Source organism: Lotus japonicus, chromosome 6, assembly GCF_012489685.1.
Source record: "Lotus japonicus ecotype B-129 chromosome 6, LjGifu_v1.2".
NCBI classification, from domain to species: Eukaryota; Viridiplantae; Streptophyta; class Magnoliopsida; order Fabales; family Fabaceae; genus Lotus; species Lotus japonicus.
In genome coordinates, this window is record NC_080046.1 from 64,411,515 (window position 1) to 64,483,198 (window position 71,684).

At 36.8% G+C, this 71,684-nt stretch overlaps 6 protein-coding genes across 16 annotated transcripts; 2 read left to right on the plus strand and 4 right to left on the minus strand.

Annotated features, from left to right (window-relative positions):
* Window positions 1-7,841: 7,841 nt before the first annotated feature.
* LOC130726965 (ethylene-responsive transcription factor 12) lies at window positions 7,842-8,733 on the minus strand. The gene has a single exon (XM_057578287.1). The coding sequence runs from the start codon at window positions 8,574-8,576 to the stop codon at window positions 8,073-8,075; it is 504 nt and encodes a 167-aa protein (XP_057434270.1). The 5' UTR covers window positions 8,577-8,733; the 3' UTR covers window positions 7,842-8,072.
* A 4,628-nt stretch (window positions 8,734-13,361) lies between these two features.
* LOC130723328 (receptor-like protein 4) lies at window positions 13,362-19,546 on the minus strand. Its single transcript, XM_057574328.1, has 10 exons — window positions 19,352-19,546; window positions 17,578-18,633; window positions 17,029-17,176; window positions 16,426-16,497; window positions 16,072-16,143; window positions 14,748-14,819; window positions 14,592-14,669; window positions 14,271-14,452; window positions 13,896-14,035; window positions 13,362-13,778 (listed from the first exon to the last, which is right to left on the minus strand). The coding sequence occupies exons 1-9, from the start codon at window positions 19,446-19,448 to the stop codon at window positions 13,911-13,913; spliced, it is 1,902 nt and encodes a 633-aa protein (XP_057430311.1). The 5' UTR covers window positions 19,449-19,546; the 3' UTR covers window positions 13,362-13,778; window positions 13,896-13,910.
* Window positions 19,547-23,682: 4,136 nt separating this feature from the next.
* On the plus strand, window positions 23,683-27,775 carry LOC130722154 (uncharacterized). The gene is made up of 6 exons (XM_057572798.1): window positions 23,683-24,619; window positions 25,208-25,727; window positions 25,908-26,107; window positions 26,191-26,222; window positions 26,306-27,292; window positions 27,402-27,775. The coding sequence occupies exons 1-6, from the start codon at window positions 23,815-23,817 to the stop codon at window positions 27,429-27,431; spliced, it is 2,574 nt and encodes an 857-aa protein (XP_057428781.1). The 5' UTR covers window positions 23,683-23,814; the 3' UTR covers window positions 27,432-27,775.
* On the plus strand, window positions 27,466-40,169 carry LOC130722156 (uncharacterized). 11 transcript variants are annotated; one of them, XR_009013797.1, is made up of 11 exons: window positions 27,466-27,530; window positions 28,318-28,402; window positions 31,181-31,364; window positions 31,452-31,526; window positions 31,806-31,844; window positions 33,926-34,057; window positions 34,564-34,604; window positions 38,557-38,644; window positions 38,760-38,866; window positions 38,972-39,105; window positions 39,610-40,169. XR_009013797.1 is itself a non-coding variant. In XM_057572803.1 (8 exons), the coding sequence occupies exons 3-8, from the start codon at window positions 31,215-31,217 to the stop codon at window positions 38,597-38,599; spliced, it is 480 nt and encodes a 159-aa protein (XP_057428786.1). In that variant the 5' UTR covers window positions 27,466-27,530; window positions 28,318-28,402; window positions 31,181-31,214; the 3' UTR covers window positions 38,600-38,659. The 11 variants fall into 11 exon arrangements, 4 of the variants coding, with proteins under 4 accessions (XP_057428786.1, XP_057428784.1, XP_057428783.1 ...); XR_009013798.1 differs by having other exon boundaries at window positions 38,763-38,866; XR_009013794.1 differs by lacking the exons at window positions 38,760-38,866; window positions 38,972-39,105; window positions 39,610-40,169 and adding exons at window positions 34,697-34,831; window positions 34,918-35,017 and having other exon boundaries at window positions 38,557-38,659.
* A 1,451-nt stretch (window positions 40,170-41,620) lies between these two features.
* LOC130723833 (uncharacterized) lies at window positions 41,621-42,496 on the minus strand. Its single transcript, XM_057574971.1, has one exon. The coding sequence runs from the start codon at window positions 42,386-42,388 to the stop codon at window positions 41,819-41,821; it is 570 nt and encodes a 189-aa protein (XP_057430954.1). The 5' UTR covers window positions 42,389-42,496; the 3' UTR covers window positions 41,621-41,818.
* Window positions 42,497-53,772: 11,276 nt separating this feature from the next.
* Window positions 53,773-54,144, minus strand: LOC130725775 (putative F-box/LRR-repeat protein At4g13960). The gene has a single exon (XM_057576965.1). The coding sequence runs from the start codon at window positions 54,142-54,144 to the stop codon at window positions 53,773-53,775; it is 372 nt and encodes a 123-aa protein (XP_057432948.1).
* Window positions 54,145-71,684: the final 17,540 nt, after the last annotated feature.

Consider the following 71,684-nt stretch of genomic DNA (forward strand, 5'->3'; position numbering starts at 1 on the left):
CCGATTGGTTCGAATTTTTATTGATTACACTCAATCAGTATCAACTTGAATATTGTGTTCGGGGATTGAAGATTCGATGAACCTCAACCAACCTAATAGTACATAATTGTATAATTGTGAACACTTTTCACCTTTAGTGAATTTATTCGGGCCAAGATGAAGATGGAGGAGCCCATTATGTTAATTTATCGTTTATGTTGTACAATTAACTGAACAAACTATTGTCATTTTACTTTTACTCTAGCTGTCAAAAGAAGCCCACTCTCACTCTTTTGGTTATAAAAACAAGACCCTATAATGTCACACCCTCTCTGCGAACCATCTACAACGTCACACACTTTGCGTCGTCCTGGTCTTTGGCAAATTAAACAACGAGAAAACAATTCTTCAAGTTGATATTGTTTTTCTCCATGTTGAACCTATATGCAACGCTTGTGAATATTTTGACTGTTGCTTTAAACAATCAGACGGTCATATCATGTTGCTTCAATGATACTCCAAAATAAGCAATCTTCATTGAAAATGCTTTAAGTTTTTATGTTTTTTTTTCGATACAGTGGTGAAAATATGAGCAATCAAAACCAATTCAACTCAAGCATATTTGGTTAGTTAGGACTTTAAAATACCTCAAGCCCGAACTAACTCGATTCTATTACTCCCCTAACATAAATGAGTTAGGGTTTGTATGGATTTTAGCTGAGATCAATTCGAAAGCACTTTCAGTCAAACGAAACCTAGGAGTTGTTTTCACATTCATACATTGAAATTCATATTTTTTTAATTGAAACTGTTTTAGAACGCGTATAAACTGAAAACCAAACACACGCTTAATGTGGTTTGTATAGATTTTATTACTCCCCTAGCATAAATGAGTTAGGTTTTGTATGGATTTTTGCGAGTTCAATTCGAAAGCACTTTCAGTCAAACGAAACCTAAGAGTTGCTTTCACATTCACACATTAAAATTCATGTTTTTTAATTGAAACTGTCTTAGAACGTGTATAAACTGAAAACCAAACAGGTGTATTTATCTTAGATTATATACAAAGTGCACTTCAATTAAATAAAAAGTGACAAGTAATGCTCCTCCTTTTTCCCACCTTTCACTGACATGACGGATTTCCGTTTTCCGTGTACAGGCCCAGCCCCCACCATGATGATGATCATCACATGTCATGAAATGGGATACCACGATGCATGACATTGAAAATCGAAATGCATATATACATGACATAACAATATACGAATGATGCATCATGATGCTAGCTAGGTGAAAATAGTACGAATTGAGTCACCATATATAATGAATGTGCCTTTTATTGTTTAATTAGTTGATAATTTGAGCTAGTACGGCGTCGTTCACAGCTGTTCCCCGAAACAATGAATGTTTAAAACGACATCGGTACGCCGCCGCAGTCAACAATAATGGAGAGCGAGCAAACGGCGCCACCCAAAGCACACGACAAAACTAGAACGACAGCGACAGCGACAGCGACAACGGCAAACAACAACAACCACGTCATGGAAAAGACCAAATGACCATCGATCCTTTTACTTTTGAATTTTTTTTTTTTGCTATGATGCCTGCAGCATTATATTATTTGATTGTTTTTGGGTAAAAGGGAAGTTGAAGAAGAAGACAAAAAAGGAGGGTGCGGTGGTGTTTGTGTTTGCGTGTGATGGATATAGATTAGAGAGAGAGCAGCGTGACGTCTCTGCTGCCGACAGATTCGTTCGTGATGGGGCTTCTCGCCACAACACACGCCACGTTTTCCTCTCTCCTTGTGGGTCCCCCTCGAATCACCACCACGCCACCGCCCCCATTTAAAATTCATTGAATTATTCAAAATATATAATATGCAGTAGTAGTAGTATTTAGTAAAACTAAAATATTACTAGTAGGTTTGGAAAGAAAGGGGACCACATGGAAGAAGGGTCAAATCAGTCACGGCAGAGACTAGAGAGAGAGAGAGGAAGGTGTGTTGTTTTGTTTGAAATGACGGCCGGCTGGGTGCAGGTGGAGCAGGTGCAGAATAAGTATAGGATAGTCTGTGGTTTGATCAGTGCTGCCTCAAGAGTGATGAAGGGTGATGATGCTTCTCTGCCTAATTCACTCTTTGCTGACGTTTCCCTCATTTAATTCATCTCTGTCTTAGATATTCTTAATCAGTATATTGTCCTACTGTATTTATTTTTAAAACTAGAAATTCTGTTGAGTTTTTTAAAAGTTCTCTTAATTAGACGATAATAACATTTTTTATCACTATTTTTTCTGAAAAAGTGAAAAAAATTAAAAAAATATGCTATGTGTAATGTACAGCGACAAGAATGGAAAATACTAGCTAGCAAGGTGAAATCAATAATAAAAACAGTAATGAGACTTGGTCAATAGTAACAGTACTGTTATTGTGGGGGTTGTGTTTGCGTGTGGTTGGAAATGGAATGGTTGGTAGTTTGCACATTTGGTTGCAGCTTGCGTATTTTTGTCACTCAACTCAACACTGGTCAGACTAGTTTTCTGACAACTGGTTTTGAATCCGTCACCCTCTTACCATAATTACATCTCTGAATATATAGCCTCACAAAAACCCAAGCTAAACCCTTCACACTCCACCACGCACAGATTACTGTTTTAAATTTTTATTGTATTTTACCTGTTATCTTTACACACAAAAAACTTAGAATTAAGTTTCATTTATTTTCCCATTTGAGAGGGGAAATGGAGTGATCAAGAGAATTAAAAAGACGAAATGAATTTTTTAGAGTAAAATATAGATTTAATTATTTATTTACGTTACTTGGCTCCCCAATCCCTATTGAGGAGGTGGATGGAGGGATTTTAATGATAATTCAAACATTAAAGGAGAGATCATATATCCTTGAAAATTCTTCTAAGAATATCTCTAATGTAAAGTTTGTAGTTGGGTTGCTTATACACAATTTTTGTGGGTCTATACTCCTATATAAGATTTAAGCTACTCATGCAGAATTTATTCCAGTCACAGTTGCTCAGTTGAGCCCCACCATACTTTATATAATTATATTATTTCAAAGTCACTACACTATTCAAGGTAACGAACGAAATATAAATTATTAATCAAAAAGCAAGTAAAAAGAGAATAATCAACGTTGCTAAAATTCAAACAACCATAAGTGTTATATTATGTTGCTCCAATAATGTTCTAAAATAACCAACGTTGCTTAAGTGCTCTAACCAAATTAAGCAACTCCCATTAAAAATGCTATACGGAAGCGTTTAGTAGAAGGTTGAGAAATACATTCCTATGAATAATGTTCTTGGGAGTCTAATTGTTAGGAATATCATTTCTGAGTAAAACTTGGTATATTTGGTTATGACTTAGGATTCTCGAAAATATTTTTAAATTTTATTTAATTTAAAAATTTAAAAATTTAAAACGATAAAAAAAATGATGCATGAAATTTGTGAGTAGTGGAAAGTTACGTTCACTTTCTCATGGTAATGCAAGATTCCTAACCCATTTCATGGAAATCAAATGACGGAAGTTATAGCCACAAAATCACTCAGTTTCTTACGATCACCATACTAACTTTGTTTGGTTGGAGGGAGGGAAAGAATGAAGGAAAGAAAACACAGAATCCGAGTTATTAATATGACTATACCTTAATCTAAATTCTTTCATCGGTTAGTGTGTTTTCTTTCCTTCCCTCTTTCCCTCCTTCCAACCAAACAAAAGACAAGATGTATTCACCATTCAATGTTTAGGAACATTACTCACTTTACTATTTAAACTAGAAATTAAACCCGTGCGTTGCACGAGTTTGTTTTTAATTTATATTTTTTAATTGTAATATTTAAATTTGCGGAAATTTAAGAAAGCTATTATTTAGAAGAAGATTTAGAATATATGTATAATTAAATATAATTGAGTTATGATATTCTCACACTTTCTTTCTCTAATAAGGGAAAAAAGGATCAAACAGGTAGATTTCTTTTTTTTTTTTGCTTCATCGGAAGAAAAAATAGGTAAATTTCTATTGAGATTGAAATGAGAGTAGTTTTTTTTTATATAAAAGAAATTTAATTACTTAATTAGATTAGTATTGAAATGAATGTGGTAGTCTACTATTTTTTTCTTTCTAATATTGATTTAGTCATTGAAGTGATGTTATCAGCTGTGCTAATTTTTTTTATCAAGATTGATGTGGTTGTTTATCATTGCTGGTGGTATAGAAGTTCTTTTAAAATCACTTCCACGAACATAAAAAATAGATTTTATCAAACTGCAAGATAGACGTCATTTGTTCCCTTTGAATGATTAAGTTGCTATTTTTTTTTCCATAATATGACAATATTGAGGAGTGAAAGATTCCTATTTCTTATCAAGAATATAGTGAGTACTACATTTTACACTTATCTTTCTAGTGCACTATATAAATTTATGTGGCTCACACTTTGTTACTGATTTGTGTCATATAAATATAGAAATGATGATATATTTGTATGATTTCAATTGAATGAGAATAATTGTTTAGTAAATTACCATATATGTGAAACTCACAGTTTTATTTTCCAATCATCTGCAACGGGGATATATCACTAAGTAATGTGTGTTTCTTGTTGTTGTTGATGATCTTTCTCCTGCAATAAAGAAATAAGAATGAGTAATTTAAAAAATCAATTTTGAAATTAACTAAAATAATTAAAAATGACATACTTGTTGAATTAGTTAGAGATAATTGTCATTTTTTTCTCACCAGCAGCTGAAGTCTAAGAAATATGAATAATTTGAGTTTGTGAGTGATTTCACTGGTTTGTTTATATAGAGATATAATAGATGTATGGTTCAATATAATACATTTCGTTTTTTATTTATTTAATGTAGATAGTTGAATAGCCTCCTAACATTAACAATTTTATTCAGTTTTCGACACTGGTATTGTCATCATGCCACTATTTTTAATTTGATGTTAGTTTTTCTTCAGAGTTACTATGTTAAGGAATTCTAAGAGTTTGTGAGTTTAAGAAAAATAGACATATATTCCTGCAGAAAATTTGACTGCAAACTAAGACCATTGCATATCAAGATTAATTTTGGCGGAAGTATGCTTTATTGTTAATAGTTTTTTTTTTCTTGGACTAAACTGATATTAGTTTAAAATTAACATTAAATTTGATTTTAATTTATGGTACTGTGCTAAAACCATTTGCAGATATAACTTTGTGGTCTGTTACACTTTTAACATGGATGTTACTCTTTTGCTTATACATTTGATATTTATTAAGTTTAAAACTGAAATCATTAGTGCACAAGTTTCCACTACCCGTTCATTCACTCACTAAACTATCTCATTAAAACACCAGTTTTTTTACTAATGTATGTAGGTTCTCATGTATATTTGAACTTAATACTTAGCTCAAGTGAGCTTTACTAATATATATATAGAGAGATATATATTTTTTTTTTTGAAAAACCAAATATATATATATATATAAATAATTACTTTGGGAAATAAGAGCCCCAAGTACAATATAGATAGATGTATATTGATAGAAATTTTTTTATTTTAAAAGTATTTTATTTAAATTATTTATTAATAAATATTATTTTGTTTTTTATTTTGATTTTTTAAATTTGTCAAATGCAAAGCTCAAGTGAATTTTAAGTCTATGAATGTTGTTATTTAATATAAGTAGTTGAATAGGTTTTTATAATACAATTTCTTTTTCAGTTTTTAGTTTATTAAATATTTTATTTTTTAATGTATTTAATATAAAGGTATGTGAGCTTTTATGATTTAATACATATGTGTATTTGTACTTAATACTTAGCTCAAGTGAGCTTTACTAATATATATATATATATATATATTAATATTATTTAAAGATTATGAGATATTGAGATTCTTTCTAGACCGTAAACTTCCATCATCAAACTGCATTTAACAACCCTAAATTTGGCAGACCCTAAAAAGAGATTAAAACTTGAAAATAGAAAATTCAGAAATATACGGCTTTTTATTGTCAAGAAGAAAGGTTACTATATAATAAACAAATTATAGTGGACTCCATTTGTTGGCCATAGAAAAGCTGGATGGTCAAAAGAAAAAGGTAAAAAGAAAAACAAAAAGGTAAAAGAGTGCCCATTTTGGTCTAACAGTGAGAAGACCATCCCAAACATACTAGCCACTGTTTTGTACTCAGGCAAAAAAGCTCAATGAATAATACATTAACATTTTTGACAAGTGTAAAAATTAGATAAATCTAACTTTTAGGTTTTTTAATATAAAAATTAGGTGGCTGTTAAGGTGTAAGTGCATCTTAGGTCTTGCACTGTGTGTGCAAGAGTGAAGCCTTATTCAATAAAAATTTATAATCTTTATTCTTAAGATGTCATAATATTTAGTGCTTAAAATATAAAAATGTCGGGTGATTTGAAATCACATAAAATGAACCACGGAGATCGAGAAAAAAAAACCTTTTTAAAGCCGGCATATGAACAATGTGCACGCGCTTGATTCCCCTAAAATGTACTAAAAACTTTCAAAACTTGATAAACGTACTTAATAAATTATTTATTCACTAATTGTGCTACTTATCCAAAATGAGAAAGCACAAGATGTTGTTAGGTTCCTTGAATATACATAGTGGACCCACACGCCACATGATTACTCTCATTCTACTACCACCTGATTATAATAAATTAATAATTGTAACAAAAAAATAACTAAGAATTCTATATATATTATTATTATTATTAAATATTTTATTTCATGTGACCACACAGGGCTGTATTTGCTCTTATCCATTCCTCATACTAGATATAATGAGAATAATAGAGTATGTTGTAACGTGTCAGAGTCAATCTCATACGAATATGAACAATGGAGGTATAATTGTCACGCTCTATCGTCTCTAGTGCCTAAAACGAGTTTGTACGAAATCACTTTGACGTTCAAGTTAAAAGGTAGAGTTAGGAGGAAAAGTGAGGTTATGAAGTATATATTCATAAGTTTTGCTTTTTATAGAGGTTGACTCCCATGGTTTGAGGTTTTAGTCCATTCTCAAACCTTGTGTCTTGGTTGATAAGTAGATACTCAATGTAATAGGGTGAGTTAAACATGAACATCCTCGATTAAGCAATTAGTTATGGCGAACATAACAGTGAGGAGGTCATCAATGGATGAGGGTGATGATGGTTATAATCGGAAACGAGTTTGATAAACATGATAGTACTATCGAGTTTATCCCCATTGTTCCCTTAACAAGATTATTACTACTATTACATTAGGATTTAGGATACAATAATTATATACAAATAGTTCCCTTTAATTTGTAAAAAAATAAATCAAGGCAATTAAATGTGTAGCGGTAATAGGACGAAATTGGTGAGACGCGCCTAAGACAGCGAATGGGTCTAAAAGTAAAGGAAAATATACGCTGCCAAAATGATAAGAACCAGATCTCTGACTAGAAAAGGAATGCCATCATGCTGATACCCACACGCTCGCATCGCAGTTCCCGCTCCCCAACAGAACTCCACCCCACTCTCCTCCACACCGCGCGTGTCACCCACTCGCACCACCACCTAGTGCGCTAGGTGGTCCAATCTCCAAACACATCAACGGGTGTCAATCCCTCGTCGGCTGTCTACCCCGCCGCCCAACATCCCAAAAGCACACCGCAAAACGCTACCACACTTTTGGTACAAAGATAAACAACCAACATTATTATTTCAAACACCACCATTAATCTATGTATCTATATAGCACGAGCCTAACCTATATATCAAATAATGCGACGGGAAAATGATGTTTTAACGTACAGTACTATCTTAACGGAAATAAGCATAGACATGAAAATAGAAAATAAATAATTATATTTACAATGATGTTAGATAGTCTCACATAGACAGATAGAACTAGAAGCTCCCTCTATGATTGATTATAACAAACGTGTTCATCTCTAATGAAACATGACCATGAAGATTCAAGAGGGAAAATAACACAATTTAATTAGAAAACTGCAAAACGACGCCGTTCAAAGCCTACGATACATAGATCTCAGTTACGCTAACTCATTATTTTCACGGTTCAAAGCCACAGTGGTGGAGGCTCGTTCAAGTCGATGGGGATTCCACGCCGGATGAGTCCAAGAAACGACGCCGTAGGGGAAGGTTCTGCAACTTGAGCGACGGTGACGTAAGGGGCGCTGACAGCGACGGTGACTGGCGGAGGCTGAGGCGGGTTGATGTCTTTGAGGACGCCGGTGTGGAGGAACTCACTGAGGGCAAGGCCACGGGAGGGGACGGAGGGCCAGCGGTGGTGGTGGAGATCAGAGGAGGGGGCGTTGAGGTCGAGGCAGAGACCAGCAGCGAGCGGAGCTGGAGGGAAGTTGGTTTTGGCCTTGGCTCCACGCAGGGAACGAGCGGCGCCGTCGTAGGCTAGGGCAGCTTCTTCTGGAGTGTCGAATGTGCCAAGCCAGACACGTGTCTTCTTCCACGGGTCGCGAATCTCAGCTGCATAGCGTCCCCATGGTCGCTTCCTTACTCCTCTGTAGTGTCCTTCACGAGAGGCTGAAGAAGATGAAGAAGCCATGGATGGAAGCAACAAAAACAGAGAAGAGAAAAACAGAAAGAAAGAGGGAGTGAAGAAACTCAAGAGTGTTGTGATGGGGTATATAATGGTGGAGGGACCCACGTAACCTCCCGTAATTGTCGGCTAGCCGGCACCACCTTCTTCCTACTACTCCGTTGTTCTTCACTTTTGTGGTTTGCCTTTTGGTTTATATATACAATACACGACACACGAGCGGCGAGGAAAATTTGGATAGAATCGATGAGAGCCGTTGATTGTTGATTGGACGGTGGTGATGGTTGGATCAAAAGTTATTGTGGGACCTACCAGGAGGGAGGGCCGCCGCCTGATGAGACGTGTGGGGTTGGAAGGGGGCGATGGGTAGTGTGACGTTAGCCCTACTGATGTCGTGTACGGCGTTGCTGAACGGCGCCTGACATTTTTTTGAAGAAATATTAATTATATTAATTATTACAACTACTAATTTATTTTTGTGTGTTTATGTTTATTTTTTTGAGATTGAATGAATGGTGTTATTGGAGGGAGGTTTATTGGGGTGTAATTGGAGGGAAGAGAATTATTAATTAGCAACACTATTTTTAATTGGTTAAAATTTATATAAATCTTCCTAAAAATAAGAAGGTGAAGTTTATGTATTTTGACTGGTCAAATAATTAAGAAGTATTTAAAAAAGAGTGTGAAAGAGAGTGTTGTTAGCAATTTTGTAGGTGAGAAAATAGGGAGTGATGTGGGGTGGGGTTTGGGGTTGGTGCGGTGACAGAGAGTCCCACGTGGAATGGTGTCTGAGTAGCAGGGAACAGGTGAAGTTGGGCCACACTCACTGAGAAGATGAAGATGGATGGGCTGATACGGTCTCGTTGGCGTGTTTGACTCTCTTCTCTTTTCTTCTGATGTTGGGCTCTGTCCTCACCTCTCTTTCATTTTTCAGCTTTTTCATTTTCTTTTTAAGAAATAAAGAAGTTGAAAGAATAAAGAAAATTGAAAAAGGTGTGAGAGTGGGAAAGTCAGGGTGGGGATTCAGAGTGACTGCAGGTAGCAGATGGGCACAGTATGTGTGTGCCTACAGATACGGATGTGTAATAATGGTCACGTGAATGCTATTTGGTTGCTTTTCTACCTTACACCATTTTATGATTCATCATATACATTTTTCAATCATATTTATAATAATTAAAAAATTATATGTGATCATCAGCAAAGATATCAAAACGAAAAACAAGTACTATATATTAAGCAACCATTTCACATTGTTAGGACTGCATATTGTAAGGTATGAGACTTGACCCTCACATTAAAAGTATGAGATTCTAATGTGGGGTTTATAAGGTCTTGAGCTTTTCAACTACAACAACTAGCTTTTGTGGTGTGTCTCTCCCAAGGTTCTTATCAATAGTATCAAGCCTTACACCATGTCTCTGAGCTGCAAACGAGTGGCGCGGGTGGTGACACCGGCATTGCTATGTTCACTCGGGACTAGTCAAGGGGCTAGTGCACAGCCAGTCCACGTGGGCGTCGGGACCGCGGAGCGCTGTTAGATGTTAGGACCCCATTGCAGGGTATAGGACTCGAGTCCCACATTGAAAATATGAGATTCTAATATGGGATTTATAAGGCCTTGGGTTTTCTAACTACAACAGCTAGCTTTTGTAGTATGGTTATCTCAAGATTCTTATCACACATTAACATTTTTTTCCATCTGAACAGTGAAAAAATGAGGTATTGAATACAAAAGAAGAAAAATGATAAAGTGGTAAGAATCTTACCCCATATCTAACTGTACGAGCAAACATTGAAACGGGGAGAAGTAACTATATGAAAAAACATGGTAATTCATAAAGGGTTTTAAAATGCCATTTTAAGTTGTCTTTTTGTACAAAAAATGCCATATCAGGCTTTATCTGCACAGTGCACACGTTTGGGGTTTCTCTTGGACCATCTTGTGTGTGTATGTTGATGTTGATTATCTTCTTCCCCTGCACGAGGACAAGTTACGTAATTTAATTTTTCTATTTGTGTTTTCCATACTTGCCTTTTGTTTTTCTTTGTTGGTCTATTATGACTATGATATGATACGATATGATGACCACCATGAAATGATGGGACGGCAACTTTTTTGTTCTCCATTATTTTGTTTTTGTTTAATTTGTTACAAATGTATGGATAATTATGTAATTTTATAAGAATATGGCCACTATTCTTGTTTTCTGTTTGGAGAAAAAGTTTGATACACCGACGGTGTAAAGATTTTTTTACACCGTCAACTAATTAGATTTCAAGGATATGCCAAGTCCATTAATGAAATTAAATGAAAAGAGAGATTTTCTCACATTTTTAAAATCTGATTGGTTGACAGTGTAAATAAACTTTACACTGTCGGTACATCAAAATTAAACTCTTCTGTTTATGATTGCATCAGAAAATTAATCTGTCACAAAATTCTTGACTAAAATTGTTTTTTTGCTAGTGTAGCTTCCTAATTATAGAGTATCCACTTTTGATATTGAAGTCTTCTTGTCTGTCAACACTTTTGAGAGTACAAGACTTTTTATTCTTCTAGAACTAAAACATTTCTTATGTTTAATCATAAAGCTTATGCGATGGAATTTTTAGGTACATAATTAATAGGCTTAATACATCAGAAGGCCCCTGAAATTGTAAAGGGAATCAATTCCAGGGCCTGTAAAATTTTCGCATTAAATTGGGTCCCTAAGAATTTTTTTTTAATTCAATTAAGGACAAAGTGTGCCAGCCGCTGATGTGGCTCGATTTTTAGTCCGTCACATTATCCACGTGGCTTTTATAATTTTTTTAAATGACAACTTATGCCACATGTTTTAATTTTTTAAAATCTTAAATTATTTTTTATTCCAACTCATTTCAATTATAAAAAACAAACCTATCTTTAAAAAAATAAAATCCTAACCTAATCTTCTCTGGAATTATCGATGAAGAAGGAAGAGGGAAGAAGAAAAGGAAGAAGAGAAGGAAGAAGACCATGAAGCCGCCCTTGCCTACGACGGCGTCGCTCCCTCCCTCCGTGGCCTTTGCCTCGACCTTAACGCCCCCTCCTCCGATCTCCACCACCATCACTGGCCTCTGCTCGACCTCAACGCCCCCTCCCCTGATCTCCACCATTACCGCTGGCCTCTGCTCGACCTCAATGCCCCCTACTCCGATCCCCACCACTACCGCTGGCCTCTGCTCGACCTCAATGGCCTCTCCTCCTATCAAGGTCAGATTCCATTTCAATTTCTTCTTCATAACTTGTTTCTCAATTTCCCCCCAATTTTTGATTTTGGGTTTACATGGTTATGTCTCATTGGTTTGATTCTGGGTTTGGTGGGTTTTGCAGGTGGGGTTTTATGAAAATTCTGCTGGTTTGATTATGGGTTTGGTGGTTTGATTCTGGGTTTCATGGTTTGATTCTGGATTTAGTGGTTCTCCAATCCAAGAGTATATTTGATTTTGGTTTGATCTGGGTTTAGTGGGCAAAAAAAAAAAGAAGTTTTCCTTCACAGTATACGAATGGATTTCCAATCCAAGAGTATGCATGTTCTATGCGTGTTTCTAGTTCTCAGTGGAAAGGTGGGCATCTTTTCTACTATTAATTGCTGCTGGAAATCTTGTTGATTGTATTGAAGGCAACTCAAGGAATTTTGCTGTATGCGTGGAAAAGCTAGGGAGTTTAGTTAGTCAGATTGGAGGTAGTTTGGGGGTTCTTAAATTCAATGGCCTTGGGGGTTCAATTTGGGGGTGAAAATGTTTAAATTAGGGATTGGTTATAGGGATTATTAGATTAGATTAGGTTATTTATTAAGTTTTTAATTTTTTTCTAATTATTTAATTGAGTTGGAATTAAAAATAATTTATTATTATTTTTTTAATTAAAAAATAATAATAAAAGCCACGTGGAATTGATGACTGGGATAAAATTGAAAGCTGTTACACTTTGGCCTTAATTGAATTAAAAATTTTTTTCTAGGGACCCAATTTGATGCAAAAATTTTCTAGGTCCTGGATTTGATTCCCTTTACAATTACAGGGGCCTTCTGATGTATTAAGCCTAATTAATAAGTTTGTTTTTTTGTCAAAGCATAAATAATGTAAACCTGAGGTGTGCAAAAAGCGATGCCCGTGATCTCTCATGTTTGTTCTCAACCGAATATGGGTCAAGCCATGATCACATATATTTTCAGCCCAGCTCCACTTAGCTCCAGCTCAGTTTGGCTCAAATGCATCTACACAGATAACTGAAGATTGCGTTATTCAAATGATTATATTCCTTTTTTTTTTGTAAGAATTTATAAACATTCTCTTAAGCCGTACATGAACTTCTTCAGGTCAGAGGCTTTAATCTTAATATAGTTCTTCATACAAAACTATCCATAACAAGAAATCAATGAGCCAAATATCACCTGAACATTCATAATGATGGTTTTTAATTTGAATTCTTTAACACAATTCCGGTGAGTCTAAAATGATACATAGAATTTAAGTCATTCATAAACAACTCATGCTAAACACAGGAAACACTTTGCCCACACGGGAGACCCTTGTACTTGTGTCAGTTGTGTGTCTAAGGGGACCTAGTCTCCTTTGCTTGTTTTTTTGTAGTTTACCTATGATCCATATCAAGGTTGGGCCTCTCTCTTTTCATGTTAGCATGCTTCAATAGAAGAAAAAAAAAGGCAATGTTGCTTATGGCTAAGAGATGTTGTAAGCCACTTGCATTGTGGATGCTCAGGACTACAGGAGACCAGGACCCTGGAATCAAACTTATAATGATTGAAGAACAACAGACAGATCCTCATTATTTGTAATTCTTATCAAAGCATAAACCATTGCCCAATTATCCATTCCGTACATTAACTGAAACAGGATACAACTGAAAAAACTGTGGAAAATATGTAAATTAGACATCACTAATCTTCCATGGTACATTGGTACACTATAATTTCTATTTGCATTTCAATTTTTTAACTGTGACAACTGACAAATCCTATATGAACAGATAGAAATGTATAGAAGCTCAGAAACAGGGGAGAAATGAAGACGTAAACATGGTAATGTACAAAATTTTCTGATTTACAAATTAGGAAGGTTCTCAGCAGCTTCTAAGAAGTGATTCAATGGGTTCAAAAAACTCCGTCAATATTTGGGGGAAGCACACCATTGGATAAAGCCATCGAAGATCAGATTAACCTGCCATTCACACCAAAATACCACATATATAAGCCTTCTAATTGAAGATTAACTGGATAAAAAGATGATTAATTGAAGTTGTGAGACAGAAACTGTAGGATAGTCTTCCAAAGATACCAGAATAATGGGATGTTATTGTGTAAGCAAGATAGGCCCATTCTCCGCAGCAGTGCGAGTATTGCCATAATTATTATGCCTTGTCATTTGGATGTCACGTGAATAATGAGTCCTTGCTTTTGCATATGGAGCTGCCCTCGCTACAAAAGAAAATTAAGGTATAAATTTCCATCCAAGATTATGTTAGCTATGCTTAGCAGCAAGGTTACCAGAGGGTGTTTCATAATTTTGCCTGATTCAACCCAGTACAAGTGGAATGCAATGCAACTGTGTTTAGATTGATAACTTAAGTACAAGTGCAATGCAACTGGTATAAACTCAACCCAGTAATAGAGTACTAAGATAACAGCAAGCCACAGATATTAACATCCTCACCTGCAATTTGTTGAGTCCGGAGGATATTCTGTCTCCTTTTCCAGCAGCAAACTGAACCGGTAATCAGAACTAGAAAAGTTATAGAAGCACCTAACCCAATACCAACTTTCGCACTGGCAGAAAGATGAGTTCCACATGTACGTAATCCGGGCATACCACACAAACCTGCATTATCGGTAAAACTGCAGACATCCAGAAATGTAGATTTAGAAACCTTAATACCAAAGAAAGGGGAGAAACAGCATGAAGATATATGGTTCTCCTCGAATTGGATATGAATTCACTTTAGGTTTATTCGAGTGTTTAATATTGGCAACATACTTGAAGCTAGCTCTGTGCAGAAGTCTTCCTCCTAGAGTAGCTGGGACCCTTCCAGACAGAGAGTTGCCATTAAGGTTCCTGCATGAAGACTTTTTTAATAGAAACTTCTAGTCTTCTTATTTTTCTTGCGCAAGTTAAAAGATTAAGGAATCTTACAGTCTTTGTAACAATGTCAATTGTCCAAGGCTTTCAGGAATCGATCCATTGAATAAGTTGTAGGACAGGTCACTGCATGTGTACATGGCATTCAAAAATTACCATGACAGCCAAATAAAGGATTCAAACCTTCCAGTAATCTCACAGTGAAGCTAATCTAAAGTAATTTAAATCGAAGCATGAAGAAACTGAGTCATTGAAGTACTACTAGCCACTGACACACAAATAAAGCATTTTGCAAATTGGCTGACCTCTCAATATAGAGAACGAAAGCAATGCTGACCCTAAAACATAAACCTTTAGTTTAGAATCTTAGGTATCTGATTCCTTTTCTTTGCAAACTTTTTTAATGTAAATTTAGCCCTTAGCTTTTACAAATAATAGTGATTTTGCAACATGGATTAATCACTGTATTGCTATTAATTCCATACACACACACACACACACACACATATATATATATATATAAACTATAAGTAAAATATATTACTTAATCAAATTCCCTTTTCGTTCATTTGTTCTTAATTTCTGAGGCCTTAATATGATTTTTTTTTTTGGTACACTTAATATGATATATAGTTACAAAGGATACGCTTTAATCTGATAGGCCCCCAAGTCAGGAATGGGCTGATATAACTAATACTAGGCCCAAGGTGTGGCGTGTGTATGTTAGAAGGGGAAAGAAAGGAAGCACCTAGAAGGGGAGTGAGCTGGCAGAGTGAGGGAAAGATGCTAAGAAGAGTTAGTTACGGGAATCAGGGGAATTCTGTTAGCTAGTGAGAGGCACCTGGAAATTAGCTAATTGTAATAGAGAATAGAGAAGCATGATTTCTCTATAGGAGCTTAGCTCTGGAGTAGCAGTGACTACTGTATTTTCTTCTTGTTCCATTAATCAAATCAATCCATTTCCTCTCATCTTTTACTCTTCCTGTTAACTGTTTTATTGGTTTCTATCACAATCCATGTAGGAGATCAGCAAGAGTAAGTCAGCAAAATGAAGACTCATTAGTAACAAAATAAGTTGTAAAAACTACAAATACAAGTTCATTTTTCATGTTCATCGTATCTTGCTCCTGAGATCTTGCAGCTACTTTAATTTTAAGATCCCATACTATCTTATTCCTTTAGAACTAAGGCTTGGTTCACACAGAAGAATTGCTATCAGGATTGGAGCTGACATAAATTCTCAACAAACGTGCGTGGTTGTGCCGAATATGAGAATCTCATATTGGAATTGTACTACATTTTATGAACTTGGAAAATATAAACAACAGAACCAATCAGCCATATGAACTGAGAAGAGCAAGAGCAAGAAGTCGCTTACAGCACTTGCAAGCTAGTTATTTTTCCAATTGAAGATGGAATGGCTCCACGAATGCTGTTTCCACTCAAGTTTCTGTAATGTACAAGTAAAATAAGCATAAGGAATGAGCAAGAAAGTAAGCGTTTACATTTCTAAGGGAATAGTGAATTGAACAGAAAAAATTAAAAGGTCAGACAAATTATTCAAATCATGCAGTTTGCTATTTGATCAATGCCTAGGTCTAGTGGTAAGTATCAACATATTGATCAAGGCCTAGACCTAACAATCCATTTTATTATCAACAACATATTGAGCATAATTCGTACATCCATCCCACGACAATGTTTGGCTGAAAGGAATGTATTTAGGGCTTACAGGATTTGTAGATTATGCAGCCTGGAAATGTCTTTTGGCAAGTAACCCTTCAGACCTTGATTGTCAAGACCACTGCTCATCAACAGATACAGCAACAAGTAAGCAAGTTATTATAATTTAATATTTAATACAGCTTCCGATGCAAAACAAATGCTTTTCACCCTAGTGGTAAGTATTAATTTCCTTGCTAAGTGCAGATGGAGAGAATTTTCTTTTGATGCAAACAGGGTCCAGAGAAATGTTAAGAAAGGGGAGGGCCAATATAAGCGCTACTTCCTCAAATAATGGGCACAAAATGGTTGATTTGAGCATACAAAACGTGAACTTCCCAAATGAGTGAATGAAACAAATTTGGAAAACAAGTTCGGCTGATCAGTTTGAAAGTAAGTTTCATTGGTCAGTACCTTTTTTTCGCTTTGAGGGGGGGGGGGGTCGGTGGGATTCAATTTTGCTGATTTAGAGGCTTTGATGCTGAAAAAACAAAGTTTTGATTCTTGGTTTTGGTACAAAAAGAAAATATTGAGAAATAAAAATGCAGGTATAATGTCACCACACAATCAAATGTACAATAACAGCCTGAGAATAAGGGTAATAAGAAATTACAGTCCATCAATGACCCAACTGCCACTACTTTTGTCTAATTGACAATCTGCTCCAGTCCATGGATGTTGTTGAGGAACACAAGGATCACCATTCCACCCAAACCTAGGAGGAAGCCCCAAAGCCTTCTTCAATGTTTGTAAGGCCTTAACTAGAGTAAAAGAACAACGATTAACTAGCAAAAATTAACATGCATTTGGATTACAGGAAATCACATTTGATACCACTAATAGTATATAAAATTAGAGAAGACGTAAAAGTAAAAATAGAGTAACCAATCAATACTATTAAGCTTGAATGTCATCGCTGAAAGGAAGAGGAAGAAAGAACAACAAGAGCAATCCGCTAAAGACAATATGACAAGACAGAGACCAAAGAAGTACGACACTGCATTTAAAAGTAGCAAATAACAGGCTAATAACACATAATTTGGTCGAAACCAATTTAATTTGTATTTAGAATGAGCCACAGACCCCAATTAGATTATCTTGAGGTGTGTTAACAGGTCAAAGGGTGTACTCCAAAAACAAAATTAGGAGTTGGCATATGTACCTTCATCTGATAAAGTTTTTGACTCAGCCATTATAACTTCCAATATCTCTATTGCATTGATTATGGCAAGACTTCCTTCTTTCGGCCTCAAAGTTATTGTCAATGTCCTCCCATTAACAGTAACAGTTTTATTAAGCACAAGGGCAGTATAACGATCCCCACTCAATTCCACAATGTCAACATCTTTAAAAGCAACATCACCATTTATCATAATATCGAAGACCCTTTGTCCTGTGGAAGTCACTGAATTATCAATCTCAGCAAAATGTAACCAAATAGAATAGTTTTTACTGGGATCCACATCCAATGTATATGTTAAATCAGGCTGGCTACTAGTACTAATAAGTGCTGATCGATAAAGAGTTTCTGGATAGAAGTTTGGTGCAAGCGAAGTCTTTTTTATTCTAGTTTCAACAGATCTAGGTCGATCAGAGCCCTGATCAAAAGTCTTAATATGCTGCCAAAATCTGTCCCCTCCTAGAGGATATGCACCATAATCCTCACCAAATTTTGACTGCCCAAAACCACAACTCAGCCTTTTAACTGTTCTAAGTATTGTCCCTTGGCTCCACTGTGATCCAGAATAATAAGCTTTGTCATCGATTTGAAGAATCTCGATTGAAAGAATTGCTGGATCTCCATGACCAGTGCTATGAAAACAGATTGAGACAGAACGATCCATAAGAAACACTTGGGCTTCAGTAAATGCTTGATCATCCTGATTAGTCCAACCTGATTTCAAGGAATATATTTGAGTGCCTTGAATTGAGATGTCGAATAGAGGTTCATCAGTAGTTCTAGCATGAGCAACAAGTCCAAAAAAGACCCTGACTGAGTAGTGCCCCTTTGGCACTTGATGAATGTTGTAGCAATTTGAAGGACCTCCAGACAAGGGGAAATAGCGAAGAGTTTTGAGAGGAGGGGCGATGTAACTTGTTGTAGACGCGTTGGCAGGGATGCCGCCTGTATATCCAAAGTCTTTATACCAAAGGGTTGTGGTTGGTTTTGTTTGAACATTTTGACGAGCCCCACAGTTTATACGCATAGCAAATGGCCCTGCAATGAATACAAAGTTGCATAAATTTTGGTCCAAGTCAATTGTGAATAAAGTTTCAAAAAACAAAAACATCTCAAATTTATGGAAATCCTATCATTTGGAATGTGCAAGCAATCGCGCTCGTTTCGTTGACACTAAAATCCACCAGAAAAAACAGCCAGGGAGTGGGAACTAGCTCTTACTGTTTGCATAATGCCAATAGATTGATTGCATAGCATACTCTCACACATTACAAAAGCATAACTTAATCACCTTCCTGAGATGTTAGCCAATTAAATGCAACCATTCAAGCAAAATGTAACAAAAAAAGCAAGTTATAAAACGAACTGAAGCAATTTCAACAGGGTACCTATTCTTATTGAGACTGAGTGTAACTAAAAAAGGAGTCAAACTTAGATTGTTCCAGAGTTTGAACAAGCTGAAATAGTTGTAATATTCTTCAGATCGAAGAATTTTCCATTGTTAATCTAATTGAGTAATTCCAGCCAAATTCAAACGAACCCTCATCCTCATCACTCAGATTCAAGCGCCAATTACAACCAGCAGTACTACACACACTGACACACACGCATGCAATTTTCCTTGATGACACAATTGAAAGCAAAACAGAGTGAAATCCAAGCTGCATCAACCCATTTATGAACTTCAATTGTACATGAACTGATGCTAGAAAAGGGGAAATAATTGAGCATGAAGCAGGTAGCAGAGGAAGCTCACCTCGTTGAGCAGCATGAGCGGTGGAAGCAAAGCAGAGAAAGAGCATCTGCAGCAGAAGAAATCGAAGCATTGTGGTCTTCGGCATCTCCATCTTCATCTTCTTCCCTCACACTCTCTCTCTCTCACATCGCTGGTTTTTCTAGAGAGAGAAAGTGAAGATAGTTGGACGTGTCTGCACTTTGCATTAACATAAACAGTTGGGAAATTATTTATTCCAGTAACTATTAAAACTTGCAGAACTGAAGTAGACAATAATAATAAGGGTTAATCCTCTAATTGGTCCCTGTGATTGTGTGGCCGTCTGAAATTAGTCCCTCCCGTAAAATTTAAGTCCTCGCATTTGAAAAAGTGTGTGTAGCAGGTCCTCGCCGGAGGGACTAATTTCCACACACTTTTCAAACGCGAGGACTTAGATTTTACGGGAGGGACTAATTTCAGACGGCCACACAACCACAGGGACCAATTAGAGGATTATCCCTAATAATAATAATATTAATGTCACTGTGCTGCTGAGCCTTATCACACTTTCTACACCGCCGGTGTCTACTACCAACATCAACGGTGGTTTTTAAATCTCATATAATACTACATATTTTGTGTTTTTTTCAATATATTTTAAAAATAGACTGTTTTATGGGTTTCGATTTTGACGGTTAAGATGTGAGGAAGAGGGAGTGAGTGTAGCATGCCCCATGGTCTTGCATATAGAGGATTTTTATTCTGTAGCATGTGAACCCCACCCTTTATTCCCTTGGGGAGAAGAATGGTGCATAGAAAATGAAAATATTTGCAGGGTTCACGGGAGGGGAAAGTGAAAGATGAAATTCTATGCTGCATTGCTGAAATTACATGTTTGACCTCCATAGTTCATTGGTCATCGTCTTTGACTTTTGAGAGTAAATGAATTGACTTGGTAGAGGTTGGTTTAGTTATAAGTTTTTTTCAAAGGAATTGAGAATTGAAACATCAATCATTTATTTAAGGATGGAGTGTGAGAGGAAGTGTTAAACTAATATGTTAATTAACTTAGTTATGCTCATTTTTTTTCTTGACGTGAGAGACTGACCCATGCATATTTTTTTTCATTCACAAAAAAATGGAACCTCCAATCAAATTATTATTCAATTTTCAATTTTTTCAGCAGGAAAAGCGTATAGTATATACTCCCTCCGTTCCTAAATATAAGACTTATTCCAAAAAATTACGCTTATTAAGAAAGCACTTAATGTGACTAATAAGTGTATTGGTTTTTTAAAAATACATACATTCTTCCCTATTTACCCTTTGTCATTTTCTCTCACTAATAATCATTGCATTTATACCAAAAGTCATAGTTAGTTGGATTAGTAGTAATTAATGGTAGGTGGTAACTTTGAAATTGGAAACATACAATTAATGTGAGGGGTAAATATGGAAGAAGACAAAATCTTTTGCTAGATTATTGTAAGAGGTCTTATATTGAGGAACACGAAAATTTTGAAACTAGGTTTTATAATTAGGAACTTAGGGAGTATGATACTTAATTACATCTTGTCCTTTTAATTGTATTTTGGTCCTAATCGTTTTCACTGCTACTATGTTTCTTTCTAACGAAAATTCAAGGGAGGATTATAAATGGAAAGGGAAATGTGACACGAAAAATAGATTTTTGTGCGTTTGGGCCCTTTGGGGGAGGCATGAAAATATGGAGAGATGAAAATCTTAGTACAACAATGAAATGTCAATTTTCCATCCAAGTCTAGCATGAAAATAATGAGAGAGGGAATTATCTACAAAATGACATTCATATCCTTTTTAATATTGTGTTCTTCCCTTTCATTTGTGTGTGCTTCTATGTGAATTGGCTTCAAAGTTAGGAAGGAGAAGGAGAAAGATGACTAAATATGATTAAAAAGAAATTATAGAGATTAAAACTGTTGTAAAAAGTTCACATGATTACCCCTCAACTGAAAAAGCTCGTCACGTGGACAACTGACTTGTCAAAATTGGTTACACATTGGCAAATGACAATTGTGCTTATTACAAATAAAAAAATTGAGGAACTAAGTGTGATTAATTTTTTTATAAGAACTAAAACTGGTGTGAAAAGTTCACGTGATCACCTATTGATTAGGTTTGTCAAGTGGACAATTTGTCAAAATTGATTACACATACACAATTGGGCTTATTGCAAAAAAAAAAAATCAAGGACCAATTGTTAAGTAATTTTTCATAAGGACCTAATTAGACTCCCTGTCTAAAAATAAGGGACTAAAACATAATTAAACCTATGATATATATACAGCCAAGATCCCCTATCATCTCTTGACCTATAGTTGCGCAGTCTTACCACCAAAAGGTTAGTTATAGAGAAGAAGATTCTGATCCCAAGGTGCATGCTTGAGCCTGAAATCTAATTGGAGGTAGAATATTGAAGCTGTGATCGTGATGTTCTCATATTTTTCAAGAGGTACGTAAATTGTCTTAATTTTATTAATGTTATAGATTATAGTATAGATCTAGTTAAATTCATTTCATGCGATGTTAGATCGGGCTATACATGGATCAAAATCAGGAAATTCAATTGAAAACTTATCAAATTGATTGAAATTTGGGAAGTTAGGGTTTGTAGATCTTTTTTATCGAAGAATTTTGTCTGAATCGATTGGTTCAGAACTCGGAGATTAGTCTGTAATGTTGTTTTTCTTTTAGTTGTTTGTTTTCGCATACCAAATCGAACCATATTCCTACGAACATCGTCCGTTATCTAAGACCTAAGTACATGCTATCATATAACTTTGGATCGGCTAAGTTTAGGAGTTGGAGATAAGCGGACTCGAATCGCTGATATCCTCCACGGGGTAAACCACCGCCGTGAATAAGATAATTGTCTATTGTTATGCATTATTTTTAAAACTATAATTTCATGTTGTATAAGTTAGCCTCCATTGAATTGACATTGTAATGCAATTGAAAATTTTCTTTTATTTAGGAGCATCATATCATGTTTTTGGTGTTTGGTAGAAACTGTTAGCAGGGCAATAAATTGTGAAAAAAGAGAAAGTTCTACCTTAGCTAAAATTGTTAGTTGCCCACATTTTTAAAGTGTTGGTTCTTGTTAGTTGCATGATTTTTACTGTATTTCTATAGTTTTGAGCTTGAAAATGATTGGAAAAATATTTGGTATAAATGAGGTGGAGTGATTTGGATTATATAGAGTTTGTTTACTTAAATGGGACAAGGTATTGATTGTTGGTGTGGCTACAGATATGAGATTTGAAGGATTTAAATGTGGTGGAGAAATTGGAGTAGTGATTTGAATGGGAAATTAATTAGTGGTGTTGTGATGGAAGCTATGTTGTTACTCGAATGATGATTGAATGTGGCAGAAATGGAAAATTGTCTTCAACAAAAGATAACATTTTGAGAGGCTTTAAGAGATTAAGCTTTACAATTATAAAATAGGTTGGAACTTTGAGTGAGAGTGTGACGAACAAAGACACAATACCACACTTATTTGAGTTTGTTATGGGCATAGGAGTGATTTTTATACAACACAGGGCTTTCTCCTATGTATTTAGAAGTTTCAATTGCGAAGGACACTTGCATTAGATAATAAGATGACAAACTCAAGAGAGTGATACTGCAATTCTAGCCCTATATTACTAGTATTCGCGTTTTAGGGTGATTCCTCTTTCATCTAGGTGTAGCCAGGTGGAACTTACAAGAACACTCTGATGCTTAAGTTAGAACTTGGGTGAAAGACGATAGTGAATTATGAAGTGTGTGTATAACTTATATTCTCCAAGCCTTGTCATTTATAGAGGTTGGGCTTGCTAGGTTTGAGACTTTTGAGTGCCTAGTACGTTCTTGTGCTTCACTCCATTATTTTGATTGTTGGGTTGTAGTTACTTGAAGTGATGTAGTGAGATAACATAGACACCCCCGATTTGACGATCTGTTATATGATATTACCAATCGGACGAGAGTCGTGATAGTAATGGTTAGATGACTGAGATGAGTGTGATTGATATGAGGCGATCAAAACCATCTCCAACCCATACTAAGCTCCCTCCATGATCCTTGTTGCCTGTTGCTAGATCTAAGCCATTAACTACTAAGCAAACTTTTGTGTTTTTCTTGTTATGCTAATCATAGAACTCCTTTCACCGCATTAATGGGCTCTCGTGTATTGGAACACCATATTAGAGACCACAACGAATGGGCATGGGCTACAATCCATATGAAGATAAAAATCATGAGAATGTAACAATCGAATTAGGGTTATCATAGGTAATTTGCTGGGTGGGGTCTACATGTCCAAGAGGGATTTGATCGTTCACAGTGTTGTTGAGTGCGTTGGGGTTGGGGTTGGGGTTGGGGGTGGTCTCTCATTCCTTCTCTCTCGACGCGAAAACCTGTGCTCCGCTCTCTCATTCCCTAGCCCTAGCCAGCCGTAGCAGCCTTCACTCTCTCTGCCTTCGATGTCTGACCCTGATTCTCCTTCCAACGCTGATCCATTCCTCGAAGAAGAGGAAGAAGAAGAAGAAGAGTATGAAGAGGTTGAAGAAGAAGAAGAAATTGAAGTAGAAGAGGATCATCAACAGGAGGGCCAAGAACAAGAAGCAAATGCTGATGATGACGAAGCAGAAGAACAAGAAGAGATAGAAGAAGAGGTTGAAGTTGAAGAAGAGGAAGTGGAAGAAATCGAGGAGGAGGTGGAGGAGGAGGAAGAGGAGGAGGTAGAGGAGGAGGAAGTGGAAGTGGAAGTGGAAGAGGAACAGGAAGAGGAGGAGGAATTGGAAGAGGAAGAGGAATTGGAAGAAGAGGTGGAAGAGGAAGAGGAAGAGGAGGAGGAAGAAGTGGAAGTGGAAGGGGAAGAGGAAGAGGAAGAGGAGGAGGAAGTGGAAGAGGAACAGGAAGAGGAGGAGGAATTGGAAGAAGAGGTGGAAGAGGAAGAGGAAGTGGAAGTGGAAGAGGAAGAGGAAGAGGAAGAGGAAGAAGAAGCAGCAGAGGTGGAACAGGAGGGCAAAGGGGCAGTGCCCAATTCTCTACTCGATGCCGACATTGACGACAAAGGGGCTGTGCCAGATTCTCTACCTGAAGCAGTAGTTGAGGTGAAACAGGAGGACAATGGGGCAGTGCCAGATTCTCTACCTGAAGCAATTGAGGTGAAACAGGAGATCAATGGGGCAGTGCCAGATTCTCTACCTGAAGCAGTTGAGGTGAAACAGGAGGACGATGGGGCAGTGCCAGATTCTCTACCTGATGCCAACAATGATGGCAAAGGTTTTTCAATTCATAAACTAATTATGATTTTTTCCTGGCACACACTTGTTTTCCTTAATAAATTTGGTATTTTGATACTGCATTTGTTTACTGTCCTCTAGGTTTGGCCTACTTGTTGATTACTGTTGAGTTTATGTTATTATCGCGTGTCTACATATAGGATCATACATTGTGTGGTTGAGATGATAAAGGATAGTGTGGGAAATGTGAGAAAGTTAGGAAAAGTAAAAACCAGGGAGAAATCTCTGAGAAACTGTATGTTTCATATGTTACTGAACTCTGCGTTGAGTTTTTACATTTTGTTCTTCCTCTTGGATTGAACTGTCTTTCATTGGATCCATTTTTTGCACCTTGGCTGCCTCTCTTGGTAGTCTCTTAGCATAACCATACTTGCTGATTTTTGTGCTGATTAATTACTACGGATTAACTAGTCTGTTGCTTTGATTTGATATTGCTCCTTGTCCAGTTTTCTATAACTTGTTTCGTTGGAGGTAATATACACCTGACTATTGTCATTAGGAAATGATTTAGAGATGAGCATTTTTTTATTTTTCCAGTTTCTTGATTCAGCTTTTATCTTCATTGTAGGTTCGAGTCAACTTATGGGGAAAGATAAGAGCTTGGGGCCAGTTTCTTCTGCCGCTGAAAACCTTGAAGTAATGGCACCATCTACTAACCATCACATGGAAGAGAATAATGCCATGCTTAAAGCAGTTGTTCCTTCATGTGAGACACCAACGCTGAAAAAGGAGGGGTTTCACCCAAATCTTGCAATTTCTAGTCATTCAAAATCAAGAGAAAACCTGATTTCTGCTGACCGTGGCAACAGTCATGGATTAGACATCGATGTTAAAAATGCTGGATCACTTATACAGGGGCTCAGAGTGTGCAGTGAACCAGGTAGTAATAGTAAAGCTTACTTATATGGTGTTGAGGACATAGATTCTATGACTATCAAGTCATCTTGTGATGCTGAAAAAGATGATGTTATTGGTCTTCCACCAAGCCATTACTCTGTTGAGGATGCTGATGGTGATCAGAATTCTATGAACAGAGTTTTGCAGTCAGAGATGAAGTCAAGGATTGATGTGAAACAAATGACATCAAGGTTTGGTCATTGTAGTTCAGTATGTCCTTTTATGTTTTTCTGTGTACTTATAATAAGATGACAAACTTTAATTTACACAGCATGTCGTCGCTTTCATAAGTAACTTGCTGCCCTTTAACAATTTGCTTTTGTTTCTTATAAAGTTCCTGTCATTAGCTTTAATTGATTAACTCCTGACAGGAGGACTATAAGTCTGTCTCCCAGTGCTGAGATTAAAGATGGAAACAAACGTAGATGTGATTTTTTTGCTAAAGGATGGTGCATCAGGGGTAGTTCTTGTACCTTTCTTCATATAAAGGATGTTGTGAATAATACTGATCGGGAGGCTGAGGTAGACATTGTTGATGCACATCTGAAGCGAGGCTTAAAATTGGAAGAAGGTATACCAAATAACTTTTGGTCAACCTGTTCATGAATTTTCTCTGTAAACATGTTTCTAATAGAGCTATTTGTCCTTTAACAGGTGTTAAGGACAATGTTCGCACATCAAAGATGGTTAGTACTGAAATTCCATTTACTGCTTTAAAATGAAAGCATATTTTGCATTCTTCTGAATTTCTTTTGAAATGAGTATGCAGAATGAGGAAAAAGCAAGTCCAAGTTGGCATCGATCTCATGAAAATCAGAAGTTTCTGCCAAGAGACAACTTGTTTCCGGAGAGTAGATTTGCCTTTAATGCATCAAACAATTATTTGAGCCCAAACCTTTCCTCATATTCATCCCGTGCAGAGCCTTTTGTCGGTTCATCTAGGGTTTCATCACATTCCTCTGGATATAAATCTAAAATCAGTTCTTATGATTGGGAGCCTTCCGTACCATTTCAACCATCCTTTTTTATTACTTCTATGAATGCATCCATCCCTAGAGACCTTTATGGCCCTGTCCGTGACAGAATTGAGATACCAAATATAGGAGATGGGTCTTTGAAAGCTACCATTTTAACTGAAAAACCAGCTTCATCACAGGTACGAACATACGCTGCTGTAGTTGGGAAACATATGTCTGATCTTAATGAGGACAAAAGCTCTGTGTCTTCTCATAATAGATTTTATGAAAATGAGCCCAACAAAAGTTGTGTTCCTCGTGAAAAAGATTTTCTTGCAACTGAAACAGAGATAACATCAGGAACCTATGAGAACTACCAAAATGGTAAAATAGGCATGGGACAACATACCTTTGGTGTCAAAGATGTTATGGAACCAGAGAAAGAATGGGCTGAGCATGATACTAGACATCATGGTGAAGGATCAAGTCACAAAAAGAGAAGAGTAGAAATGGATAAGAAAATTCATGAAATGGATGTTGACTTTCAAGCGAATGGAAGTATGCAGAAAGAAACAAGGGAAGTGAGATATTTTCGTGCGGCTCTTGTTGATCTTGTGAAAGAGTTGTTAAAACCATCTTGGCATGAGGGCCGTCTCAGCAAGGACTCGCATAATCTGATAGTTAAAAAATCAGTTGACAAGGTCATTAGTACCTTGGAGCCTCACCAGATTCCGACCTCCGTAGATACTGCTAAGAACTATGTGACTTCATGTCGGGGGAAAATTGCAAAGCTGGTCATGGTAGGTATCCTATTTATAGCAATATTGTAATTTGTCAATGAAAGTACATGGATATTGTTGTTTGGTTGTGAGTTGTTCTCCATTTGACAAAAATATCTTTTATTTGCAGGGATATGTCACTAAATATGGCAAATCATGATATGCGAGCCAAAGCACCTTTTTTTGTGCAGTTTCTGATCAGTTTGGCTGATCCTATCTCATGAAAAGATCGTCTGAGGCTATCCATTTCATAGTCAAGGTTGATTTGGAATGTTTTGAATGTTATTTCAAGATGCCTGCTTCATGTTTTATCTGTGCTCTCTCTAGATTGTTCAATTATGAAGTAAGCTGGCATGAATTGCATGGTTATTAGGATGTTATTTTATTAATTTGGATAGCTGCACATTATTGTTAAACAGCATGTGTAATTTTCTAGCGCCTGAAAATATTTGGGAGCAACTTGAAAACACCGGTGGGGCTCATTTTGGCTCCGGAAATTTGAAAGTTATTCTAAATATACTGATGTCGCATACCATATAGTTCACAAAATTGCTAACATACCACGAGAACAGGGTTTTGGAAGTTGCAATATGTTAGACAGGTTTTTAGTGTCGTAATTCTTAAATTGTTAACCTTAGCATTTATGTCCGCCGCAAGTTGAAATCTTGTTGTATATATCATCACGAAATATAATGTATAGTTCTGTTATTCTGATTTCGGAGCAGTTTATAGCTGTGGATTTCAGCTTCCTACCTTTATGCATATTTGCGTCAGTGTTATCAAATAGCGGCGCTGCTATAGCGTAGCAGATTTTTGGCTAATCGCGACGCCACTATTGCCCACTATAGCGCGCTATTTCCGCTGTTCACTGCTAAATAGCGGCCGTAATAGCGGATTTTTGGCTCACTGCGATGGTCAGTGATCGCGATTTGACAACACTGATTTGCATTACTCTTCAGCCCTGGACTATGCTAATTTAAGGAGAAATTTAGAATTTAATATAGGCATGTTATTCTGTTATCATAGCTTTTAGCCTTGTATTTCAGCTTCCACTCTTAATGGATGCCATATTTGTGTTTCAACCCTGGACTATGCTAATATAAGGAGAAACTCAGAACTTTGTTCTGTAAGGTACTTGTCTCAATTTTGCTAAATCACAAATAGTATTTTGTTTCATCATTTACGCCTATGCATGCCCATGTAAATGTCATTTTTCTTTTGAAACATAGTTTGGTATTTTTTTAATTGGTTCGTGGCCATCTATGTCCGAGGCCAAACAACAACCCGCATTGAAAACATCTCCCCTCCTCCTTCCTCTTTAGGAATTCGAGATAGGCAAGCTGTTTAGACGCGCGACTGTTACATGGTGCAGATACCCTGAAACTCGTGTTCTGGCCATTGGAATCGACATACGAGATACAACCCACTCCAATTATTAGTAACAGCTTTTCACCGATAGTCTTTACCAAATTCGTGGTCGATTTCCTAGTAGTAGAGCCTCCGAATAACGTGTTCCTTTGAACCTTGGATACGATTTCTCAGCATAGTTGAACGTGATTCACAAAGTTCACCGTATTGGAAGAACTTTCCCCTGTAAAACACTTGGAACTCCTCCTCTACGTCTCGTGCAATCAATCTCTTCTTCTCGCAAAATTGTAGTATGTCACAACAAGTGAACTCGACACTTTACCTTTGGTTAAAAAGTAGCTAAAAAAGTTCCTCCAAAACCTCCGGTTTTTGTGCACCATTATGCACACAATAATTCTTCCCCTGAGCCCTCTTGCTGCATGTAAGTCAGCCTCTCTTACACATTCTGTTGACTCCCTTCTCCGAAGCGTTGCAACAAAGCAGGGGTGAATGTGTTCCACGAAAAATTTGGATCACTCTTGCACAAGAAACAGAACCAATGAGCCGCCACTCCCTCCATAGTAAGGATAGATAACTACATCTTATCTTCCTCCTTGACACGATGAACCTCAAAAACCTTCTCGGCTTGCAATGTCCATCACAATGGATCATCCCCATCGAAAACGCGGGTAGTTCAATTTTCTTTACTCGAGAATGATTCTCACTGCCACTCTCGTCTTTTGCGTGCTCCTCCTTGCTGGCCTTCTAGGTGGTTTTACCACTTTTGTCATGACATCACATTAAGTGAGTCTAGATTGCCTCCAAACAACCTATTCCACTTTTGACTAAAGTAAAATATGCAACTTGTTCCCCCGCGGTCTTTTCAATTTGGGAAACCAAGTCTTCCAACTGTTGTACTTGTGCTTCCATTGATCCGGCAGGTTGGACCAAATTGTTAGGATCCAATGTGAGTCAACCAGGAACAGAGAGATAAAATAGACGAGTTCACACCTTAGGCAAAGGAATTTCAATATTATTGGAAACAAGAAGGAAAGTCCTTCTTCACAAGGGAAGTCCCCTTTACAAACTTAGGAGTCTTCTCTTTGAGAATCAATCCCAAAAGAACAATCAGGATCTACTAGGACCTATATTTTGGAATTTATCCTGAGACAACTTTGAGGGAAAAGTGAAAATGAGGCTTTTCTGAATAGTTATACCTCTACGATTCAGTTTAATGGCTATATTGTGATTTATTAATCTCAGTACAATTTTGGCACTATTTTTTCTTTTGCATCTTTTACTTCATCCAAAAATATCAGCACTTGGCTTTCCCATATTTATAAAACCTCTTATTTAAATTATGTTAGGTTGCATTTGAATGTTCAATTACATAGAATGTCCATGAAATCAATGTTGTCAGAATCGGGGTCATACTCAGGAATTGAAGGGGGAGAGGGGTAAAAGATCATTGATCGAAGGATTAGGATCAGATCGTATATAAGATCCTACTAGGAATGCAAATATATACTTCATAAAATACACATACATAAGGAAAATAACTCATGATGCACATCAAAATTCACGCATAATGACATAAGTTCATAACATAAGAAATATAATCCAAGTGCCATATTGCCATCTATCTACTATTACTTAAGGCAAAAGTCAAAACCTCAAGTTACTATTCCTAAGAAACCTCAAATCTTGGCCATTCAATTCACTTTCTAATATAACGGTTGGTTTTCACTCCTCACCTATGACACATGACATTGTGGGCCTTTATTTTGTTTTTTTGTCCAAGGTGTTGGCATGACACTCTTCAACAATAGCTTTACTTGGAAGCATTGTTGATGGGATAAAGTAATAGTTAGCTACTAAACACATGCCCTTTTAGTTTAATTTTCTGCCTTCTACCTCACATCAGTTGTGTGTTTGGTGTTTAAATGGGGGGACCAATACTCAACTTTCACCATTATACCTTTGAAGTAGATGCCAATAAATATCACACTTTCTTTACCAATCTTGTCCTCTGATTCTAACCGCGGAGTGTGGAAACAATGTTAATGGGACAACTTATTTATGAAGAGAAAGGACTAAGACTAGGAAGCACTTAAGTTTTAAAGCTGCAGCAAAGCAAGCAGTTTTAAGAGCAGTTCAAGATGCACCCCACAACTGGAACCATTTTGAATTTCAGAATGTTGGTATATGTAATGACAAAAATGGTGGTTTTAAGAAATCTGATTTTCTGTAGTGTGCAAACTTCCCTTTGTTATCAATTCTAATTCAATTTCTTATGAAATGTAATGTCTTTGGTTGTTCTGTTACACTTCTTCATGAAAAAAGCATGAATGAGTGACTTCTCCAGAGAGTTGAGGTAGTAAGAAGATGAGAGACAATAAATAAGAGAAGACCTGTCCTCTAATTATAGTCTTTGCTACCTCCATGGTTGTTTTCATGATGATGGAATGTATAATTGAAGTTGTAAAGTGTCAAACTGGTCTAAAATCTAAATATGGATCTACTTGCAAGTTGCATCATCTAAAGCCTTTCATATTCTTTTAGCAAAGCAGAAAGAAATTTTAGCCAATGAACTCAAATGTCTCAGAGAAAGCAAATTAGAGATGATCGTGATTGTCCACAGGGCCAAGTACATTCTTTAACTGGAGAAGTAGCAAAATACAAAGAATATACAGGGAAATCTTGTGCTCAATTGGATACCTTGACAACTAAAACTAATGCTCTTGATGTATGTTGTGCATCCTTTTAGTGATTGAATTTGCACTGCTCTGTTCATTAAATTTATATGACAGTGGCTTTATTCCTTTATTTACAGGAGACATGTACTTCTCAAAGGGAGCAAATAAATATGCTGCAGCAGCAGTTGATTGCTGAAAGGGAGAAGTTAAAGGTAAGTTGATTGTGTCTCTGTGTGAGTTTTTTTAACTTTAAATACTAATGGATGATTTTCATAACATCAATTAAGATTATTCTCTTTGTTGTTTTGGAATCTATCTATTTGCTTCTTGCCCTAGGCTGTTCCACGGACAGAATTATGTTTTGCAGGGACTATTTTTGCGCCTCAAGGCTGATGGGGTTGGGTACCCCTGTCCCGCATTAATATGCTTGGCTTTCCAAAAAAAAGTTATAAATATCTTACATGTTTTCGGAATTTATTTTCCTTTGACAGAATTATCGCAATCCTCTTTCACTTGTGAATGGAAGGAAGGTAAGATTTTCATATTGCTTCTTTGAGTTAAAATTTGATGTAAGGGAGAACCTTAATTGGTTTTGTTTGGCAAGATTTAATAACTTGGGGGTGTGCAGTCGGTTCTTGAGTTTTTTCTCCCATTTTTCTTCCTTTTCTCTCTGTATTGCTCCTCTCTTTCTTTAGTTGCTAGATGGTGTGTTATTTAAATTTACTCAGATTGTTATTTATGAAATAGTTGGAACTTCGTTATGTTGCCACTAGACCTCGACAGGGTGTCTCATTTGATACACTCTTCTTGTTTGGTCATGCATTGAAAGAAGCATATCAGTTATCTCTAGACAAAAGACAGTGATTTCTAATGTTAATATGTTTACTTCTTGGTGTCAAACCATAGTTACTCAAATTCTCAATCCCTCCATGTCCAATTGTTCCAGTTTCAGTTTACTCTTACAATCCTATGTACCAGAAGGCTTAAATTGTTAGAATGTACAAAACTTTACTAGGAATTAAGTCAAGGGTATCGTAAAGTAAGAACTTGATTACTCAATCCCTATGATAAGCCTCTGATTTGCAATGTGATACTATAGCGATGTGATATACTTAATTCAGAACTTAAATCTTAGAAATCCTCTCTATCCCATAGTATGGATATTTAACATGTGAAGATATTTTTGCTGCCATGCAAGGGATGCAAATGATGCAGATTTTGCAAAAAACATAGAATTGTTTGTATTTTTTATTTTTCTATTCCAGCATATTAATGCTGATTTTACACTAACTTATCATTTTATGGAAAGGTACTCTCAAACTTGGGCTCCTGTTGTGTAAGTAAATCTACTACTTCTTATTCTTCAGTTACTATTCCTAAAAGACCTCCAATCATGTTGCGCCACCTGTCTTTCTTTTCTTTTCTTTTTTTCTTCTTTTTTCAGAAACGCCTGAAACGACATCGTTAACCTCACCAGCACTCTTTCTCAGCATGTTTTACTCTTCATCTGGGAGAGGAGATCCCAACCCTTCATCCTCGAAATCTGACGGTCAATGTAATCTGAACCCTTTTCTTATTTTCTTCTCCACTGTCGTGTCGTTCTTTCCCTGAAAAGATGGGAAAGGGGCTACCCGCCGTCCCTTCCGTCCCCCTACGATTACAAATCAAGCCTCTTCCAGATTTCGTGGGATTGTGGCGTGTGGAAAGAGATCGATTTAACCCTTCCCAGCTGGATTTGCTTCTCACGGTCCACAATATTTGCTTCTCCCCGATTTTCAGCGGCTTTCCATGCCTTCTCCGGTGGCACCCATCACATCCCGCCGTAAAAAATTTCGTAGGTAAGTTGTGGTAACAGTGTACCTGCTGAGTGATCCTACTAGATTTTGGATTTCATCAACGATTTGCTCTAAATTTGGTGTTCCATTCGAATTTTTTAAGTTATCTTATTGATGATGTCCTATTTTAGGGGGATTCGGCAGGGTTAGGTTTGTAGATTGAGGGTTGTAGTGGGAAGGTTTTGTAGAAGTTCTTCTCTTCCGTGTTTTTTCCTCAGATTGAGTTGCCGATAAATATTCCCACCACCCTCATTCAACCATATTTCACCTTCCCTTCCAATTGTTATTTGATTCCTGGTTGTTGCAGAAAATCAGGAGATTGGGTGTCAATATTTGGTCTCGATGCAGAAAATTAAATACTGCATACACTTGGCTTTTTTAGTTACAGGTCTGTTTTTAGTTGTGACACCTCTTCTTGCTAAAGATTATTTTCTTGGTTTATGTTGACACTACCAGTATGGGTGTTCATGGTTTAATTAATAACTTGTGATTTTGTGAAGTACCAATTGCTTTGATCAAAACTGCTATAACCAAACCATAATATATGGTTCTGAGATGAGCATTGGCATATGGGGTGCAGATTGGTCTATTTAATTTCAGTGCTTCTATTCCCTATGATTGTTCTCATATAGTCATATTATATCCTTATAATTCCTACAGTGCTTATGTTGTTTTGATCTCTTTCTCTTCATTTCTTACTTTCTTAATATTTTTGGTAGCAGAGTTTTTCTCTTAATTTCTACTGATTGCTCTACTTGTATTTTTTGTGTGTCCAGACAACTGTGCCACGGAGTACTCTGTATGATCATTTGATAAACATATGGGAATTTAATCTTGGCCTGGTTCCAGGAACTTGCAATCTTTATTTTTTGGTGGATTTTAAGTTTCAGTCTCCGCTTTACAGTCAGGTGTAGTTCTTTTATATCTGTTTCCCTCAACTTAACTTTTGGTTTCTTTATCTTGCATGGAGAATCAATCCCTACTCTTCCCTCATTTTTATTTTCTAGCACCGAGCCCTGCATGTCCTTCTTGGTTAGTGGTATAGCTCTTTTGATATTCATATGATTGTGGTAATTGATTTTTTAAATTCTGAACAATTTTTTTCATTCTTCATGCCTTTTTTTTACAGGATCCATCGACATTAATCTTATCATTTTTCATGCATTTTTTTTCTTCATTTTTCATGACTTTTGAGAAATTAGTAGGCAAGGAGCTATTATTCAACATTAAAGATATTTATTTATGTGCTTCTTGGTAATATTTACATGATATGCCTAAAGTTCCTTTTACAATTGTCATTGACATAATGAGCTGGTGGTTATATATGTTTATTGCATTTGTGCTATTTGAACTACTGTGGAAATGCTTATGCATTTCTCAGAATTTGTTGTAACTAAAAGATCAAATTGTGCAGGAAATTATAACTGGTTCATGTCATACAAGTGTTGTGGATTGGTGAGCTCTTGGTAATCCTAAATTCCTATAAAATAAATTAAATGCAATTAAGAATCTATGTAACTTTTCATACATTTGTTGTTTATAACTAGGTTGCTTTGGTACTTAGTTTTCAGTTGTGGACTAAGTAAGGAAATGCAAGCTTAGGAAAATATTCTTCATACTAATTGGATGAAAGAGATTTATGGAGAGTCATATGCAATTGGCTATGCTTGGGCCACTACTCAGTAATATAACTCCTTGAAATTTCATACTTATTCAGATGTTTTCATAGTATCTAAGTTGTGTTCACTTTTTTGTATGTATCTGTAAGGTATGAAGAAGACTTATTTGGGGGTAAAAAGGAAAAGGGATAAAAATAAAACAGTTCCTTCAATAATCTGAAGATTCTGACGATGGTGATATGGACTTTGGTAAACAAATATCTCTCTCTACAACTTCACACATAATGAGGAAGGGGTTTATTATAACTCCTTGAAATTTCATACTTATTCAGATGTTTTCTGTTAGACCCTGGGATTTCCAAGCAGGCCCAAATGGCACTTATGAGCCTTTGATCCATCATTCAACCAAGGAATATGGATAGTGTATTCTAGAAGGGGCAAAGTGGGGATTACTAGCAACTACCTAACAGAATAGAGAGAGGAATATGATTGTAATAGGCCATTATATAAGAAGGGAATGGAGAGGTTGAGAGGTCATCTTTGGATCATTGAGTTGTAGAGATGAGTAGGAAGCTCTAAGCTTCCTATAGGAGCTAGGCTCTGTGTCAGATTTGGGATACCATTCCCTCTCTGTATTTCCATTTGCCCATCAAATAAACAATCTGTTCATTTTATTTCTTGCATTTATTTTCAAGGTCCACTGTTAGGAATCTGGGTTCCTAACAAAATGGTCCGACCTACCAGATACGCTTTGCCGGATGATCTTCGCCGGAACCAGCAAACCAAGACCCAGATGGAGGCGAGAGTTGGCGCGATGGCGAATGAGCTCGCGGAGATGTGCACATCGCTGGCTGCAGTGGCACTGGCTGTCAAGGATCTTCCTGCGACGATTGCTGCGATGCTGGAAGCTGCGCCGGAGAAAGATTCAGCGATGGAAGAAGTGATTCCGAACCTCACCTTTGAATCAGAGGGAAGAATTTTGCTGCAAACGAAGGGGCTGAGTACTGGTCTTCGGAAAGAATTACAGAAAATAGGGAAAGGAGCCGAAATTGGTTCCCAATTTGTCGATTTAGGGCTCGAAGGTTCGAGAAATCCAGAATCGGGGAAGAAGGGAAGCAAGATCTTGCTTTTCCCAAGCGAAGGAGCAATTGCAAATGAGGCAGTACCGGAAGCCACCATGCGACCGCCACAAAAACCGCCAGATTCAGATCTGCACACGGCGGCGTACCCAGCGCATGTGGCGGCGAGATTAGAGGCCCACGGCGCACCGGCGGCGGAGGCGCGAGAGGACGCAGCTGTTGGAGGCTCACAACATTTCAATGCTAGAGGTTTGGAACGTCAGGAGCAAATCAAAGCTGGGACTCACCTTTCTCATGGGCCAAGCCCAACTTTCAAACTGGTGGAAGTGGGCCAAGCAAAGGATTGGGCCCAAATGGCAATGAAGACACACGGGCATAACCATGAAGGGAAAACAGAGTCTTTTACTCCTGCGTTAATCTCTGGTTTCCCCATAGTTCAAGCAACAAGTGCTGAATTCAATGAAGGATTCAAAGTTCAAGCAACAAGTGCTGAATTCAATGAAGGATTCTTGACTCCTTCATCATCTTCACTGGCTTCACCATCTTCACCGACGGAATTTGAGGCTGATACATCTTTTTCTTCGCCAATTTCTGATTCGGTGGACATGGATATGGTGCAAGAATCAAGTGTTGAGATTGAAGGCGTGGTCGCTGTAGATTCATCCTCACCGCCATACCTTGATGCCGCTACTCTTGATTCGACTTCTCTTTCATCAATTTGTGATTCACACACGATGCAAGCTTCATCTCTCTCGTTCTTTGCTGACCAAGAACTCGAATTTCCGGAGTGGAAACCAAAGGTTGAGGCTTTCAATTTTGGTACCATCGACAATGGTTTCTCTGATTTCGACAAGGAGGGAACACCTATCGTGAAGGTTGTTGATTCAGACTTTGTGTTGCATTCGCATCTCCTTGTTTCCATTGCTGTAGATGAAAGGGTTTATGAGAAGACCTATGATAACCTGCATTTCTCTTTCTTCGCCGATCGACGTCTTCATGTTCCGCCAGGGAAACCAGCAACAGATCCTTTCATCTTTGGCACTTTCAACAAGGACTTCTTGGACCCTTCTCCATTCTCTGCACTTCAGCCACTTGAGTTTGTCGCGATTCATACTTGTGCTCCTATCAAAGACACACAAGTCATGGAGGCTGGTGGTGAACTATCTTTAAGGACAGAAAGATTTTTCATGAAAAATTTGGTGGTGTAGTGTTTGTTGTGCAATCGCTAGTTTGTTTTCATCACCAGTTTTAGCAACTGAGTTCTGTCAAGAACAGCTGAGGGTGCAGCCTTGTGGTAAGGAAAGAAGAACCACAGAATATCAGATTGTGACTCTAGTCATTGATTTTTCACCAATAGATAATGGGTTGGTATTGAAGGGAGACTACTTCACAATATGTTTAGAAGATCATATAACTGAGATTGTTCTTCCGCCTTTTCCAATGGATACCTTGAAGATGGAAAAGCATGATGGTGTGTCCCTTAAGGATGTGGAATTTTTCTGGAATACTCGTGTTTCTCACCATTCAATCCCTTGTGAGGTAACTGAGATATCATCCACGGGGAGCGTAATGGAAGCAGTAGATGGTGGTTCAATGCTACTTCAACCACTTTGCATAAACTGGATTTGTCCCCATGATGAAGAAAGTTCGCCCAACACATTATGCATATGGTACTCTTTCCGGTTGCAACTATGGGATCCGGGTAGAAGCTGTATTGATCACTTGTGTTTTTGTGGCAGAATTGTTCATTGCAGTGGCTGGTATTCTGATGAGGTGACTGAAATGAGGGTTGTGTGCCAACTATCTTTCGATTCTGTTTTTGTTTTTGAGGGATTTGAATGGGTCTTCATCAAGCTCATGGCTCTTAGAGAAAATTCAGTTGTGACCCGTGATTGTCCCCAGCTGACTGCTCCCTACTATGGCCCTTATCCTATAATTCAAAGGATTGGCGCGGTGGCTTATAGATTACAATTACCTGAAGGAGGCCGCGTGCACCCTGTTTTCCATGCCTCATTGCTTAAAGAAGCAGTTGGAAACAATTCTGTGGAACTACAACTTCTAGATCACTTGACAGGAGAAGAAGTGGCTAGTGTGCATCCTTTTTCAGTAATTACTAGTCGCTTCACTACCAGACAGGAATCTACACTTCCTCAGGTCTGGATCCAATGGCAAGGCAAACCTGCGGATGAACCAACATGGAAGGACACTCTTAACATCAGAAGCCAATTCCCTGTTTTCAACCTTGAGGACAAGGTTGATCTTTCAGCAGGTGGTATTGTTAGACCCTGGGATTTCCAAGCAGGCCCAAATGGCACTTATGAGCCTTTGATCCATCATTCAACCAAGGAATATGGATAGTGTATTCTAGAAGGGGCAAAGTGGGGATTACTAGCAACTACCTAACAGAATAGAGAGAGGAATATGATTGTAATAGGCCATTATATAAGAAGGGAATGGAGAGGTTGAGAGGTCATCTTTGGATCATTGAGTTGTAGAGATGAGTAGGAAGCTCTAAGCTTCCTATAGGAGCTAGGCTCTGTGTCAGATTTGGGATACCATTCCCTCTCTGTATTTCCATTTGCCCATCAAATAAACAATCTGTTCATTTTATTTCTTGCATTTATTTTCAAGGTCCACTGTTAGGAATCTGGGTTCCTAACATTTTCATAGTATCTAAGTTGTGTTCACTTTTTTGTATGTATTTGTAAGGTATGAAGAAGACTTATTTGGGGGTAAAAAGGAAAAGGGATAAAAATAACACAGTTTCTTCAATAATCTGAAGATTCTGACGATGAAGGTGATATGGACTTTGGTAAACAAATATCTCTCTCTACAACTTCACACATAATGGGGAAGGGGTTTATTTTTAAAACTAAACTTTCATATACCATTTTTTTTTCTTTTGCATGTAGAAGAAAAGAACTTCTACCCATGAAAAGCAACCTGAAAAATGCAATCAAAGATAAAGGAGATGAAGAAAGCTAATATAGGGCCAAAGTCATGGACTATGCAGGGTGAGGTAATAGAATGATCCATTATTCTTTTTATCTCACTTTTTTGGTTTGCATTTGTAGACCCTTTTTTAAATCTGTTATTAGATTATTGATTGTTGGTTTTATAATAGGTAACTGCTGCAAAGAAACCAAAGAACTAACATTGGAAGTTGATCTTGACTTTGAGCACAATGTGAGACTTGCTCCTGTAATCATTGAGGTTAAAACTTCAATTGAGGATATGATCAAGAAAATGATTCTTGAGGTAAATTAAGATGCTGAATCGACATGTTTGGATTCTGCTATAATCTCACAATGTTATTTTGATAGAAGTTGGATTTATATTCTGTAAAATTGTATTACTGGTAAAAGTCATTGAAATTGAACTGGGTAGGGAACAAGAATTATAGCCACAAGGTTTTATGAGAGAACCAGCTTTCTCCCTAGAGTTCCCCATATTGCAATTTGGATTGGATTCCTTAAACTATTCCCTTTTTAAACTCTACTAATTGTCTAACAAACTGACCAACTCATTTATACATTAGGTTACTTAGCTTTTGTTACTTTAGCTATTCATGTGACAAAATTCTGCAATTGAGCTTTCTTGCATTTACTAAAATTGTTTGATGTCTGAATCATACAATTAGTTTTCTATTTGTACAAAGATATACATGGTCATTGCAAAAGCATGTAACTTATTATTTATTAAGTTATGATGCCACTAAAATAAATAGTTTGTGGCTACTGTGGACTCAATTTGGAATTGTAGGAACAATGCAATATTTTGGGGAAAAGAAGCAGATGTTGATCAGGAGGTGGGTGTAATTCAATACAGAACTTGGCTTTGGATAAAGGCAAGAGAGAGATACTTTTTCTATTGTTATCTTCGAATGGATTGAGAATCCATTGGTCTGCCTAAATATGTTGTGAGATAGTGGAACTGCATGGGAAGCAAATATGTGGATTAAATAGAGCTTGCTGCAGGTTCTTTGATCATCTGGAATAGGAGAATTAATTGGTTATCTCCTATTTCTGTTGCTGATAGTGGGCGGTGGCTTTGTGATATAACAACATGGATATTTAACATGAATAGTGGGCTATTATTTCTTTTTTCCATTTGGGTGAAGCGCCAATATCTTTTATGTTTCTTTCCTAGCCTCACGTTCTGATTATTGTTTCTTTTTCAAGTGTTATATTGTTTGCTTTATTTGCAAGCATTTGCTTGATAACATACAGTATGATGGGTTTGGGGCACCCCTTATACTCCCTTATGTTCAATTTGCATATAAAAAACTAAAATAAATAGTTTGTCCTTTGTCGTTGATAGAAGTATATTAGTCTCATTATTTAATCTGATTGTCGCAGTGTACCCACCACATGTACCTTGACTGATTAGAGCATCACAAATTTGAATTAAAAAGATATTATGCTCCTTTTTATGAATGTTTGGTTTCTTTCTTGATATATTTTTCTCCATTTCATGGATTTTGTGTTCCTCTTCTTTTTATACATCTTATTTTATTGACAAGGTTTTATTTTATAAGAAGAAAAACACTGGAAATTTTTCATTGCTTTTATAATAAAGAGAGGTTATGCATTGTAGTATATTTATAGTAAGATTTAAGATACTGAAGCGATTCCAATAAAAAGATACTGAAGTTCAAACTTTTAATTGAATTTAGAACATTACTAATTTCTTTTAATGTTAGTTGACCAGTTTCATTTTTACCGAGGGCTTTGTGTGCAAACACAAGGTTTTGATGTTATAGATATCATTTTATGCTAATGAGGTAAATTTGGTTATGTCATTGTTATGCTACAAGTCTCTTGGAAATTTGTATGTCTTTTGTTTATAAATTTAGCTCCTCTAAAGTGAGTGGACTCTCAATGATTATTCCCTAAGAGTATGAATCACGTTCCTACACCATATTAATTACATCAAAAGATTGAGTCTTATATTGTTAAAAAGTCTTTCCTTCCTTTTATGCGTGTTAATGAGTCTCTCCCTGCATCACATTAATCCTCTTCAATGTTCAATATTGATTTTAAACGATAAAAATATCAAGAAGATATTATACAGTGTGATGTGGGATGCAGGATTGTGCCAAACAACACACAAAAAAAAGATTGTCATTTACATGCAAGATTGTGTCATTCAACACACAGCGTGAACCACAGTTTATGTTGGAAAGCTATCCAATTAATGTCCTCACTAGAGATAATATGTAAAAACATTAATAGAAAATAATAACGATCAGTAAATATATCATTGTATTATTTCATATATATCAATGCTCATCTATACTCAATGATAATGATTAGTAGTTGATTCAAATTAAAATTCCCCGTGCATCGCACGGGTCAACGGGCTAAATACTAGTACTTCTTATAATCTTGATTTACAAGTGTGCATGCTTTGTCTGCAAAGCAAAAGATAGAGAAGGGGTTGTTTTGCTTCTTTTCTTTTTTGATTTCCAGTTCTCCCGCATTGTTTATCACAATTTAGACTCCTCTGTTCTTACATTCCTTTTAATTGCAAATGTGAAAGTTTTTCATTGGTATGTTAACTTTTAGTTTTTGATACAATCATATTCCAGAAATTGATTTGTTATATGCTCTGTACGATTTCAGAGTTCTGGAGCTTTTCCTAGCAATACTGAACATGCAAAATACTTATACCTATGTAGAGTATGCTTGTTTAAATTTCTCTGTAGATCTTGAACTGACCGAAAAAAAGTATCCGAGCCAAATCAAATAAAACATTTTATAGCTTTGGTTAACGGAGTAAAATACAAACTAAAGAAAATTTCCATAGCGTAAAGGTTTATTGTTTTGGTCATTTGATGCTAATTGCCTAATAATGCAGTAACTGACTTTGAAATGAAGCATGTCACTTGCAATTCTTCAGACTTGGCTAGAAAAAGCTAGATTCCTGATGTCTTGCAGTAAATAATCGCATGGAGATTATAAGCCTTGTGTCAGTATATCTTGATTTTTTCTCCAGGAACAGTTTGCGCTTTAACAGCATCATGCTTAATCGTTTGGCATTCTCGGCAAGGCGATAGAAAAGACTTCATTTTCTGGCGAAACCCGGTCCTTGCCACGGTGGTTTGCTTATTTGTTGTTGTGTGTTTGCTTGATTTGCTGAGTTTTTCGTGATATTTCGTTGCGGTGATTGTTTGCCCACTTGGCATCTTACCACTGATATGAGTTGCTTGTAATGGGCTTAAGGAGCTGGGTCTATTTATGATCACACACTGAGTTGTTTGAAATGGTAGTGCTTGTGGTTGAAGTTGACCATTGGAAATAAGCTGATCAGCTGATGTGATCTTGATTCGATTGACAGCAGAATTTAAGTTTGGTTTAGTGGTTGTAAATTCAAATTCTGAGCTATGTTTGCTTACCTGGTAGCGCTTAGCGTGGTTAGAAGACGGGAACTTTGGTTGCTGGTCTTGAACACAAACAAGGTCACTAAAAGAGAGCGAGTCCATTGAAATGTTATCAGCAGCAACATGAGAGGTAAGCTTGTTTGCTTGCCGGGTATCCATTGATTTAGGACCTAGATGGTTATGTTGTTTGATAATTTATACTGCAGAAACTTGGTGGAAGTTTGAAGCATTTTTAATTCAGTTAGATTGTGTTTAGCCGACTTGAAGTTGTATTTTTCTTTTTATTGTCCACTCTGAGAAAGAGGGGGTAATCCCATTCACATATTTAATTTTAGAGGTAACATGTTGGATCAAGCAAATCTTGAGGAATAGTGATTGGTGAACAAAATTCAAGTTACATATCCAGGGAATTGAATATTGACTTCCCCGCCTCTGATTAAGCGGCCAATTGAACTGAGTTTGTGTATGAAGTTTGTCATCTATATAGCACGAGATTGTCACATCAACCATTTGGCCCATTTATAATTCATAAGAAGTCTACATATTGGTGGATAATACCAAGGTGAATTGATATGTATATTATGTATACAATGATCTCTTTCTTAAGGTCATTTTCAAATCTGATATTACCACTGTTATATCCTCAAAATTTGTCCTTGTTGTGTGTCCTTAGTGCTTAGATTCATACCCACCAGCTTGCTCAAGTGGCTGATCCTACGAGGATGACTGTTTTGATAAATGAATTGTTATGTATCTTCACTGTGAGATTAAATCGTTATACGTTCCAATTCTGGTTTTGACAATGACTTTGTCTTTGCATCACCGACGGGTGACGGTTATGGCATTCAAGCGCTATGTTATTTTTCATTTCTTAACAAACTTCATGCTTTCTTGAAGAGTTACAAGTCCAACTGTGACCCTTTCATCGCCTAGTAGTATATATATGCATATTTTTTAGAGGTTAAAAGTGAAGGGGTCCAATGACAAGTTATATATGGCTAGTGTGGAACTAGATTAATTGTGAGGAAATTTTTTCTTATAAATTTAAAACATATGAATAATATGATATCCTCTAAAACATATTTGAGTGGGCTCCTTGGGCTGGGTTGAAATTGTAAACCAACTCATGTTTTAGAGTGGGGTATTGATTCTTTAAAGTTGTAACTTGTGAAGGGTTCTTTTTCTGGGGGAAAAAAAAAGAACTCATGATGCATTTTATTAGTGACAAATGGCTTCTTGAACTTAAGTCATATTTGGAAAAAACTTATAAGCGTTTATGACGCCATACTTAGTTTTACCGGATTAAAATACCATACTAGATTTATCAAAAAATAAATAAAGCACTAATACAGATAAAACTTTGGTGTAGATAGAACTTTAGTGTAGATAGAAGCTTACGTTGCATACATGTATCCATACCAATTGACTCACATGCTACTTTTCTGATATTGGACTATTGGCAGTCAATTGTTTTTATTAGCGTTTGATTGAGTTGCATGCCTGGACCAGTTCATAATACAGCGCACATGAGTCACTATGGTAAATTATACTTTTTATAAGAAAACATTAGATATTTTGCATTTATTGTTTAGTTATCATATCTTCATTATATTTTAAAATGAAAAAGATTGATAGACATATAAAGCATCCAACCCCCTTGTGATACACAGATTTGACGCTTTTTTAATACACATACCAAGTATGTCTATATATTTGCGACCCAAAAGACAATTAAAGGAGGAGGTCTTTGATCAAATAAGAGTAAAATTACAAATTAATCATCAAGACAATATAAAAGTGTAATGTAGTTATCAAAACAATATATTTAAAAAATGATTAATCACTTTAGAGTGATTTTTTCGTCACGTTTTAGTCACATTACCGATAATGTAGACATGCCTCACTCAACATGGTGATTCCATGCGTCAATGAGCATGGCTAAGGAGCTTCTTGATCATCTTGAGAGTGTTCTTGCCAATGAGCCTGTTTCTGTTAAAAGGGGTCCAAACATGTGGAAGTTAAACCTCAGGTTAGTAACAAAAAGTTGTCTTTCCACTTTTAATCTATTTTGATGTCAGTTATATTTGACTTTTTTATAAGGTTAGTATAGTTTTAATTTTTTTTTACCAAACTAGTGCAACTTTTCATTTAATTACCAATATAGTGTAAATCGCCACTTGAAGTGGCGATATCTTTTTTTTTTTTTTTTTAATTTTTTTATTGAAATCGTCACTCACAGTGGCGACATCCTGTTTATATTTTTTTTTACTTTCTTTGTTTGTGACGGAATCGTATCCATCACAAAATCCTAATATTTATTATAAAAGGTATTAGTGACGGAATGTGAAGAAAGATAGCATCCGTCACAACATTTCTAGCGACGGAATTCCCTTTGCGACGAAATATATTTCGTCTCAAAATCTTAGTGAATAATGAAAAAGAATTTAGCGACGGAAGTTGAAGTGTACATACATCCGTCACAAAATTGTTAGCGACGGAGTTTGTGACGGACAATTTTCCGTCACTAATAAACAAAGTAAAAAAAAATATTTTGGTGTCGCCACTGCTAGTGACGATTGCATAAAAAAAAATGATATCGCCACTTCAAGTGGCGATTTACACTATTCTTGTAATTAAATCAAAAGTTGCACTAGTTTGGTAAATTTATTTGAAACTTGCACTAATAATGTAAAAAAGTCGTTATATTTAGTTGTAGTCACTTACATAGATCACTGAAGTTAAACTTTATTTCTATGATCCTAGATTTTTTTTCCTCACTCTAAATGATTCTACCATTCACTACATGTTCTATCTTCTATCTTCTTTGTGGTTTCTTTATTTGGTGCAGGGTGTGAGTAAGGGCATTGTAGCAAGGCCAAGTATTACTTGGAAGACACAAGTGAGATTTTGAGAATGTAGCATTTAATTTAAAACAAAGAACTAGAGCCTAATATATATAGCATTGGCCTCCCTCTTACTTCACAATCCTAAGTAATGTGGGACTTCTCAAATATATATATATATATATATATATATATATATATATATATATATAGCCTTAGCCTCTTTCTATGCCAAAATATCAAGTCGGCTCATTTGTCTTTATCTTGATCCTTACCGGCCTCTTGAATTTTCTATTATTTACTTCATTTTTGTGTTATCCAATAGTGTTCCGTTAGATAGGAACATATTTGATAAATATTGATAACTCTCGGATAGAGTATTAGAACGGAAAAATCCATTAGATAATGAATTATTGGGTCTAAGCCATCTCTGGCGATGAATCAACAATAAAAAGTAACCCATCCAATCGTATTTAACATCCAGAAAACTGCCAAATAAAAAGCGTCCCAGGCCGAAATATCACAAGTACGAAGTCGTTACCTTAACCGCAAGGAGGGGGTGCCGAAGGCAGGGCTAGTGACTGGAGTGAAGTCGTAACAAGGTAGCCGTACTGCCATGAACATTTCATAATCCTATAAATTATCTTATAGAATAGAATACTAATAGAAATGAATGAATTTTTGTTTATCCTTATTTAACTTATTTAAGGATAATTTTTCTGAATGGGCTTATTCAATTCTTTTAGGTTTCTTTTCTACTCTGAGTAAAAAGTGGCCCGATTTTGATTTGTGCATATAGAACAAATCCTGTAATACTACGTCTAAGAATACCGAGTCGGGTTCTTCCCCTACCCGTAGCGAATATAACATGCTGAGCCAAATCTTCTTCATGGAATATATATATATATATAGCCTTAGCCTCTTTCTTGCTTCACAATTCTAAGCAATGTGGGACTTCTCAAATATATATATAGCTTTGGCCTCCCTCTTGCTTCACAATCCTAAGCAATGTGAGACTTCTCAAATATATACATATAGTCTAAGCCAAACCAAAAAATTAGTACAACTAGTGATCTAGTCAAAATATATTTTAAAAGAGTAAAATACATCGTACCTCATCCTCTTTCAAATTTTGCGACAGAATATCAAAATCTATCACAAAATTCAAATAGTAGCAAAAGTCATTGCTAATTTAAACTTGTCTATTTTAGCACCGGGTTAAATTTTCATTTCTAAATTTTGCAGATAATTTAAAAAACTTATTACATTTTGCATGTATTAGTGACGAATTTTCGAGATGGAAAAAAATCGTCGCTAATAAAGAGAAATTTAAACTAATGACGACTTTTTTGTGAAAAACATTTCTTTATAAAATCCGTAAAAAATTGTGTCTCTAATGCTAACCTTCATTAATAAATGTTGTGTTAATCATCCGAAAATCAAATCCCCATTCCCTACTCCATTTTCCTATTTCATCAATAAGTAATTGTCGTGTCAAATGTCAATTGAAAAAACGCTACTCTAAATTTGTAACATATTCACCAATATTTTTTTTGAAAAAAAAGGAACGTTAATTATTTATGAACTATCAAACAATGTTGATCACTATTGTACACTCACTTTTATGACAATTGCACATTATAGTGATCAGTGTGTGTGTCGGGATTCAAGAAAGAATGAGAGATAATATTATTATCCACTATTAATAGTTAATTTTGTAACTATCTAGTATCTTTGACTTTAACATTTTACTTTTTACTCAAGGATTAATTTGATCATGAATAGCTTTGTACTTGTCCACTGACTCTATAAGAACCATACCATCAATTAACTTATCCGTGTTCAAGTTCCAAACTTTAAACCCATCTTCACCTCACTTTATTCTGTCATATTGAAAACCTCATTATGGGAACCTCTGATACACATTTGTTGCTTTCTTCTATTATGCTGACTTTCATTCTGTGCTTGTCATGTTCCACGGCCAAGGTTGAAGCTTTAAACAAAAATGTCTCTGCCTTTTATGTGTTTGGAGACTCCACAGTAGACCCTGGAAACAACAACTACATTGACACGGTTTTCAGGAGCGATTTTCCACCATATGGCATGGATTTTTCTAGCCATGTTCCTACAGGGAGGTTTAGCAACGGGAAGCTTCCCACTGATTACATTGGTAATTAACTAATTAACTTGTTTTACATCACAGCTGATTCATAAAGTGCATGTTTTGAAATCCTTATACAATTGATTCTATGAATCAATTATGGAGAGAAACTTACGTGATAAGCTTTGGAATATCAAAATTAATTATGATGAAGTATAATGTGATCCAAACATGTTATAATTTTGAAATTCAAGATTAAAACAAAAAATAAGAATCATACATTGAATAGTGTGAATTTATTGTGGTAGTTTTTATCTATCACAAACTGCTGAATAACAAACCGTAGGTGTTGCGGCATCTTTTGAAAAATCGGTGTACCGGAATCGTCATTGTAATACATAAATAAAAGGTAAAACGAATCCCCCACCCCAACCATACAAAAAAAACCCTCTACCACCGTTGAACATGCTACCAAACAGGCAAACAGTAAATATCAATTGCCATAACAAAGAATTTATCAAATGCCAATCCACTGCCATACGTGATTGATACATGCCAAAATTATACTGTACGAGAACCTTCAATAGTTCAATTAAAAACTTTTGTATGCTTACTTTAAATTCAACTAAACAACCTACTCAATATCAAAAGCTAATTGAATTGAATTATATATCAAGATATAGCATAGGAGTTTAAAAATATTTCTTCCCAATTTCACTGAAGTGTTATCATTTATATATGTTATTTCTCACTTAGCCTTGCTTAGAAAGCTTTTCAAAACTATTGTCGTGTTTGCTAACACATTAAACCCTGTATAAACTTGAAGTGCTCACGAAGTTTTTTCAAAAAAAAAAAAAAAAAATCACTCATCGATTAAAAATCAAATTATTTTGAATTTAATCTATACACACTTTACACATGCATTTAATGATTACCAACACATGAGAAAATCAGTCTTTCATTTAGTTAAAATATATATGAATGTAACTTACTTCTGTCATTAAATGATTGGATGTTAATGTTAGCGTAGAGAAGTTTTACATCTCTGTACTAAGAATTGGTCAATTTTGAACTCATTATATTTTGAAAAATGTTAGTTGTACATACAAATTTCAGCGACATATAATGTCCAAATTGGTTCGCGGCTAGTTTTTACCGTTGCAAATGTTTGCAGGGGTTATAAACCATCGCTAAATCATATGGCTATAAAATGTCGGTTGCAATTTGTATGTGGGGCAAGGCCTAGAACTAAACAATGATAGACCTAGGGAATGATACTACCATACAATCTCCAAAAGAAGGTGAGAACAGCTAAGGGGATTCCTGGAAAAATTTGACTCCTGAATCTATGTTAGTTGAGAAGTTTACAACTATGTTGCCCTTTCTTCTGATATAGGCAAACTTGATTTCCCATAACTTGTTCATTTAATAATATTTCAATATTTAACTACAAATTAAAATGTCCATGCCAATATAATTATATTTTATCATATTTACCGTATATATTTACTTTTGCTCCATCTTTCATTTTTAGTAATACGTGAAAAAAAAAATATGGTGCGTGAATTAATGTTTTCTTAAAAGGACGCCAATAAACTCATTTTACAATTAAAGTTTTTTTTTCTTACGGGAAAAATAAAAAAGTAAAGTTAGTCGTACTATAATACATTTTTCTTTTATAAGCCAAATAAATGTTGAATGGAAATAAAATGAGTATTTCAATTCAGTACAAAACAAAGTCAATAAAAATAACTTAATGAATTATGTGATAATTTCTCTTACTCCATAAATAAAGTGAGTGAACTCATATAAGAGGAGTCACACGCATAAAGCACTCATATGACCTTCAAATTTTCCTTCTTCACTGCTTGATCCGCCGCCCATCACACAACAGCCACAACACTCAGTCCTCTCCATCACACTTGACGTGGAATCTCTGCCGTCTTCACCGCATGGCTCATCCACTCCATACTCATCACGGCCTCCGTCCATGACACTACAGTCGCAAGCCCGCAACAACCGGTCCTCACCATTGCATCTAAGGCCAATGGCGAAAGCTCCCCGTCCTTGCCGCATATTGCTAGAAAGATCTCAAATAGTGGGAGTAGAAAAGCTAATTACTTAAAAAAGAAAAAAAAAGTAACTACTATTACTATTAAGTTTTCTAATCAACAAAAGAAAATCAAAAAAAAATTCAAAAGCAAAATACCAAATTTTCAAAAATGATATTAGATTTTGTTTGAAATGGATATTAAAACTCAATGAAAGTTCTTTTAATTTGATCCAATTTATCTGTAAGAAAATTTGATCCAATTTAATTGCATTTCTTGAAAATTTAAGACAAAATAAAAGATGTCATTATTAATTATTCACTCACACTCTCTCTCATTGTAATTAAACTAAATGATACCGTTAATTTGTTTCAATTTAAAATTCTATATCTCACTCTCTTACAAAAAAGACAAAAGGTCGCTTTCTCACTCTGAGGCGTAGCAAACACGCATAAAGCACTCTGCAAAACCCAATATACTGAGGCTTTTCATTTCCCGCTCTCGCTCACTTTTCCCATTCTCAAACCCTAGCGTGAGACTAAGAGAGAAAGTGAAAGAGAAATTAAAGCACATTTTGCATTTCATCACTCTCATCACACATGGATTCAACTAACCAACCCACCGTCGCACCTGACGCCGGAGCTCCGCCGTCCTCAGCTCATGGCTCCTCCTCCGTCTCACTCATCACTGCACCGCCGTCCATCACGCACCAGCCGCAGCACACTGTCCTCGCCGTCGCATCTGAAGCCGAAGCTCCGCCGTCCTCAGCTCATGGCTCCTCCACCGTGTCACTCACCACTGCTCCTCCGTCCATCACACCGCAGCCGCAACACTCTGTCCTCGCCGTCACACCTGACGCCGAAGCTCCACCATCCTCGCCTGATGGTTCCTCCACCGTGTCACTCACCACTGCTTCTCCGTCCATCACACCAGAGCTGCAGAAGCTCAAAGCAGGTTCGTAGAGTCCGCGTTTTTCCTTAATCTTTTTAGGTTTTTCTGATTTCCTTTACTGCATTACTGGTACTGTTACTGTTTTTTTTACTTGTGTTAAAATTGCTTAGAGAACTGAAGAGATAAAGATCAAGATGCATAGTTTCCTAATCGTTTGATTTCTTCCATCGTTTTCTTTCCGATTGTTGCTTGTTGCTATACTGCTATTTAGGGAATCAATTTGTAACATCCATGAAATTAGTCTGAAACTAATCAAACTATCCATTACTATTTTGAATTCACTTTGACAACTGATTTTCGTTACTATTTGCCCGATAACACTGTCGATTTCAGCAGGTTTGTAGAATCCGTGTTTTTCCTTAATCTTTTTAGGTTTTTGTTGGTAAATCCGCAAGTGTACGAAATCCACCCGGTTTTAAATTTATCGAACCACAGGGAATTGGAATGTTAATTCAGTTTAAGCCTCGAGTTCACGGTAAGAAAGCGAGTAAAATTCAGTTTTAAGGTTGATTGTTTAGGTGACTAATTAACAAGCAATTGAAATATAAGTGTGTGAGAACAATGGTGAGCATGCCTTGGGTTCTTGCTTGACTAATTCAGTTCTAATCAACCTATTCTGTCCACAAAACTCTGAGTCTCTCCTTGATGTTCTAGCCTAATCAATCATCTATCGATGCCTCGCATAGACAATCCTCTCAAGCCAAAAGATAGACACAATTCCTTGATAACCTAAACATTTGCTAAAGGCATTAAGCATGCAATTCAGGCCAACAAACCCCAACCCTTCCTCTATTCCTAGTAGCAAGTATAGAAGAGGTAATCCCACAACAAGTCCCTAATCTATAACAAACTTCCGTTCTATTATAGAAAAGCATAAAGCTAGCACATGTTCTAACTTGAAACATAAAGCATGGATATGGGATTCAAGGGTTTACTCAGAGGAATCATGAATAGAAATAGGAATTAAGATTAAAACATCATAAGTCTTACAAAGAACCCAAAGCAAAAGGGGTTTAGCCAAACATGGCTACGAAATCCATACAAGAAGATAAAGATGAAACCTGAAACATAGGGCTTAGAGAAAACTCCTCAAGCTCCAAAACTCAAACCCTCTCTTCTAACTTATGAAAATATGATAAAATGACAAAAGGTTCCAAAAGAAATGACAAAAAGCCTATTTATAGGCAAACGGGTCGAGTCTGGGCGCTCAGGCACCAATTCAGAGCGCTTGAGCGCCAATTCCAGCTGAAAACATGCTCTCTGAAAGGCAATTGGCGCTCAGGCGCTCAACAGGAGCGCTCAAGCGCCAATTCCTTTCTAGCATCTTGTAAACATCGATCCAATTGGCGCTCAGGCGCTCAACACGAGCGCCTGAGCGCTCTCTACATGCTAGAAAGCCTCTTGACCTTCTTCTTAACTCCCCTTTAAGCCTCCCTTCAATTTTCCAAGCCTTTTGACCTTCTTTCTTTATCAGTTTTCAGACCTAGCTGCTTGGGAACAAAGCAAGGAAAATATCTAGGATTTCCAAAAGTTTATTAGCACAAAAGACCCTCAATTCAAGTAGAAAAGATATGCAAGTCTTAAACTTACTTAAAATGCATGAAAGGTCCCTATAAAACTAAAACTATGAAATTACCAAAACAAAGTAGAAACACAAATAAAGATAAAAATGCATGAGAATGCATGAAACACTACATGAGACTCAACAAAAAGACTCAAAACAAACTAAGAAATGACCCTAAAAACACTACTAAACTAGGGTCATCAGTTTTTCTAATTTCCTTTACTGCATTACTGGTATCGTTACTGTTTTTTTACTTGTGTTAAAATTGCGTAGAGAACTGAAGAGATAAAGATCAAGATGCATAGTTTCCTAATCGTTTGATTTCTTCCATTGTTTTCTTTCCGATTGTTGCTTGTTGCTATACTGCTATTCAGGGAATCAATTTGTAGCATCCATGAAATTAGTCTGAAACTAATTAAACTATCCAGTAATTTTGAATTCACTTTGACAACTGATTTTCGTTACTATTTGCCCGATAACACTGTCGATTTCAGCAGGTTCGTAGAGTCCGCGTTTTTCCTTAATCTTTTTAGGTTTTTCTGATTTCCTTTACTGCATTACTGGTACTGTTACTGTTTTTTTTACTTGTGTTATAGTATGCATTACTGATACTTGTGTTATAGTATGCATTACTGCATTACTGTTACTGTTTTTTTTTTTACTTGTGTTTCCTTTACTGCATTACTGGTACTGTTACTGTTACTGTTGATTTCAGCAGGTTCGTAGAGTCCGCGTTTTTCCTTAATCTTTTTAGGTTTTTCTGATTTCCTTTACTGCATTACTGGTACTGTTACTGATTTAGGCTATATTATGCTCCCAATCTGACTCTGCCTGCACTTAGTTTTATGACACCATACTTAGTTTTATCAGATTAAAACTTATTAGTTCTTTCGGCCTTACAGGTTCAGGTTCCTCCTTTACTGAGGATGAATCCTTTGCTTTAGTAAAAGCAGTGAGAAGCGTCCACAAAGAGGAGCTGGGGGTAGATGTAAATGGGATGATGTTGCGAGGAAATTGAAAGAGGATTATGGAATAACGAAGACTCCATCGCTGTGCTCAAGCCGCTATGGTCACATGAAGCACAGCTACGTCCATTCCTCTTACAAAATGGCTGAAAAAATTGCTGCGGAGTTCTCCTTTTTGACAAAGAAGGTGAAAGAGGAGACGAAGGTGACGAAGAAAGACATTGGAAAATTAAGTGTGAGGAAAAGGAAAGCGGAAACTCAGGTTTCTTCTGAATCTTCTGTTGGCTCACTTTCCAAGGAAGACATCACTAATCTAGTTAAAGATGATCCTGTTGATGTGTGCAACAAAATTCTAGCTGAGGCTGGTAGAATTTCTGATTTGAAGTCTAAATTGGAGGAGATTGGTAAACGGGAAGCTGAGATTGATGCTCAAATAGCTATTCTTGAAAAAGAGAAACGTCAACTGAAGTGCACGAGAGAGGAAATGTCTGAAGCTTTGTTGCCAGAGGCGCTGAAAAAGCTCTGATTTGATCATTTTTGAGCCTTGTGACGGCTTTTTTGTAAGAATTATATATATGTCTTGTGTTGTTGTTTGAATCGATTTAATATTCCTTGACATTCTTCCAATTCTCAGTGTTGCTATTAGATTTTCCTTTTTTTGTCATGTCATCTTGTTAATAGTTCTATTACTAGATTCAAATGTCTAGGATTTTCTCAAATTGTTGTTGTAGGTGTCTATTTTAGTTGAATGTGATACTCTTCGAATATAATTTGACAATAGTCGTAGTATGTAAACACTGCCAAGCCCAGCTGAATGGGGTCTTGAGTGTGAGATTTTAGATTTGTCTCTCGTATGTTCTTTTCTCATGGGGGGTCTAACTGCATATAATAAGGATTGTATACTAAAGCTGATAACATTTTTGGATCGGCGTCTTTGTTCTCATAATCAATTATGAAACCTGGAAGCTACACTCATAAGTTTCTTCTCATAATTGATTTTATCTTTAGAATTAATCGTAGGGAGATTTCCAAACATGTACTGAACTAAGTCCTGAGGCGTAACGAAAACTATTCAAACTTTTGTATAGACCTTTCTTGTGATGTAACATTATGCAATACTGTTTTCACATAGTGTTCGTGAAAATCTTCACATGTCAAGAGGCGAAACCCTTTGATAGGTTGGTTCGAACCTCGTGCCTGAAGGGTTGCGCGTACAAAATCAATAAAGCAGCGCCTCTGTTGTTCGTAATCTTGTTTGTCAGGATGCCGTTTGAAGTATCTGTCCTCATCGAAATCGAGGGTGAGGACTGAAAGCCAAAGTGACCTCCACCTCTTTGAAACAAGACTTGTGGCAATGATATCTTCGGTAGGAAGAAACGAGAGAATAAGAAACAAAAGTTCATTTGGCAACTCGCTAATCCTATCGGCCATTGGTGCCATTGGTGTTGTTTATTTTCTTATATGAATATGAATGTAAACAAAAATTTCTGGTTGTTTGAAAACATAATTTTTTTGATCATCATATGATATATATATAGAGCAAACACGTTATAGAATGCTACTAAATCTAATTTAAGATAAAATTTAATTCCTAAAATCAAGTGATAAAGAATATCTCAAATACATTTAAATTTAAAAGTAATCTTGATTTTTATAATAACTAATTTTATTCTAATCTAATCTTAATTTGAAAACAAATCATAACAAAATCATAAAACAAAATCTAAATCTTAATATTCAAACTTAGTTTTATGTGATGGTCTTATAATTTTATAAATTCATTTGATACCAATTCTAATTTTATTTAGATTTACTAGATTATATCTTTTCTCTTTTTAGTTCATCTTATTTCCTTTCTTTTCTGCAAATATATTTCTCTCTCCTATCTCTTCTTATCTTTTCCCTATTTAAATATTTGTTCCTTTTTTATATTATTTTATTCCGGTTAAAAAAAATATTACTAGAAACAAGTTACCGTAAGGAGGAAATAAAGGAATGAGAGGCATTTCAGAATTTTTAATTTGAAAGCCTTGCTTTTTTTTCTGTCAAAGAAAGCCTTGCTTTGTACTCAGTTCCTATTTATCTGTCTTGGAAGAGAAGTTTCACACAAATTAAGGAAAACAATTAATTGTGTTGATTTTCATAGAAGTATTATTTGTTTTCCTGTATCACCATTTATAATGTATTTTCTCTGTAGATCTTGAGTTGACCGAAAAAAAAGTGAAAATATCCGAGCCAAATGAAATAAAACATTGTATAGCTTTGGTTAACAGACTAAAATACAAACTAGAGAAAATTTCCATAGCGTAAACCGTAAAGGTTTATTGTTTTGGTCATTTGATGCTAATTGCCTAATAATGCAGTAACTGACTTTGAAATGAAGCATGTCACTTGTAATTCTTCAGACTTGGCTAGAAAAAGCTAGATTCCTGATGTGTTGCAGTAAATAATTGCATGGAGATTATAAGCCTTGTGTCAGTATATCTTGATTTTTTCTCCAGGAATAGTTTGCGCTTTAACATCATCATGCTTAATCGTTTGGCATTCTCGGCTTGGCGATAGAAAATACTCATTTTCTGGCGAAACCCGGTCCTTGCCACGGTGGTTTGCTTGTTTGTTGTTGTATGTTTGCTTGATTTGCTGAGTTTTTCGTGATATTTCGTTGCGGTGCCTGTTTGCCCACTTGACATCTTACCACTGATATGAGTTGCTTGTAATGGGCTTGAGGAGCTGGGTCTATTTATGATCATACACTGAGTTGTTTGAAATGGTAGTGCTTGCGGTTGAAGTTGACCATTGGAAATAAGCTGATCAGCTGATGTGAGACACTTTTCCCCATATTGTCCATGAGACAGCACAATTGAAGAAGAGGTGAGAAGTTGATTCAACAGCTTGGGAAAGTTTTAAAACTGAAAAGAATCCAGTTTAATGAAAATGATTTACAAATCCATTAAAAGTAACAAATCATGAGATATTACAATTTACAAACACAATTATTTGAGAGTGGATAAATTTTTGATTGAACAGAACCACACGCAATAAAAAAGACATGATAAAAAAATCCACAAAATAACTTTAAAGCAAAAAAAAAACTAAGGAAAGCATGGCATGCGGCCAGAAAAAGTAATCCTCATCATATTCCCTATCTAACCTACAAAGAAATTGAGAATTGCAGCTATTTAGCTTTTGTGATGCAACTAGAAATTTTTTACCAGGCGAAATTAAGCTATTTTTGGTTTAATTTGCTTCACCCTTGAATAGAGGAATACACCGGTAGGAGCTAAAGCAGTCCCCATGGCATTCACGGGAGAGACAGGTGTCTGGAAGAAGATAACAAAGCTCACAATGACCACCGAGTGGGTTACAGGTGATACCCTCTGCAATATCAAATAAGAAACTTGCTTATATGCATGGAAACAGAGTGCAGCTAGAAGAGATCTCATGTACAGTTGTCTGAAAGGAGCAGAAAAGGAACTTGAGTTAATCAAGCTTGAGAAAGGAGAAGATAAAATAAATCAATTTAGGGAAATCAGCCATACCTAGGGTGAGGCGCGGCTGGACTGGTCTGGTGGACGGTGGTGGCGTGGTGGTGCGCCGACGCCGTGCGGCCGTGCTTGATGATGACGGCTAGACCTAGGTGAGACTTGAGAGTGAGTGAGTCGTGAGAGAATGAGAGTCTGATATGATGTGAGTGTGTGAGAGAGAGAAAGGAGAAAGGGTTTGGGTGCAAATTTAAATTTTTTAGGGGGTTAAAAAAAACAATATAGGGGGGTAAATAAGAATTTTTTTTTTCAGGGGGTTCAACTGAACCCCCTGACTTGTATGTGGGTCCGCCCCTGCGTAGAGAAGTTTTACAACTCTATACAAAGAATGCGTCAATTTTGAACTCATTATATTTTGAAAAATGTTAGTTGTACATACAAATTTCAGCGACATATAATGTCCAAATTGGTTCGCGGCCAGTTTTTACCGCTGCAAATGTTTGCAAGGGTTATAAACCGTTGATAAATCATATAACTATAAAATGTCCGTTGCAATTTGTATGTGGGGCAAGGCCTAGAACTAAACAAGGATAGACCTAGGGAATGGTACTACCATACAATCTCCAAAAGAAGGTGAGAACAGCCAAGGGGGTTCCTGGAAAAATTTGACTCCTGAATCTATATTAGTTGAGAAGTTTACAACTATGTTGCCCTTTCTTCTGATATAGGCAAACTTGATTTCCCATAACTTGTTCATTTAATAATATTTCAATATTTAACTACAAATTAAAATGTCCATGCCAATATAATAATATTCTATCATATTTACCGTATATATTTACTCTTGCTCCATCTTTCATTTTTAGTAATACGTGAAAAAAAATATTGTGCGTTAATTAATGTTTCTTAAAAGGATGCCAATAAACTCATTTTACAAATTAAAGTTTTTTTTCTTACGGGAAAAATAAAAAAGTAAAGTTAGTCGTACTATAATACATTTTTTTTATAAGCCAAATAAATGTTGAATGGAAATACAATGAGTATTTCAATTCAGTACAAAACAAAGTCAATAAAAATAACTTAATGAATTATCTGATAATTTCTCTTACTCCATAAATAAAGTGAGTGAACTCATATTAGAAGAGTCACACGCATAAAGCACTCATATGACCCTCAAATTTTCCTTCTTCACTGCTCGATCCACCGCCCATCACACAACAGCCACAACACTCGGTCCTCTCCATCACACTTGATGTGGAATCTCTGCCGTCCTCACCGCATGGCTCACCCACTCCATACTCATCACGACCTCCGTCCATGACACAACAGTCGCAAGCCCGCAACAACCGGTCCTCGCCATTGCATCTAAGGCGAAAGCTCCCCGTCCTTGCCGCATATTGCTAGAAACATCTTAAATAGTGGGAGTTGAAAAGCGATTACTTAAAAAAGAAAAAAAAAGTAACTAGTCTTACTATTAAGCTTTCTAAGCAACAAAAGAAAATCAATAAAAATTTCATAAGCTAAATACCAAATATTCAAAAATGATATTAGATTTTGTTTGAAATGGATATTAAAACTCAATGAAAGTTCTTTTAATTTGATCCAATTTATCTGTAAGAAAATTTGATCCAATTTAATTGCATTTCCAGAAAATTTAAGACAAAATAAAAGATGTCATTATTAATTATTCACTCACACTCTCTCTCATTGTAATTAAACTAAATGATACCTTTAATTTGTTTCAATTTAAAATTCTATCTCTCACTCTCTTACAAAAAAAACAAAAGGTCGCTTTCTCACTCTGAGGCGTAGCAAACAGGCATAAAGCACTATGCAAAACCCAATATACTGAGTCGTTTGGAGCTTTTTCATTTCCCGCTCGCGCTCACTTTTCCCATTCTCAAACTCTAGAGAGAAACTAAGAGAGAAAGTGAAAGAGAAATTAAAGCACATTTTGCATTTCATCACTCTCATCACATATGGATTCAACTAACCAACCCACCGTCCTCGCCTTTATAGCTTTACTCCTTTGTGATATACCTTTGTTGGACTTTGTGATGAGAAATCATATCCAATATGAAGCCGAAACATACGAACACACATATTCTTTACTGATTTCTTTTCCAAATTATTTTGACCAATTACCATGCATGATTTCCGGTTAACAACAATTTCTAATTGGCTTAAAATCTGATTCAACTAAGTATTCAGATCCAAAGTTACATTTGCAATTGTTCTTTTCTCTCTTCCTCTCGTGAATGTGTGTTTGTTAAATCTATATCCCTGATACTTTTGTGTTTCGTTGAAAATTATTTCGGCATTTATAACTTTACTCCTTACTTGATTAACAAAGTTTTACTGAGGAAGAATCATTTGCTTTAAAAAAAAGCAAAGAGGAGCTGGAGGATAAATGTAACAAATGGGAAGAAGTAGCGAGAAAAATGAAAGAGGATGACAGAATAACAAAGACTGCAACGCTTTGCTCAAAGCGTTATGACCACATTAGGCATCACTACATCACTTTGCTCAAAGACTACAATTTTTATTTTTATCAATAAAACTGTTAAATAATAACGTGTAGGCTAGGTTTATGTTAGCAACGTTAGGAAATATTTTATGTTATATTTAAACGTGTAGGCTATGTTTCTCTATTTAAATAGATCTTTGTGATGACTTTGTGATGAGAAATCATATCCAGTAGGAAGCCGAAATATGCGAACTCACACATCCATTTGTTTTCCAAATGACATTTTTGACCAATTACCATGCATGATTTCCGGTCAACAACAATTTCTAATTGACTTACAATCTGATTCTTGTGTTTCGTTTAAAATTATTTCCGCCTTTATAGCTTTACCCTTTGTGATATACCTTTGTTGGACTTTGTGATGAGAAATCATATCCAATATTAAGCCGAAACATACGAACACACATAGCCTTTACTGATTTGTTTTCCAAATTACATTTTTGACCAATTACCATGCATGATTTTCGGTTAACAACAATTTCTAATTGGTTAAAATCTGATTCAATTGAGTATTCAGATCTAAAGTTTCATTTGCAATTGTTCTTTTTTGTCTTCCTCTCATGGATGTGTGTGTCTGTTAAATCTATATCCTGATACTTTGGTGTATCGTTGAAAATTCTTTCGGCCTTTATAGCTTTACTACTTACTTGATTGACAGAGTCAGATTACTTTACTGAGGAAGAATCCTTTGCTTTAATAAAAGCAAAGAGAAGTTGAAGGGTAAATGTAACAAATGGGAAGAAATAGCGAGAAAACTGTAAGACGATGATGGAATAACAAAGACTACAGCACTTTGCTCAAAGCGCTATGACCATATTATGCATGACTACATCGCTTTGGGCTCAATGACCACAGTAGGAAGTCGAAATATGCGAACTCACATATCCATTTGTTTTCCACATGACATTTTTGACCAATTACAATGCATGATTTCCGGTCAACAACAATTTCTAATTGGCTTAAAATCTAATTCTTGTGTTTTGTTGAAAATTCTTTCCGCCTTTATAGCTTTACTCCTCTGTGATATACCTTTGTTGGACTTTGTGATGAGACATACGAAGCCGAAACATACGAACACACATACGAACACACATATTCTTTACTGATTTATTTTCCAAATTATTTTGACCAGTTACCATGCATGATTTCCGATTTTCTGGTTAACAACAATTTCTAATTAGCTTAAAATCTGATTCAATTGAGTATTCAGATCCAAAGTTTCATTTGCAATTGTTCTTTTCTCTCTTCCTCTCGTGAATGTGTGTGTTTGTTAAATCTATATCCCTAATACTTTTGTGTTTCGTTGAAAATTCTTTCGGCATTTATAGCTTTACTCCTTACTTGATTAACAAAGTTTTATTGAGAAAGAATCATTTGCTTTAATAAAAGCAAAGAGGAGCTGGAGGATAAATGTAACAAATGGGAAGTTGTAGCGAGAAAACTGAAAGAGGATTACGGAATAACAAAGACTGCAACGCTTTGCTCAAAGTGTTATGACCACATTAGGCATGACTACAGCTTTGCTCAAAGACTACAGTTTTTATTTTTTTATTTTTATCAATAAAACTGTTAAGTAATAACGTGTATGCTAGGTTTATGTTAGCAATGTTAGGAAATATTTTATGTTATATTTAAAAGTGTAGGCTAGGTTTCTCTATTTAAATAGATCCTTGTGATGATTTTTTGTGATGAGAAATCATATCCAGTAGGAAGCCGAAATATGCGAACTCACATATCCATTTGTTTTCCAAATGACATTTTTGACCAATTATCATGCATGATTTCCGGTCAACAACAATTTCTAATTGACTTAAAATCTGATTCTTGTGTTTCGTTGAAAATTCTTTCTGCCTTTATAGCTTTACTCCTTTGTGATATACCTTTGTTGGACTTTGTGATGAGAAAACATATCCAATACGAAGCCGAAACATACGAACATACATATCCTTTACTGATTTCTTTTCCAAATTACATTTTTGAGCAATTACCATGCATGATTTCCGGTTAACAAAATTTTTTAATTGGCTTAAAATTTGATTCAATTGAGTATTCAGATCCAAAGTTTCAGTTGCAATTGTTCTTTTCTCTCTTCCTCTCGTGAATGTGTGTTTGTTAAATCTATATCCCTGATACTTATGTATTTTCAGGTTGTAGATTTAACTTCACTTATAAGAGCGAGACATTCTTCATTCGTTAGTCACTAGCCTCAATATCATGGACCTCCTACTTCTATTTAGTTATATTTAGTATTTTGTTTTATCCCCTAGTCACCAGCCTCAAAATCATGGACCTCCTACTTCTATTTAGTTATATTTAGTATTTTGCTTTAACCCCCTATCCACACTTATTATGTGATAAACACTTATTTTGTAAGTTGTATATTGATCATATTATACTCTTTAACGATTTACTTGTTTGGACATGTTAATGTGACCTTACTTCTATTTTGTAAGTTTCTTTTTATGAATCCTTTGAATACATTTGGTTGGATGAAAGTGCTAGTACATTTGGCATATTCCCAAGGTACTTGGATCTATAATCCACAATTGCTTACTCATATTTTTGTTTTGCCTCTCTTGCACAAATCAAAGAACGCTTCATTTTATTTAAAGAGATCATGTCTGGTGATGTGAATTCTTTCACTTTAGAATCTCTATTTTTTTGTCATTTATTCCATATCAAGTGTGTTACTCATTTGAATATAATTTGACTTAAAAACAATTAGTTTCTGCAACAAAAACTCACTCTAGAACTTTGAACCGCCGCAAAATAGAGGCCGAATGAATTATAGACTCTGCAGCGCTTTTAACGGCCGCTATATTCTGCGGCGGTTATTCCAACGGTTGGTCAAAAGTGCCGCAGAACGCCTCCCGACGTTCGTAACTGCGGCGCTCTAGCAAACGCCTAAACATACATTTTGTGGCGATTTTAACCGCCACAAATTGCTTCCAGAAGCGCCGCAAGATGCTTTTTTTTGTAGTGCTACTAGTGACAACTGGCTTCTTGAACTTAGGTTATATATTATTTTGATTAATAACTTAGATTATATTTGTAAAAACTTATAAGTGTTTCTGACATATAAGTGTTTAAGAAAGCTTATAACCCATTAATAAGTTTTAGCGGATTAAAACACCATACTAGATAAAACTTTGGTGTAGATTGAACTTTAGTGTGGATAGAAGCTTACGTTGCTTACATGCATTTATACCAATAGAATCACTTGCTACTTTTCTCATATTGGTAGTCAAATTGTATTTTTTGTTAAGCAAATATTTTTCAATAATTGCAAAAAATATATTTATAACAAAAAATAACACAGTTTTACACTTATACTCGATTATTAACAAAATACTGAATAATAACTAACTATCCACACATTATTACTTTTCACCCTTCATTGGGCAAAGTATATTCAAATTCTTTCGAATTATGGGCTCATAAGTGCTTGTTCGGCCTGATATACGCCTTCAATCAGTCAATCATCCAATCCATGTAGGAACATTTTGAGATTTAGAGCGATTAATTCACCTAGAGCTTGGTCATATCTATACATATATGTAAAGCTCACTTGAGCTATAAGTATTAAATGCATTAAAAAATAAAGTTAAACAAATTAAATTTCTATTCAACTTTCAATATAATGTAACTTTTGAAACATGTCAATCTTTTTATTTTTTGACTTTACACATGCCAATATGATGTAACCTTTGAATTAAATTATGTAATAATTTTTTTATTAAATACATTAAATATAAAGATTGAAAACTGAAAGAAATTAACTAGAGACTATTTTGCTACCTATATTAAATAATAAAATTATTTCTTTATTTCAGGAAAAAAATCATCAAGTATAAAAAAAAATACATTAAATCAAATGGCAGTACTATATATTAAATAGTAAAAATAGAAAATTCCTTAAATAATAAAAAACTCATGTTTGTGTTAATTGTATTAACTATTAATTATAAATTTTAGTTACTTATAAGAAAATATTTTATTCAATAGTGTTCTGTACTAGGGCAAGCTTACGTAAGAGAAAGACAAAAAGTAAACCCTAGCAGAGCACTAAAATAGCAAAACTACCATAAAAGGAATATTCTCATTAATGCTGAAAAGTTGGTTTCGTACAAGTGGATGACCTCCCCTTTTATAGAGGGGGTGGTCATGATATGAACCTTTCCTATATTTGGGCCTGACAACCAGGGCCCAAATTCCTATACATATAAGACAAATCCAAAGGAATCTTCCAGCTGGCTTGTGGGTCCATCATCTAAGGGAGGGCAATGAAGCTCGTTGTGTCGCACTTCCCGCCATGGCTATCTTCAATGGTTTATTGTTCATTTTGGGCGGGACATAATCTTCTTTATGTCCCGCCCAGTCCACATGCCCCCAAGACATGAGACTCGAGTAATTGAGTCGAAATGTCTTCATCATGTTACCTAGTAGTTCGCCTCTATTGTTTATTCGTTCATCGCCATTTTACTTTCGTTGTTACATCGCCATTTTCACGCTTCGCCACCTTTGTTGCCGTTTCAAAGATATGTCGCCATTAATCATAACCGTCAATCACGTCTTTTCAACTGACGCACGTATCCTTGTTTTCCGGGATTTCGTCATCATTTGTTATAAATGCAATTTTCAGTTGTGCGTCTCGAGGAGTAATGTCTTTTCGCTTCCTACCTTTTCGAATTTCAAATCCCACAATCCCACGATCTCCCCCCACTCATTCTCTCTCCTCCTTTCTCTCTATAAAAACCCCTTTTCACTTTTCATTTTTCACTTTCTTAAAACTTTTGTTCTGAAAACCTTTTCACCGCAGCTTTCATTCTCTTCTTTGAACTCCGGTGAACCTTTTCTTCCTCCGGCCGTCGTCATTGCGCGGTGCTCCCCTATCGCCGACGTTCTCCTTTCTCAAATCCACAGTTCTTCCCCTGGTTAGTTTTTCTCTTTCTTGAGATTCTTCGTTTACTTCTTTTTTCTCTGACTCTGTTCATCTTCTTTCTTCTTTTGACTCTGTTCATCTTCTTTTTACTTTTAGTTTGTTCATCTTCTTTCTTCTTTTTATGAAACTGCCTCGCATGTCTTTACCAAACGCTAGCCTTTCTTCCCTAGAACTTTCTTCACCCTCCACGGAGGAGGAAGTTGTCGCCCCCTCTATAATTGAAATTCACTCCTCGCCTTCTACCCATGATGATTCCGGTCCCGCCGGCTCTGTAGACTCAATTCTCTCCTCTAATGGAGATTTGTCTTCACCTGAATGGCGCTCTAACGCGCATTTAGTTGAAAATAAATGTCTGTTGCGTTCTATCTGGAGCAGCGTTGGGAGCATTAATTCGCTTCGAATATCTGCTCAAGGGTTCACGAAGATAAATCCCGCCACCTCGAATAATGAAGATCATCTGTTGAATGTCCTCCCATGTGGCGAAGATGACTGTGTTCTGTTGCGTAAAGAGCCAGCCGATGAATCGCCCGATTTCTTCTTTGTTTATGGCTATTTCTTCTTAGACTTGAACATCAAACTTCCTTTCTCGCCGTTTATATGTCACGTTCTTTCTTTTCTGAATGTGGCGCCTTGCCAACTCCAGCCCAACGCCTGGGGTTTTCTCCGCTGCTTTGAAATTCTTTGTGAACACTTGAGTTTCACTCCAACCTATCCTTTGTTCTTCCTTTTCTATAAATCAGTCACCACTAAACCTACTTCTGTGAAATGGGTTCCACTTTTAGCCCGTAAGAACATGAGTCGGTTCACCGCCCTTAAAAGCCATTACAAAGTATGGCAGAAAAAATACTTTAAAGTTATGGAGTCGCCCGAAATAAAGAACTTGTTCCGAGATTCCGACAATAACCCTCTCTTCCCTTTTTACTGGACAAAGAACCCTCGCCGAAAAATATCCGTTTCATACGACGCTTTGGATGAATCTGAACAAGGCGTCGCCGATTACCTCCGCACACTACCAGTAATTTCTGGTCACGACTTGATTGAGGCGTCGAAATCCGGCACTTTAAATCAATTTTTTAGTAAGTTTATAATCTTTGTACGTAACTTGTTTTTCTTTTTGTTCATGTATCTCGTCTAATTGGTGTTTTCCATACAGCTACGATGGGAAAAAGCAAGGTTGACGCGAACCCAATCAAGATGAAGGAATACCTCGCCCAGTCTGCTGCGGCGGCGAAGAAGAGGGCCGCCGAAACTGAGCAAAAGAAGAAGAATGAAGGTACTTCGGGTTCTGACAACGTCAGGGACCCTAAACGTCAAAAAACTTCAGGTGCTGCTGGTGGTAAGCCTCTCCACCAATCGACTCTCGATCCAAAAAGTCATCCGGCTGAGAAAAAGAAGGGACATGACAATGTCCCGCCCCCTCAACAAGATTCAAGCGCGCTAATCAACCGCCCACCAACTCCATTTAACTAAGCTGGCCCTAGCTCAGCCATTGGTGGCGAGGCTCCTCCCCCCTTGCTGAACTTGTCGGATCCTCACTTCAATGGGCTGGAATTCATGACCCGTACTTTTGACAACCGGATTCACAAGGACATTTCCGGTCAAGGCCCCCCCAACATTGCTTCCGTGGCGATCCATCACGCGCTTTCTGCCGCCAGTACTGTGGCGGGAATGGCTCAGTGCGTGAAGGAGTTGATATCGGCCAAGAACCGTTATGAAAAGAAGGCGGCTGATTATAAGACTGCATATGAGCGAGCGAAGGCCGATGCTGAAACCGCCAACAAGAAGCTGAAGGCCGCCGAGGAGAAGTGTGCTAAGTTAGCTGATGACTTGGCTGCTTCTGACTTGCTCCTTCAGAAGACCAAGTCCCTAAAGGAAACCATCAACGACAAACACACTGCTGTTCAGGCCAAGTGTCAAAAACTGGAAAAGAAGTACGAACGCCTAAGTGCTTCCATCTTGGGGCGTGCTTCTCTCCAGTTTGCTCAAGGCTTTCTGGCGGCCAAAGAGCAAATTAGTGTGGTTGAGCCGGGCTTTGATCTTTCCCGTATTGGGTGGCTGAAGGAGACCAAGGATGGTCAAGTAGTTGGTGATGATGACATTAGCCTCGACCTCCTTCCCCAATTCGATGATGAAAGTGAGCCTGAAGAAGATGGCGAGGATGGGAATGAGCAGCACAAGAACGAGGATCACGAGAAGGAAGACCCTCAAGCTGGGACAAGCCAGAGCAACAACGCCAACAATGAGAATCTGGCTTGAATTTGTAATTTGTTTTTATTTTGTTGAGTCATCTTTTATCTTTGGGGCCTTGCCCCTTTTGTCTTTTTTCATTCCAAATTATGTACGGGCGTCGCCCCTTTTTCTTGCTTTTAATGAAGACCGTTTTAAATTTTGTTGTTACCTTGAGTTGTTATCAATTATTGTTGTTACTTAGGTCTATATACCTTAGTCGATTTTTCGACGAGGCTTGGTTTCTAGTGGCCACTAGAATTGCCAAGGCTTGCAATATTGGATGGCGATACTTTCTTATTCCGAAAGGTTTATTCGCGGTATTATATACCTTGATACGATTTACTTTGCATAAACTCGTAATATAAATTAAAAAGTAACTTCTGTTGAAATAATCTTCATTTCTTTTTCATACTCATACATGGGAATGATTGTCCCTTCATTCTTTATACATGCCGCCTCATTAAAAACCTCTACAAAGAAAGGAAAAAAGAGTGCGGCTTCATTCACCTTTGTTGTTTCTTTTAACTAAAATACTGCTTTAGATGAGAGGCGTTCCATGTTCGTGGAACCTTTTGACCGCTTAGTTGTTCCAACTTATAAGCTTCTCCTCCAACATCGCCTATAATCCTGTAAGGCCCACCCCAATTGGGCGAAAGCTTGTTGTGCTTATCAGGTATTGTGTTTTTTCAGAGCACCAAATCTCCCACCCTCATTTTTCTTGGCACGACTTTTGTTGAGAATTTTCTTGCGACCTTCACTTTCCCCGCCTCGTTTCTTATGTGTGCCTCCCGTTGTTCTTCTGGCAACATAATCAGATTTGCTATCAGATTTTCCCCGTTGTCATTCTCATTAAATCGAGCCACTCGCCAACTTTGGTTTTCTATTTCCACTGAGAGCATGGCGTCAGTTCCATAAGTTAAACGATACGGGGTTTCCTTTGTGCTTGACTGTTCCGTGGTGTTGTATGCCCAAAGAACGCCTGGTAGTTCCTCCGCCCAAAGCCCTTTTGCTTCATCCAGTTTCTTTTTTAAACCTTTCAGGATAACCTTGTTAGCCGACTCAGCCTGCCCATTGGTTTGTGGATGTTCTACAGAGGCAAATCGCATCTCGATTCCCATTTCTGCACAGAATTCCCGGGTAACACTACTTGTGAATTGGGTTCCATTATCCATTACTAACGCCATGGGGACCCCAAATCTACAAACGATCCTTTGCCACAGGAAGTTCCTGACCTTGGCAGCTGTGATAGTCGCCACCGCCTCGGCTTCTATCCACTTAGTGAAGTAATCAACCGCCACGATGATGTACTTCATTTGTGCCTTCGCTACAGGGAATGGTCCTAAGATATCAGTCCCCCACATGGCGAACGGCCAAGGCGCCATCATGGTTGTTAATTCTTCCGGTGGAGCCTTGTGTAAGTCAGAAAAGACTTGACATTTTTCACATTTCTTAACATACTCCAAACAATCCTTCTTCATTGTTGGCCAATAGAATCCTGCTCTTATCACTTTTACTGCCAAGGATCGCCCGCCGATATGACTAGAACACACACCTTCGTGGACTTCCGCCATTATTCCGAGGGCGTCCTTGGTATCGACACATTTGAGCATAGGAGACATGATTCCCCGCCGATACAACTCACCATCCACCAGTGTGTAGAAACTGGCTTCCCTGCGTTTTGTTCTCGTGTTCAAATCATCCTCCTTTGGTGGGTTCTCTAAGAAGGTCTTAATCGATTCCATCCAAGGTAGCTCGCCCTCATTGACTGACTTTACAACTTTCAACTTTATTTCTACCAAATCAATGCTCGGGCGAGGCAGGGTTTCTTGAATGACTGTTTGGTAGTTGCCCAATCTCCCTGTGCTTGCCAACTTCGCCAACACATCAGCCCTCTCATTTTGTCCCCTCGGGACATGTTCTATTTTGATTTCTTTGACCTCCATCATCAATCTGCGCACCACTTCCAAATATTTGGACAGTTGCGGATCCTTCACCTGGTACTCGCCTTTCACTTGTTTAACCACTAACTGCGAATCTCCTTTGATAAATAACTTCTGGACTCCCAACTCAATGGCCAACCTTAAGCCGGCAATCAGAGCCTCGTACTCAGATTGATTATTGCTCGCCTTGAACTCGAACTTGAGAGACTGTTCAATGATCATTTTATCTGGACTTTCAATTGTTATTCCCGCCCCACTTCCAGTGTTATTAGAGGACCCATCCACAGACAGGACCCATTCTCCTTGAGTCTTCTCACCTTCAGTGGGTGTTAATTCCGCCACGAAGTCAATTAAACTTTGGACAGTGACTTGGCCCCTTGGCTCATATTGTATGTCATATTCTGATAACTCCACTGACCAGCTAACCAATCGCCCTGATAAATCAGGCTTCTGAAGTACTTGCCTTAAGGGAACATCAGTTTTGACTTTGACTTGGAAACTTTGGAAGTAAGGCCTGAGGCGCCTTGCAGTTTTCAGAATCGCCAAAGCCGCCTTTTCAATTTTTTGGTACCGCAACTCTGCCCCCTGTAAAGTATGGCTCACGAAATATATAACTTTCTGCTTTTTTCCTTCTTCCTGGAGCAACACCGTACTTACTGCCTTGTCAGTAACCGCTAAATAGAGCACTAATGGAACGCCTGGTGTTGGCTTGGAGAGTACCGGTAATGTGGCCAATGTTTCTTTCAATTTGGTAAAAGCTTGTTCGCATTCCTCTGTCCACTGAAACTTTGAATTCTTTTTTAAGCATGTGAAGAACGGGGCCGCTTTGTCACCCGCCATTGGCAAGAAACGTGACAAGGCGGCCATTCGCCCTGTCAAACGCTGAACCTCCTTTACACTTGTTGGGCTTTTCATCTCCAAGATCGCCCTTCCCTTATCAGGGTTCACTTCTATTCCTCTTGATGTTAACATAAATCCCAAGAACTTTCCTCCCTGGATCCCAAAAGAACACTTCTCAGGATTCAACTTCATTTGATATGTTCTTAATTGATCAAACGCTTCTTTGAGGTCGCCACCATGATCACTAGCCCTGGCGGACTTTACAATCATGTCGTCCACATACACCTCCATATTCCTGCCTACTTGTTTTGAAAAAATTTTGTCCATGAGCCGTTGGTACGTAGCTCCTGCATTCTTCAAACCAAAAGGCATTGTCTTGTAACAATAGTTCGCCTGATTGGTCATAAATGCTGTACTTTCCTCATCCGAGGGATGCATCATAATCTGATTATAGCCCGAATAAGCGTCCATGAGACTTAAAAGTTCATTCCCTGAAGCTCCATCCACAAGCTTATCAACATTGGGAAGTGGGTACGAATCTTTGGGACACACTTTGTTCAGGCTTGTGTAGTCCGTGCACATTCGCCATTTCCCATTGGCCTTCTTGACCATCACAACATTGGCGAGCCACGTTGGGTACTGTACCTCACGGATGAAGCGGGCCTTGATTAATTTTTCAGTCTCTAATTGTACAGCCTTGTGCTTTTCTTCACTCATTCTTCGCATTGGTTGGATGACTGGGGTCGCCCCTGGTCGTATGGCTAGTTTGTGAGTGATCACCTTGGGGTCAATCCCTGGTACATCATTGATGGTCCATGCGAAGAGATCTAGATTATCACCCAGAAGGGTGATTAGTCTGTCCTCTTGTTCTGTTGTCAAACCACTGCCAATCTTTAGAAACTTGTCCTTGACTTGCACCTGCTTGGTTTCTTCCAGAGGTTGTGGGCGAAAATCATCAGCCTCGTCCCTTGGGTCCAAGCTAAATCCTTCTTGTGGGAAGATTTCTGTAATTCGATGGCTCTCCTTGGCGGCCTTTCGCCCATAGAGCGCCACGCTTCTTAAATAGCATTCCCTTGCTGCATTCTGGTCTACACGCAATATCCCGACCTTCCCGTTGCAGGCGGGATATTTAACAGTTAAATGAGCAGTTGAGATGACCGCGCAGACCTTGTTGAGGGTGTCTCGCCCCAAGAGTACATTGTAATTAGCTCTACACGCCAATACTAAGTACTTTACTTGAAATTTCTTGACAAACTCTCCTTCTCCAAAGGCAGTCGGAATTTCCACGTATCCCCGCACGCTGACACGGTCCCCTGTGAATCCCACCAAGGTTCCCTTGTATGGCTTCAAATTTGATTCCTTTAGTCCCAGGCGATCAAAGGCGTCTCCATAGATGATATCCGCCGAAGATCCCTGGTCTAAGAATACTTTCTTTGTCACATAATTGTTAACCCTAATTGTTACCACAATTGGATCGTTGTCATAGGGAATCACATGCGCGAAATCCTGAGGGGTAAATATAATAGGGGAATGATTCACCCAACACTCGCCTTCGTTCGACTCCTGTACTGAATGTACTGTCGCCACGTAGCGTTTTCTAGCCCTACTTGAAATTGCACCCCCGCCAAATCCTCCTGCAATAGATGAGCATTCCCCAACAGGATCGCCCAACTCTTCAACTATCTCTTTACCTTTACCTTTGTCCTCCTGAGTGATCTTAGCTACCTCCGGCGTTGCTGTGTCTTTAACAAAGTTTGCCAAATGGCCAGCTTTAATCAAACGATCAATTTCCCGCCTTAAATTCCAACAATTATCCGTCGTATGCCCCAACGCCTTGTGGTACTCGCACCACCGCCAAATCCTCCTGCAATAGATGAGCATTCCCCAACGCATGAACGAGTCTCCATGGCTCGCAATTCCTCCTTCTGTCACCGGAAGAGCTAAGTCAGAGCCACAGACGGCGCCAATGTTCTGTACTAGGGCAAGCTTACGTAAGAGAAAGACAAAAAGTAAACCCTAGCAGAGCACTAAAATAGCAAAACTACCATAAAAGGAATATTCTCATTAATGCTGAAAAGTTGGTTTCGTACAAGTGGATGACCTCCCCTTTTATAGAGGGGGTGGTCATGATATGGACCTTTCCTATATTTGGGCCTGACAACCAGGGCCCAAATTCCTATACATATAAGACAAATCCAAAGGAATCTTCCAGCTGGCTTGTGGGTCCATCATCTAAGGGAGGGCAATGAAGCTCGTTGTGTCGCACTTCCCGCCATGGCTATCTTCAATGGTTTATTGTTCATTTTGGGCGGGACATAATCTTCTTTATGTCCCGCCCAGTCCAAATAGTAATTAAAAATGTTAGAATATTAATTATCAATCATAAATTGAAGGGGAAAAAATTAATATAAAACTAAGTAATATTTTGATATACAAAAAATATTGAGAGTCAAAATTAATTAGAATAAAATAATATTTATTAAAAATAATTAAGAAAGAGTAGTCTTTAAATAAAAAGTAGCATTCTATAGGTATTTACCATTAACTATAATGTGTGTGTATTCGTCGAAAAAAAATTTCAAATATAATTTTTGATCTATTATATATTAGTAAAAATGATTGAGAAAGAATAACAAAGTAAAATAACTATGACCAAAGTCCAATAAATTTAAATTTAATAAATAATTATTTACACTAAAAAATCATTTCTTATTATAATTATTAAAGTTAAAATTACTTCATTGTGGATATAAAGTGTAAGAAAATATTGATAGAATAAATAAATATTGTGAATTTATTTATGTCATTATTATTTACCTGTAATTAGGCTTAGATTCCTCTGTAATTACTAGCCTAGGTCAACTCTCTTGTATCTATATATACACTACATTTTATCAATGAAAGTCACCTTTTCTGATATTTCTACATGGTATCAAGAGCGTAAAAGATCCCTTCTTTTTCTGCCCTATTTTTTAATTACCTTTGCTTCTCTTTTGTTCTCCCATAGCAGCCGCCCCTCA

Coding starts and splice junctions, on each gene's coding strand:
- LOC130726965 (XM_057578287.1), bottom strand. CDS start 8,576: ATGGCTTCTTCATCTTCTTCAGCCTCTCGTGAAGGACACTACAGAGGA.
- LOC130723328 (XM_057574328.1), bottom strand. CDS start 19,448: ATGAAGATGGAGATGCCGAAGACCACAATGCTTCGATTTCTTCTGCTG. Junction 17,177..17,577: donor AAAAACTTTATCAGATGAAG/GTACATATGCCA, acceptor CTTTTACTCTAG/TTAAGGCCTTACAAACATTG. Junction 16,498..17,028: donor AGTTGGGTCATTGATGGACT/GTAATTTCTTAT, acceptor GTTGATGAGCAG/TGGTCTTGACAATCAAGGTC.
- LOC130722154 (XM_057572798.1), top strand. CDS start 23,815: ATGTCTGACCCTGATTCTCCTTCCAACGCTGATCCATTCCTCGAAGAA. Junction 24,620..25,207: donor TGCCAACAATGATGGCAAAG/GTTTTTCAATTC, acceptor TCTTCATTGTAG/GTTCGAGTCAACTTATGGGG. Junction 26,108..26,190: donor AGGCTTAAAATTGGAAGAAG/GTATACCAAATA, acceptor GTCCTTTAACAG/GTGTTAAGGACAATGTTCGC.
- LOC130723833 (XM_057574971.1), bottom strand. CDS start 42,388: ATGGATACCCGGCAAGCAAACAAGCTTACCTCTCATGTTGCTGCTGAT.
- LOC130725775 (XM_057576965.1), bottom strand. CDS start 54,144: ATGGCACCAATGGCCGATAGGATTAGCGAGTTGCCAAATGAACTTTTG.